Genomic DNA, 72,089 nt, shown 5'->3' with positions numbered 1-72,089 from the left:
CTTGTACTCTTCTGTACTGCTCCTGTCTGGTCGTGTCCCAGTCCTCAGTGGTCACATCTGCTTCTGGTTCTACAACACCGAGCTCCAGGTCCATGGGCAACTTTACTGGTCTTGCTTGCATGAGATATGCTGGAGTGCAATTGGTGGAACTTACAGGTATGTGATTGTACAGATCTACCAGGTCAGGTAGTAGGTCTGGCCACTGGTTTCTCTCCTCAAGTGGTAAGGTCTTCAGCAGGTCGATAACGATGTTGTTCATCTTTTCACAGAGACTATTGGTTTGTGGGTGGTACGGTGTAGTTCTTATCTTCTTACACCCGTAGAGATGGCAGAACTCTTTGAACAACTCAGCCTCAAAGGCCGGGCCTTGGTCCATCAGCACCTGCTCAGGGTATCCATGGGGTCTGCAGAAACACGCCTGGAATGTTTTTGCTGCTGTCTCTGCCGTCAGGTCTTTGACGGGGGTGACCACCAGGAACCTGGAGTAGTGATCCACCATGGTCAAGGCATAGGAGTACCCTGACCTGCTGGGTGACAGCTTGACATGGGCCACGATCTCCAGGGGTCGAGTCGTCTTGATGGGTTGCAGGGGTGCCTTCTGGCTGTTGTAGTCTTTTCTTCTGAGGCTACAGGGTCCACAGTTTCGGCACCACCGCTCAATGGAGCTGCGCATTCCTACCCGGTAGAATCAACACTTCAGCAGCTTCTTCTAGCCAAAGTGCCCCGCCTGATCGTGGTAGGCCTCCAACACCATTTGGATGTCTGTCTTGGGGACCACTATCTGCCATACCATCTCATGGTTTTCGGATTGCCGCACCTCCGTCACAGCTTCTCACGGTAGATAAACAGCCGGCTTCTCTCGTTCCACAGCTGCTTTGCTTGCAGACACGCATCCTTCTCCAGGGAGGAACCTTCTTGGGTTATCAGCTCCTTGATATGGCTGACAACCGGGTCACTGTACTGGGTCTCTTTCCAGCTGTGGTGAGGCAAAGGGTTTAACGTCTTCCCGCGCTGCCTCTTGGAGGCTCGTTGCTCGTGGATCATCCCATTCCGGTGAAAGGCAGGTAGCTCTATCTCCTCCAGGTCATCCACTTCTTCTTCTGTGTCTGACTGGTGAGGCATCCTGGAGAGGGCATCGGCGTTGGCGTTCTTGCGGCCCGCCCGGTATTTAATTGTGAATTGGTAGTTTGACAGCCGAGCCATCCATCGCTGCTCCATGGCTCCCAGCTTGGCTGTTTCAAGATGGGTCAAGGGGTTATTGTCTGTGTAGGCAGTGAACTTGCTGGAGGCTAGGTAGTGCTTGAACCTTTCAGTGATGGCCCAGACCAAGGCTAGGAACTCTAACTTAAAGCTGCTATAGTTCTCTGGGTTCCTCTCAGTCGGGCGGAGCTTCCTGCTTGCGTATGCGATCACTTTCTCTTGGCCATTCTGCTTCTGACTTAGGACAGCTCCCAGTCCTTCGTTGCTGGCATCAGTATACCGCAGGAACGGTTGGCTGTAGTCAGGGTAGGCTAGGATCTCGTTGCCTGTCAGGATCTCCTTCATCTCCTGAAATGACTCGGCTTGCTCCTTACCCCAGTGGAATGGGGGATTTCTGCCTTTGGGGGACTGTCCTACCAGGAGGTATTGCAGAGGGGCTGCTTTCTTAGTGTAGTCTTTTACAAACCTCCAGTAGTATCCTACTAGTCCCAGGAACTGACGCACCTCCTTGAGGTTCTTCGGCTCCGGCCACTTCTAGATGGCCGTGACCTTCTCCGTGTCTGGTGCTACCCCTTCTGAACTGACAATATGCCCCAGGTACTGTACCTTTCTCTTGAGAAGGTGGCACTTTGAGGGCTTCAGCTTCATCCCATATCGGGACAGTGACTCAAATACCTCTGCCAGGTGCTTCAAGTGGTCCTCATACCTCTTGGAGTACACTATCACATCATCCAGATATAGTAACACAGTCTCGAAGTTGCGGCTTCCCAGGCAGCACTCCATCAATCTCTGGAATGTTCCGGGGGCATTGCAGAGTCCAAACGGCATAATGTTGAACTCGCTGAGTCCCAGCGGGGTGGTGAAGGCCGTCTTCTCCAGATCCTCCACAGCCACAGCTACTTGCCAGTACCCACTGGTGAGGTCAAGGGTGGAAAAGTAATTTGCAGACTTTAAGGCAGCCAAGGATTCCTCTATACGTGGTAAAGGGTATGCATCTTTATGTGTAATGCGATTTACTTGTCTGTAATCTACACACATTCTCATGCTTCCATCCTTTTTCCTGACTAAAACTATGGGAGCTGCCCATGGACTACAACTATCCCTTACTACCCCTGCCTTCTTCATGTTGTGCAACATCTCCTTCACCTTCTGGTAGTGTGCTGGTGGTATAGGCCTGTAACGTTCTTTGATGGGTGGATGGTCACCTGTGGGGATATGGTGTTGAACCCCCTTAATCCTCCCAAAGTCAAGTGGGTGCTTGCAGAATACCTGCGCGTATTACTGAACCACCCGGTGTACCCCCTGTTTCTGGTGGGCAGGAGTGATGTCTGTCCCAACATGGATCTGCTGACACCAATCCTCCACCTGGGTTGCCGGGTCATTATCCTCCACCTGGTCTGGGGAGGTCAAGGACTCCGCCGTGTGAATGGAGTTGTTATTTACAGCGTGTAACTTGGCAACAGTGGAATAGCGTGGTAACCTGACCTCATCTTCCCCATAGTTGAGAAGACGGACGGGCACCCTCCCATTGCGTACATCCACTACCCCTCTGGCAGTTAAGAGTGTAGGTCTGTGCTCTGAGCTAAGGGGTTCTACTACCACCTGGTAGCTCTGTCCTTTAAGACCTATTTCTGCTCTACACCAGATAAGCATTTCACTCATTGGGGGGATCACAATGGGTATGGGGTCTGTTTCCCGCACATTACCAATGTCACCACCGGATAGCTTTACTTGCTGCTGGTACATCAGGGCTCGGATCTCCTTCTGGATCGCTCTTCTCTGCCCCGGTCTGGCGGCGTTAGCGAGCTGTTGGAGCAAAAACACCACTTCCTCCAAACAGTTACCAACAATGTTAGTGCCTAGTACCATATTCAGTCCTGAGTCATCAGAGACAGTCTCTACTACAATGAGTCCCTGGTCCTTCAGCTCCATTCTCCCCATTTTTACCGTCACATCCTTAACCCCGACTAGGTTAAGAGGGAGGCCGTTAGAGGCATATACTGAAAAATCTGGGTTCGGGGGTTGGAGACTGTCCATGGACCAGTATCTCTTGTAAAGGACATCAGGCATAATTGTTACCTGAGATCCAGTGTACAGCAGGGCAGGTATCACAATGCGGTCCAGGATTATGGACAGGAAAGGTCTTCCTCCCACGTACCTGCTGTGCCAGTCTGAGGGGCCTGCTGAGTCTATTCCTGGGTGTTGGCCCTCGGACCCAGGGTCTGCTCGTTTAAAGGGCAATCGCGCACTGTGTGGCCTGCCTTATGGCAGCGGTGGCAGACAAACTCTCGTTGAGGGTGGCGCTGGTTTTTGGTCCTTCCACGGGGTGGCGTTGTCTTCCTCCTCCTTCTCATCCAGGGGACATCCTCAGGGCTGTCGGCTAGCAAGATCTTTCCTTCTGCCTCGGGCTCCGTCCGCAGCTGCAGGGCACTCAGTACAGTGGTCAGAGTTTTGCTCAACTGACTCACTTCAGAGCGCAGGCTGTCCAGCTCACTAGGGGTCGTTGCTGGGACCTTGGCTTCAGCAGCCACCGGGAAAAAGGTGGACGCTGCAGGCACTGGGGTGACCCCTCCCTGGTAACATTGGATAGCAGTTGTTTCCAGGGGCTGCAGTCCTTTTATAGCCATGTCCTTAAGGGTGTCAAAGGTGGCATCTGGATGATCCAGGGACCACCAATGCACAGTCCTGCTCTCCTCTTGGGACCTCAGTCCCCGGATAAACTGTTCCTTCAGCATTCTCATCATTGATGCTGGTTGGACTAACCCCAGGCATAGTCCCGAACACTGTCCTCCGGTTGCTGAGAGCAGTTGTAGAACCTCATCCGGAGGTCTATCTCAGTACGATTCTCAAAGAAAGTCTGTAACTTTTTAAAGATTGCGGACACTGACTCCTGGTCTGCGGCTGACAAGGTTTCTACTTCTCGCTCCGCAGCCCCAGTCAATTGTCCTAATACAACAGCGGCACTTTGCTTGCCTGTCATAGAGTACATGTCCATTATACCGCATATTTTCCGTTTAAATCCAGACAGGGTATCTGGTTTGCCGCTGTACGGGGGGAGCCACTTCGCTCCAGGGATGTACGGCAGGGCCATGGGTATGACAGGGGTTACAGGCCCTGCTGGTGGAGCGGCTGCTTCGGCCTGCTCGGCGCCGAGCTCGGGTTGAACATCAGGGCGGTTAACCGGTATTCCGGCGTTGTGCTGTTCTTCGGACATTCTGGCGCCCCCCTAGCGAACCGTGGCCTACCTTCTTTTCTTTTCTTCCGGTAGGCCGCAGCTCTGCAGGTGACGGTCTTCTTCAGGACCTTGCGTCGCTTGCGTCCTACGTCAGAGCGCTCACCGGCGCTCCTTCCAGGACCTGGCGCTTCCTGGTTTGACGTCGAGGTGTGGGGCGTGTCCGGGGCTTCGCGCGCTTTTGCAGGTACGCCTCTCAGTTTCCCGCGGTTACGCCCTTCTTCCCGCTCGGCGGCCCAACAATGGCGGCAATCTTAGCCACAGTTAAATACACAGTTTTTGATTAAAGGCGCACAGTACCCGGTGGCAACGGGCATAACACTCCGTCGTTGCAGTGGGCACGGAATCCTATTTGTGACGCCAAGAAAGAGATGACACGCCCAGGGGATGGGGAGGACTCGGTGCCCGGGCCTCGTTGTTAGTTTTTGGGGGGGATGTCGCGGTAGTCGGCTCCCGGGCCCGTACCCTGGGCCTCTCTTTTAAAGGGTGGATAATTATGTGAAAGTTCGTGACGCCACCTGTGGTGTCTGGTGAGGATCACCAGCCCTGCGGCAGCCCACCGAGGCCGGTGTTAAGGCAGCTTGGGTGGTATAGCTCCCCACAGGTGGAGCTAGGCCTCAGGGCAGCATGAGTGTAAGGATGCAGGACAGGGGGAACCTAGCCGGGACTGAAGAAGGATAGGCAAACACACAGTTCACTTCAGTACCTTTTACTGATGGAAGTTCAGGCACATTCCGGAGCACTGTAGGATGAAGGGTGCATATCAGGATTCTCCCCAGTGAGCGGGTATTGGGCCTCCTGTTTCTTGCCTTTGTGTAGTAAGTTTCTGACCTGCCTGGAGCTAGGCCTAACTTTGTTTCCGTCCTGCACTGGCTGACTTTGTGGTAGGGCCTTCTCTTGGAGTACATGCTCCCAGCTTGCGGGGCCTCCGTGACTCCTGGCTCTGGTACGTATCAGCTCTTGGGTGATCCTGGGACCTGAATTCTTCCAGGGGTCTCCGGTTGTCTCTACAGGGGGATATACGGCCCTGTAGACGTGGACCTGGTGTCCGGTATATGTTCTCTGGGGTGAGCTTGTACAGATCCTCTGCCCCCAATGCTACTCACTCCTCTAGCCTTCGGCCTCGCTCGAGGCCCTCACTAGGCTATACACACTAGCGGCAGCTTGCCGCGCTTCACCGCTCTTATGGCGTCGGCATGCCTTGGGCTCCAACTGAGCTCCCTGAGTCTAGCTTGCAGGAGCCTCGTGCTCCACTGCTGAACTATTAGCTGTGTTCTCTAGACTGAGCTCCACTGCAGACTGACCTCTCTTAGGCTCATCTACTGCAGGAACTGACTGACTGCTTAGCTCCACCTTCCCTATTTATATCCCTAACGGGCTCCCTCTGGTGGTCTGAGGTGGAAGGTGGAGGTGTGTGAATGCTATGAGGGCCTCTTGTGGAGGAATCCGTCCATGCACCCCTCTAGGATCTGTTGCACTAATGCGCAGCAGGGCGCCACTAATCTGTATCCAGTCCTGCCATGAAGAGAGCTGGCGCAGTACTGGGGACTGCCCTTGGAGTGGAATCTGGCGGTCACTTGGAGCTAAAGCCTAACTCACCATGAGGAGCTCTAGCGAAAACCAGGTGGCCGCTTAGCTACACCCATCCAAGGTTAAGACCGGACCATGGTGCTGTGTGTCCACAATCCACGTGTGTGTCAAAGCTAAACCAAAGAAATGAGCTGGAGTACACGTTGGTATATGTGCAATGCAGAAGCACGTTCTCACTTTGGCCATTGCACAGACAAAATCCAAGATAAAAACAACATGAGCATATAACCTGTAGTAAGTAAATAGTAATAGTACATGTAAATAACATAGGATACTTAGTTAACATTGTTTTGCTCAAAAAAGCGTAAAAGCCATCCCACCACGACAAGGTGTATCCAATCGGGACACATCACTGGAATCAGGCTCTCTGCCCCACATCATGCTGCTCTTAGATTACATAGCAAAACCTATTGACATATTCTCTTTAAATTCTATAGGACTTTCGTAACAGTTCATAGCAGCAAGTTATTGGCTCCAGAACAGCTAGATTAGATCGAAAAGCTCAAAGATGTGGCAAGTTTTTATAAGAGGCATGTGCCTTACTCCTCGGAGCTTACACTTACCAACACTGCCAACACTTACTTAACTGTTCTACTTCCTATACTGAAAACTTTTATATTTGACCATAATTTATATTAGTTTCTGAGGAGAATTCAAAAGACAGAAAATAACTCTACAGAGATGGCAGAGATGCTCTTCTCCCTATGAAAATACACTATGGAAAATGTCAGAAATCTCAATCTGCTACTAAATTATCTAGATAATATATAGTTAAAATGATTATTGTAATAAGTACATAAAGCCATTTACACAAATGCGTTGAAAAATGTAATAGATATACAGTAAATGTATTTCTGTTGTAATTATGTGAGATGTTCATAAAGTTACATATTGTCTAAGTGTTTTTCATCTCGCTTAGTCTCCGAGGATCACATATAGAACAAATGCAAGTATTAAAAAAAATGTCATAGTAACTATAAAGGCAGAGCACATAGTGATAGCCGCACACTGAACTACTTCCACTCCTTACCCTAAAGTCACGTTCACACGTTCAGTATTTGGTCAGTATTTTCCATCAGTATTTGTAAGCCAAAACCAGGAGTGGCTGAAAAAAAATACAGAAGTGGTGACGTGTTTCTATTATACTTTTCTTCTAATTGTTCCTCTCCTGAGTTTGGCTTACAAATACTGATGTAAAATACTGACCAAATATGAACGTGTGAACGGTGCCTAACACTATCATAGCAGTTACCTTCAGCCACCATTATGGACAACTCACCCCATGCAAAATTTCTACAGCTCCCATTGAGTTCAATAGCAGCTGTATACATCTATATATAGCTAGCTCCCTCTGGTGGTGGAGGGGAGAGGGTAGCTTTTCAGAAAAGCAGAAATTTCTATACACATATATTATAAAAATAAATAAGTACAGATAAGTTGAAGTAATCAAAAGTAATATTGAACAAATATTTTAAAACATATATTTGGATCAATTTTCATGGACTACCTGAGAACAAACCAAAAATTAACCGGATTGCCCTCAAAATGGCCACGTTGTTTTTTTTTTAAGCCCAGACACTTTTGTGTTCAAGTTGGCCGGACAGTTGGAACAGATGCTCATGGACAGGGGCGGACGACATGCCATTGGTGCAATTATGCAGTCACACAGGGGCCCAAGAGGTAAGGGGACCACATCCACCGCCAAATCAAGTGTAATTGTGCATTATAATGAGATATTGAACTGCGGAGGGCCCATATATTGTTCTTGTACAGGGGCCCTCTGCTATTTTGGCTTCTGCTTGTAGGGATATAGCTCAGGGCTGCAGGCGGTATGGTGGTGCTGTAGTCAGGAACACCCACTTTTTGGCTATCATTCAACACCCAAGAGTCATTGCTTGGGACTTGATTGTATGAAATGAATAGATCAGAAATAATATGTAATAATAAATCAGTTTATATCAGACAGAAACCTTCCTGATCACACAATCTAGAGGTAAAAAAAATAATTTCTAAAGTTTCTAAAACTTTTCAAAACTTCTAAAACTTTTTTTTTTGTTGTTCATTACATCTGGATAAAAGTATAAAGCAGAGCATCAGCAATACAAACACTGTTGGCTAACAATTAGGTCTGTCTCTGGTAGTCACCAAAACCGCAACTTGAGCTCTCGGGATCCTCTTTATGGATTAATTGCCATGTTGCTGCGCTTCTAATATTTTTTTGCCCTTTCGCTGAGAACGATATACTAATTATCCATACATTTATCATTGCTGGGTGATATTAAACAACCAGTGCTTTTGTCTGACTGCCTGATCCTTGTTTTCTGATCTGCATCTCCATCGATAGCTGAGAATGATTTTCGTACACAGTTTTTAGCCCTGTTGCTATGGAAACGCTCGGAGGTGCAGAGATGATTGCTACTTATGATTTCTGCCTGCCATTGTTTTTGAATGCTCCATATTAATCACATCACAGGGATTAGGTATTGTCATAGGAAATAAAATGTAAGAAAGAATCTTATTGTCATTTTTCATTGCCACAGTCGTAGTTGGGTCACAGCAAATCTCGGCTTATTTGAAGTTGTCGTCGCGTGTGCCGCAATTTTATTGCAGCTATTTCTCTTGACACTGGGTATTACTTTGTATTCTCTAAAATCATTTTCTTTCCCCTGATAAGATAGTTATTATATTGATTATCTGTCCTTATATGAAGCATTATCATCTCACACTCCTCAGATCTTGAGATCTAATTCTTCATCCAGGAATTATGGCATTAAAGGCGTTTATGGAAAAATTATGGGTGCAATAAATTATTTTTGCCACTAGAGGGAAGTCTTAACAAAATCAGGGTCAATTACTATACGGAGTGATCTATTTTGTGGTATTTTTCTCACGTGCTGCGCATTACCCATTATGTCTCTAATATTTTATGACATAATTGCCTTCATAGATGAGTTGTTGATTTTGGGCTCCAAATTCATATATATTATCCATTAGAAAAAAAACATTAAACCATTGAAAAAAATCCAATGGACGAAAAACTTAGGTGAAGTGCAACTTCTAAAGGTTTGTGCGCACAACATCTTTTCAGGTAGATTCCACCTTGATCCCACCTGAAAAAGTGCTAAAAAAACATGCTACAAAGAATGAAGATAATATACAGCAATGTAAAAACAACTGTGCATGTGTTCCATCTTTTGTCACGTCTTTTAACTGCTTCAGGTTTGGAAAGTGGTTAAAAGAAGCATCATGTTCCTTCTTTGGCCGGCTTCTGATAAGGTTTCAAGTGCAAAAAAAAAAAAAAAGGCATCACAAAAACAGCAGAAAAAAACCCAAAGGGTATGTGCACATGGTCGGTATTGGCAGTGCTGTGAACGCAGTATACTCTATGCTGCGTCCAAAGCGCTGCACGCAGGTGAATCCGCATGTCCTTATTGAACCATGCGGATTCACCGCCTCCTATACATTGTACTGATATAATTTGTCTTGTGGACACTGGCGTCTGGAAAGACGCTCGCATGTCCGTGTCCGCGGGTGATCCGCAGGAGCACGGAGATGCATAGTGGGCATGGGATTTCTTAAAATCCAATCCACTATGCTGTTACATCTGGCCGTTGCGGATTGCACGCAGCGCAAGAGCACTGCGTCCAATCCGCAGCAATTACTGATTGGGTGCATGTACCCAAAGAAGACTCTTCTGGAATAACACAGCCAGCGTTTTCCTCAAGTGTCTTCAACTTGGAAAACTCGGCAGGTATGCCAGCGTCTTAAAAACAGAGAGTGCACATACCCTAAAGAAAAATAAAAATGTGAAGGTCCAGTAAAGTTTGTCTGTCACGGGTTTACCGCGACAGAGAAGAGCCAGAAGACCTCAGCGTCTGATTCCTCCCCACTCCTGCACTCATAATAACCTTTTGCCTTCATATTAAACGGTGAAGGTTTCTTTTAGCAGTAAAGGGGTTAATCTGTTCAGTTGTGAGCTCCTGGAAGCTTACCTTCATTTAGGCTCTCAGCTGTCCACTCTTAGCCACTCCCCGCTCCCATATGTACTGGGCTTTGGCAGGCTATCATTGCCAGAGCTAGCTTATGCTGCCTGGTGCTTGGAGTGTGGTGGAGAGTGGTTATTTGAGAAGACGTTTGGTGGATTTCAGCTTAGACTGTTGTGTTGTTTAGGGTTTGTGTTAATCCTATTCTTCTCCTATTTTGGTTTGTTTCCCATCCTGCACTTCCTGGTGTTAACCTCTGTTGATTGTGTGCATATTTTTGTATGATTGGTATTTTCCTTTAGCCCTGTTTGTATTACCTTGTTAGTCTGGTTTGTGTACTGCCATACACTACTACTCCCTTCTTCCCTGGGGGGGAAGGGAACAGACTGAGGGCAGATTGAGGAGCTCAGACAAGGTACATGGCCTCGGCGTCTTCACCTTCAGAAGTAATCTGGGGAACAGGGCCAGCTAGGGTGCTTCTAGCATTAGGGACCGGGTAGGAGTCCCTGGCCCTGGGATACCTGACAACAGAGTCATGACATTGTCACTTCTGATTGACAGAATGATGATTCTGAAAAATGATGTCAAAATCATAAGCAGCTCTAGTGCCCCCATGGTCTCGAGGACCTAGTTTAACTGAAATTTCTGATCCTCCTGTAATTTTGGCCCTGTATGTATAGAATTGGAAAAGGAGTGAAAGAGCTGTTTGCACCCTTCTGAAGTAAGAAATAACAAAAGACTGGCCGTCAATTCCAAACAGAAAACTGGTGTGTACAAGTGCATACTAAGAGTAGCCATCTCTATGCATAACTAGCAAATAAAGTGGCACTCTGTAGCGCTATAGCATGCAAACATGAAACATATGAAATTTGAATTGCATTACTGCTCTAGATAATAATAAACCCATTGTAGGGGGTTTACTCACTTGTGTGCGACGGGAGGAAAAAAGGGAGCACGTTCCTTTAAGAGTTCATGTCTGTTTATTGCTTTATAAACCAACAAGCAAGAAAAAGAAAACAACAGTTTGTTCAGGCAAACAAAGTAAAGTGTCCTTAGCAGGTCTCTGCTTAGTCAGTCCTGTGGGCAATCAGGCTGTGTAATGTCCAGTATCCTGGCTCGGTCTGGAGCCAACCACACATTGGAGTCCTTCTCCCTCCAAACTCACAGACCATGTGACAAACAAAAGCCTCCATTATATAGGCTGTTAACCACACCCAGAGGTGAGGTATGTGGGTAGCTAGACCCGCCCAACTCTTCACAGCTACCCATAACCCAGTCCCAGGTGCACCAATTAGTCCTCTTAATGCATGTGGGCACTAGAGAAAATACACCGGGTTACATCACAGAGACCAGCCATCTCTGTGATACATTCCTCCCATCGACTATGCAACCATTAGCCACCTTACACCATAAAAATGCAGGCTTCAGCCTAGGAGAGGATTCACATTAGATAGGTTCCCAGCAACAGGAGATCGCCTTGTTGTGGGCTGCTGGGCATACATGAATTGGCCAAATTATGCTCTAAGTATCTACATTTGTTCCTGTTATCTAGAGCAGTAATGCAAGTCAAATTTCATGTACCCATCTGTAGATCCTGAAAAATATGTGTATTGATTGTAATGCATTGACCTGTTTTACATGTGGTTTTATTAATCTGTGTTGCAGCATCTAGTTAGGATTAACAGCTAAGCCAGCCCAGGTTACGAGGAGTTACATGGAAGCTAATTCCCGTTTGCTAAATGGGTTGTCCAAGTAGTCAGACATATAAGAAATCAAGGGGAAGTGAGAGCTGTGGCTGACCACTCACTTCCTGTTAAAGGGAACCTGTCACCAATTTTTTTGCTTATAAATCCTGCCCATCAAGTTAAAATCATAAGAATGGGGCTCCTGCAACCCCTTTATTTTCTCAGATATGAACCTGCATACCTCAGAAAAAGTGTTTTATATTTGTCCCGTGCTTCAAACGCCGCCTCTTGTGCATGTAAGTGGATGATGTCTCTACATCATCCACACGGTGCTTGAAGTCTAGAGCTTGCGCAGTGGAATCAGAGAGCTATACAGGCACGCCTCACTGTGCCCTGTTGAACAGCCAGTCATTCCACTGCGCAGGCACGAGACTTCGGGTGCTGCGTGGTTGACGGAGAGACATCATCCACTTAGATGCACTTATAAGAGGCGGCATTTGAAAGGACTGGGGCGGCACTAATCACATTGTGGAGACACCCATCAGACCGGACTGTGCAATTTATATACAGCACGGGACAAGCATAAAATACTTTTTCTGAGGTATGCAGGGGCACGTCTGAGGATGTAAAGGGGTTGCAGAAACTCCATTCTTATGATCTTAAAAGCTGATGGGCAGGGTTTCTAAACCAAAAAAATGGTGACAGGTTCACCTTTAATTACTTATATGTCTGAAGGCGGGGACATTGACGTCAGCACTTTTCGGGTGGGTGCAGGGCTCGCATGTCATAACAATCTCACTGGAGCCCAGGGAACGCGACTGCCAACACCACTGGAACGGCGTCGGCATTGGAGGTGAGTATAAGCTTTCTAATTTTAATGGTTCTAAACATGTGAAATGAGAAGGGGTTATCCAACAGGTGGACAACTTCTTTAAGCAGTTGAAAGGGAGAGTCTGAGAGAAGTTATTGAAGGAGAAAGTAGTACTGCTGGTTAGGAGAAGGCCACAAGTTGGAGAGTGTGTTTAGCGACAAAAGAATCTAAGGATAGCAAGTTCTAGGACAAGCACTACAGTAACTGATTCCTTACATGGCTGGAGTGCAGAGATTGGAGGAGCAATAAGAAGGTTCCTTTCACTATCAGTGAGTATCAGCCGCAGCAAAAACAGAATGAGGGTGGCAGACTTCCTCTAGGCAGCTAGAAGGAGTGGGTTACAGATAGGCACTGTGTGAGCCGATCCTAGTGGGCTAGAGAATTCCTATTCCAACCAGGAGGGGACATGAGGTACCATTGTAGTGCAGGATAAAGAAAGTGAAAGCCAGAACTAGGAAGCTTGAGAAGTATTCTGTTACTCTTGAATAATACCAATACCATCGAAATGCCGTGTGTGATGTGCATAAGAAAAAAGCCTCTGTATGATACAGAAGAAATGTACTGAAAGTATTGTGCTTGCTTTCGTCTGTTAAAGTGTTATTTAAAAAATTAAATTAAAGAAGTTTTTATCTTTTTACAACGGCTTCAGTTTTCACTGATTTGTTGTCTATTTTGAAGGTCCCCGTTATTATCAAATCACCTGTGACCTGAGTAGGATTAAGCAGCAAACCCCCTGATCGCACACACACACTCAGGGGTATCATATCCAGGTGCTTTGGGACTGCGTCAGGTCCCTTTAAAGCATGTTGCCCAAAACATTGGACATTCGAGATCCCTGGTCTGATTTCTGAAAAGTCATTGAGATGGGAGAGAAAATACACTCCTCAATACTGAAATTACAACACCAAGAAGGAAAATTTGTGGAGTAATAGAAAGCACAAGATCAATAGACATGTTAATAATATGCAAATTATGAAAAAATTGACACAAAAAATAAATTTATTTTTTTAATACATTTAATATAGAAACATAACAATCTGATTGTAATAAATAGGTCATTTTCTGATAAAACATTGTCTATAAGTAGCTGTTAAAGGGAATCTGTCACCACTTTGGAGTTATTAGACCTCTACTATGGCCATACAGGGTAAAGAAAAGTAAATCTATACATACTGTACCTGTATGGCCCATAGTAGAGGTCTGATTGCAGAGAAAAGCTTTTTAAACAGTTTTATTTTGCACAAGCTTGGCGTCCAGGGGACCCCAAGCAATCCCTGCCTATGTGCTTATTATTCCCCCAAATCCCCGCCTATATGCTTAATTATCATATTACCCCCCTCCCCTGCACGTCACGGGATGAAGCAAAGCGCGCTCTATGTGAGTGGCGCTTTGCGCATGCCCGGGAAGTCAGGGGGCACAGTGCACATCACAGGGTCCTGTGACATGCAGGGGAGGGGGGTAATATGATAATTAAGCATAAAGGCGGGAATTTGAGGGAATAATAATCACATAGGCAGGGATTGCTTGGCGTCTTCATGTTTACCGTGGGAGCGGCACTTGAAGGCTATATAACAAACAGCGTGCAAATGCGAGCTCCTTACCTAGGAAACCGGCCTCCTCAGAGCGTGCAACGAACAGTGAATTATTAAATGAAGGTCTTAAGTAAAGAGAAGCTTTTAAATAAGAGGGAAACTGCAAATTTGCAATTTAACCATTGATGAACCTGAAATAAACCCTTTAAATGGAAAAGCTCTGATGACCTACGTGGCCGCTCCAGATGTGTTATAGGACAGTTGATCCTTGAGAAGATGCCTGGCAAAGACCAGTAATGGTTGAAACTTCTCCTATCTACATGAATAAACATCTTTTTTCGGCATCAAATTTGGAGTACGTCAGATCTTTTCTATAAGCCACGTTCACACGTTCAGTATTTGGTCAGTATTTTACATCAGTATTTGTAAGCCAAAATCAGGAGTAGGTGATAAATACAGAAGTGGTGACGTGTTTCTATTATACTTTTCCTCTGTTCCACTCCTGGTTCTGGTCACAACTAGTGATGAGCGATTATGTTCTGCTAACCCTTTCGGCGAGCATGCTCGGGTGCTCGCCAAGTATTTCAGCGTGCTCGGGTGTTATGTTTCAGTTACTCCTGTGTGCATGATTTGCGACTGTTTGACAGCTTTAATACATTTGAGGAATGCCTGTTTCTTAGGCATTCCTCACATGTATTATAGCTGTCAAACAGTCGCAAATCATGTGCACTGAGTGACTGAAACATTACACCCGAGCACGCTGAAATACTCGGCGAGCACCCGAGCATGCTCGTAAATCTCAAGTAAAGAGCATGCTCACTTATCACTAGTCACAACGTGTTAAGGGGGCCTTAGAGAAGGTCAGGGATAGTGAATAAAGAGAGGAGTCCTGGTGCTGGGTCTTTAGAACAAAGCTTCCATTCAGTTAATACTTTTGGGCAAGGAGAACATCCTGATCCTGTTCATAACTATATTTGTAATTTTTATTTGTATACGCTATATACACGGTTACACTTGCAGAGTCTTATTAAAATGTTTGCAAGATTCACTTGTGTAAATTGCCTTTACCGTATACTGAATAATCAAAGGTGTTAAGCAGAAGTGAGATATGACCCCAGCACCAGATCAAATGAACAGATTTGACAGAAGAGGAGTGACAATGTTTTAACACCTTTTCAAATCAATGACAGCCCCGCACCAAAAACACACTCCAGCTCCGTGCAGCCCACATCCATCCGTCTTTGGAGGGACATATGTTATTTGCAAAAAAAAAATAAAAAATCTCTATTGTTGATTTGAATTTCATGGCAGTGAAACAAATATGAAGTAATGCAAATTAATTCACTGTGCAGCTCCTAGACAAAATGTGCATCACGGCGCCGAGTGCTCCCAAAGCCTCAATGAAAACCCAAACATCATATTTTAAATTGGTATGTGCATCAATATACCGTACAGTAATGAGCACAATGGATGCTAAAATGTTAACTGCCGAATGGAAATGCCTGGATTTATTCATCATGGACTATTATAGCCGAGCCATGAGATGAAAATCATATTTTATACATTTTATATAACACAAGGCTGTGAATACTTTACATGCATCTATCTTGCTACAACACACCTATAATTCTATCTACCTATCTACCTATCTATCTATCTATCTATCTATCTATCTATCTATCTATCCATCTATCTATCCATAGCTACAAAAAAATCTACCTAAAAGAATAAAGCAAGTGTGAACAGGGGCAAGCTGCTATGACCGCACAATACATTAATATACAAACAAAAGTATACAGCAGCTTCTGTATATGCTAAAATATATGACATTTGCACTGCATTACTGTATATAGAATCTACTTATAAAATTAAGATACATAATGCATAAATTGACCAATTCATGTATGCCCACTAGCCATGACAAGGCGTACCTTTCTTTGTCGGGACCCTAAACTTTATGTTTATCAAACATTCCATTCCCGGACTACAAACTTAGAACTTTAAAGGGCATAAGGGATAAAGGGATAAATTTTAGGTTTAGGGTCCCATCAAAGAAAGGTACGCCTTCTCATGGCTGGTGGGCACACATGAATTGGCCAATTTGTGCGCTAAGTACCTTCATCTCATAAGTATATTCTAAATAGCAGTAATGCAGTCCAAATGTCTTATACAGTGCTCAGCAGAAATGAGTACACCCACTTTGAAAAGTAAGATTTTATTCAATATTTCGCTAAACACAAGAATAAATTGCTAAATTTTGAGAAGACTGCGTAAAGTAAGGTTAATAATATAACTTTCTTTACAAAATCTTCAGTTTTATTGAAATTAGTTGATGGAAAACTGAATACACCCCTTCCTCTAGCTGATCTGAGTGAGCGCTGCCTCAGCCTCCGGCTGACAGGCAATCAGTCTGTACCCTGCGCCGGCACTAAACTTCTACTACTGTTGGTCTGAGTCAAAAACTGCAGTTTAATAAATTACCTGAAGTTAGAGCTGATGCCATTTTCCACCAGTTTCCTTTTAATTTGGACTACTTCTCTTTTACCAGACAAGAGCACACAGGCTCCGAATCATCAATGCCTTTACGCCTGTTTTTTGTCCAGTTTTGTCTGTTTTGCGCCTCTTTTTTTGTTTGCACCCAGTTCATTATTCTATATGTACCTTTATTTTGTCTATTTTATATGTGCTCATCTGTTTTATTTTGTTTCCTGCTTTGTGGGCAGAGTCTCGTAATTCCAGAAGTTTTCTGCCTGATTCATCATTTGCAACTTTTTAAAAAGTTGCAAAATTTGACACAATTTCTTTTTGGAGTATTTCCGAGTATGCCAAAAATTTTACGCAATTTTTGCAACTTTTCATGAATTGCATATGCCATTTTGATGACTTTGGCACCAAAATTGGCGGCTAATACCATGAGACAAAAAAAAGGAAAATGGCTTAAAAAAATGCACAGGATGAATGGGAACCATAATGTTTTCATGAATAACTTAAGGCAGTACAGTATGTCTGACCTTGAAACACGGTGCCATGCATGCAAAAACAACCTGGAATAATTTCTGCACATATTAGCTTTTGCCAGCTATATCTGTACCATCCAGCGACAATAGATTAATATCCTTAAGACAATTATTTGCCAGCCCTCCAGGACCACATAATTAAATATCCTCAATTTATTTTTGATGATGCATTATATAATGATCAAGGGTGAAGAATGTAATCAAACCACACAAAGTTTTAATTAAACATGAATAAATATTTAATAAAGCAACAATAGCCGAGGATCAATTACACTTCTGCATACAGACTGGATAAGATAGAAATTTAGACTCAACAAACATATTAATATACCATTACCATGTAGAAATAGCTGGTGTACGAACTTCTGGCTTATAGAAAACCCAAGAAGATCCACTGCGCGTTACTGAGGTTTAACAAAGTGACTTTATGAAGTTGATTAAGAAAATTGCAAGCAATTAAAAGCATAAAAAGCTGCATGATACACATTGTTCTACCAGCCAAAGCAAATGATAAAGTTGTACAGTATAACAATAGTATAAATGCAGGTGTAAAAAGCCGTGGGAGACAGAGCTCTGTACTTATCTACCGGAAGCCATTTAAGATACGTTTTAAACTCGTTACTAAAATTTTACTCTTTATTTAGTAAATAAAGTTGAAAAGAAGAAAGATTAAAAAATACTAGAAGGATTCAAGTTACCTGAAGGTAAAGAATGCCTTACGAGTGCAAAAAAATCTACTTTTGGCCAACTTTTGTTACAAGATATAGATAATTGAAATGTAACAGAGTGGAGCAGATCAAATCCTGTCTGTCACGAGACTGTAGTTTAATATCTTGGGGCTAGGGGCTCCTTCCCTATCTCTAAAGCTAGGGCGCCCTATCTATCCCTGCTCCCCGGATTACTTCTAATGGTGAAGACGCTGGGGCCACGTACCTTGATGAGCTCCTGAATCAGCCATTATCTGGCCCCTTCCCCACCCAGGAAGTGGGAAGTAGTTGTATATAAGAATATACAAACCAGATTAACAAGGGAAGATGTACAGAGATAAATTCTAGTGATGGGCGAGCACTAAAATGCTTGGGTGCTCGAAGCTCGGGTCGAGCACATTGGAATACTCGGGTGCTCGACCCGAGCAACGAGCCCAATGTAAGTCTATGGGAAACTCGAGCATTTTTCTGGTGGTCCCCCCCAGCAGTCAGCAGAAGGTCAAAAATTGCCCAAATCGATGGGAACGGTGCTCAATTAATCGTCAGGCAGGCAGAATATATAGGCAGACAGGCAGGCAGGGTATATAGGAGGGTGCATGAAAAACATAGCAGGGCACTTGGAACACACTAGTGCCCTCCGATTTTCATGTACCCGTCTCTTTAAAAAAGCCGGCCAGCAATTCATCAGCGGCATACACCGGTACCCGACAATTTAGAACAGAAAGAATAGAGCATCACACATAGATTAGATAGATAGAAACATGTCAGTCTCATATATAATAAGTACAGTGATAGTGTTGATTACTGTACTTGTCATTTAGTGTTAAAATAAAAGATTTATTAAAAAAAAAAATTGGTGTGGGGTTCCCCGTAATTTTAGTCTCTAGCGGAGGTTAAGCAGATGGCTGGGGCAGATGTTTGAAGCCTGGGAAGGGGGTAACACCCACGGAGCTTCCCAGACTACTAATATCAGCCCTCAGCTGAATACCTAGCCTTTACTAGCTATTAAAATGGGGGAACCAAAAAAAAATGACGTGGGGTCCCCCCTATTTTAATAGCTAGCAAAGGCTAGGCAGACAGCTGGGGGCTGATATTAATAGCCCAGGAAGGGTGCCATGAATATTGGCCCTCTCCCAGGCTAAAAACAGCAGCCGTCAGCCACCCAAGAAATGGCGCATCCAAAGGATGCGCCAATTCTGGCACTTAGCCTCGCTCTTCCCTCTTCCCTGTAGCGGTGGCAGTGGGGTAATAGGGCTGGGGTTGATGTCAGCTTATAATGCCAGCTGACATCAAGCCCAGGTTAGTAATGGAGAGGCGTCTATAAGACACCCCCATTACTAACCCCATAGTCAAAGTTAAAAAAAAACACAAACACCCAGAATAAAGTCCTTTAATGGAAATAAACACACAATTCTTTAATGTTCTAAATTAAACCATACTTACCATCACGCCCATTCCAGCTGAAGCCAACGATCTCCTGCAATAAAAGTCAAATAATAAACCAACCTCATCTTTACCTTTCCATGGTTCCCAGGACGACTCCAGCTCTGCTACATTCACATGACAGGCTGGATCGCAGCCAAAAGCTGCCATCCAGCTTGCCATGCCACAGACACTGAGAAGCGCAGGAATGCTTGCGCTCCTTAGTGTCTGGCTGTGATGGCATCCAGGTGAGCCGAGTTCATGTCCAATGAACTTAGCTCACCTCATGCACGTCACTGACAGCGTGGGAGAATTCTCCTGTGCATGCGGTGAGCGTGACAGAATTCTCCTACGCTCACGGCAAGCGCAGGAGAATTCTCCCACGCTGTCAGTGACATGCATGAGGTGAGCTAAGTTCATTGCCGTCACAGCCAGACACTGAGGAGCGCAAGCATGCCTGCGCTTCTAGGTGTCTGTGGCATGGCAAGCTGGATGGCAACTTTCTGCTGTGATCCAGCCTGTCATGTGAATGTAGCAGAGCTGGAGCCATCCTGGGAACCATGGAAAGGTAAGGATGAGGTTGGTTTATTATTTTACTTTAATTGCAGAAGACATTGGCTTCAGCTGGAATAGGCATGATGGTAAGTATGGTTTAATCTAGAACATTAAAAAATTGTGTGTTTATTTCAATTAAAGGACTTTATTCTGGGTGTTTGTGTTGTTTTTAAATACTTTACTAGAAATTCATGGTGGTCATGTCTAATATTGGCGTGACCCCATGAATTTTGGGCTTATGGCCAGCTGATAATACCAAGCTGGCCCTAACCCCTTTATTACCCAGTGAGCCACCGCACCAGGGCCCTGGATTAGTAGGGTACAGCTCCAGAAGATGGCGCTTCTATGAACGCGCCATTTCCTGGGGTGGCTGCGGACTGCAATTTGCAGCGGGGGGGGGCAGAAAGCTTGGGCCTCCCTGCACTGTGGATTCCAGCCCCCAGCTGCCTAGTTGTGCCTGGCTGGACACAAAAATAGGGCGAAGCCCCACGTTTTTCTTTTTAAATTATTTCATTAAATTCATGAAATAATAAAAAAAAGGGCTTCCCTATATTGTTGTGTCCAGCCAGGTACAAATAGCCAACTGGTGGTTGGGGGCAGCCCGTTCCTGGCTGCTGTACTTGGCTGGACACAAAAATAGGGCAAAGCCCCACGTCAATTTTTTTTAAAATTATTTCATGAACTCAGCTCACCTCATGCACGTCACTGACAGCGTGGGAAAATTCTCCTGCCGTTGCGGTGAGTGTGAGAGAATTCTCCTGCGCTCACGGCAAGCGCAGGAGAATTTTCCCACGCTGTCAGTGACGTGCATGAGGTGAGCTGAGTTCATTGGACATGAACTCGGCTCATCTGGATGCCGTCACAGCCAGACACTGAGGAGCGCAAGCATGCCTGCGCTTCTCAGTGTCTGCGGCATGGCAAGCTGGATGGCAGCTTTCCGCTGCGATCCAGCCTGTCATGTGAATGTAGCAGAGCTGGAGCCATCCTGGGAACCATGGAAAGGTAAGGATGAGGTTGGTTTATTATTTTTTTTTTTATTGCAGGAGATCATTGGCTTCAGCTGGAATGGGCGTGATGGTAAGTATGGTTTAATTTAGAACATTAAAGAATTGTGTGTTTATTTCAATTAAAGGACTTTATTCTGGGTGTTTGTGTTTTTTTTTAACTTTGACTATGGGGTTAGTAATGGGGGTGTCTTATAGACGCATCTCCATTACTAACCTGGGCTTGATGTCAGCTGGCATTATAAGCTGACATCAACCCCAGCTCTATTACCCCACTGCCACCGCTACAGGGCAGTGGGAAGAGCAAGGCTAAGTGCCAGAATTGGCGCATCCTTTGGATGCGCCATTTCTGGGGCGGCTGACGGCTGGTGTTTCTAGCCTGGGAGGGGGCCAATATTCATGGCACCCTTCCTGGGCTATTAATATCAGCCCCCAGCTGTCTGCCTAGCCTTTGCTAGCTATTAAAATAGGGGGGACCCCACGTCATTTTTTTTGAGGGTCCCCCATTTTAATAGCTGGTAAAGGCTAGGTATTCAGTTGGGGGCTGATATTAGTAGCCTGGGAAGCTCCGTGGGTATTACCCCCCTTCCCAGGCTTCAAACTCTGCCCCAGCCATCTGCTTAACCTCCGTTAGAGACTAAAATTACGGGGAACCCTACGCCAATTTTTTTTTTTAATAAATCCTTTATTTTAACACTAAATGACAAGTACAGTAATCAACACTATCACAGTACTTATTATATATGTGACTGACATGTTTCTATCTATCTAATCTATGTGTGATTCTCTATTCTTTCTGTTCTAAATTGTCGGGTACCGGTATATGCCGCTGATGAATTGCCGGCCGGCTTTTTTAAAGAGACGGGTGCATGAAAACACTATTAATTTTTTTTAATAAATCCTTTATTTTAACACTAAATAACAAGTACAGTAACCAACACTGTCACTGTACTTATTATATATGTGACTGACATGTTTCTTTCTATCTAATCTATGTGTGATGCTCTATTCTTTCTGTTCTAAATTGTCGGGTACCGGTGTATGCCGCTGATGAATTGCCGGCTTTTCATGTTTCACTGTGAGAACTGTTCCCATCAATTTGGGCAATCACTGTAATGCCACAACCACCATGTCTGTGACATTACAGTGAGTGGCAGACAATCCCTGCTTGATTGGTGCTCTAAATAGCGCCAAATATGCAGGACAGGGATCCGAGCTCCCTCCCAAGCATCTCGAAAGTAATCGGCAAGCTCTGAGCATCTCGAGTACTGAGATGCTCGGGCGAGTACCGCGCATTGGTGAGCATGCTCGCTCATCACTAATAAATACAAATTGTGCAAATTTGCACTCACAAAGAACAGAGTGGAACACCGGGAAGTAAAAGGAAGGAAAAAACAAATAGGAGAGGATGAGGATATGCACACAGACAAATCACCAAGCAATAGTCTTCAGATCAACACTCCAAATGCCTCCTCAACCAACACCTCAAACTCCAGAACCAGGCAGTATAAAACTAAGACTGGCAATCCTGATTGCCAGAGATGAGTATAAATAGCAGAGTGGAGTGGCCAACACTGAACAGCTGAGACCATCAAAGCAGGAACTCTCAACTAAACAGACTTAACCCCTGCACTGCTAGCAGAAACCTTCGCCATTTAATATGATGGTGAAGTGCTTCTAATCAGTGCAGGAGTATGTGGAATCAGACTCGCAGTCTTCTGGCACCTCTCTGTCGCGGTAAACCCGTGACACTATCAGAAAAACTGGCCTGAAAAAGGGTTAAACATTAAAAAGAATGAACATATGCACTGAAATGTAAAAAGGACTTGCTGTTCATATGTTTAGTCTTTTGATCGTCTTGCTGCTTGCAAAGATATAAATTGATTAAAAGAAGTCGATTCTTCAGGCAGCCAGAGGTTGATTCATATAACCCCCCCCAAAAAGCGAGGAAAATAACGTCCAGATAGAAGCCAAAGAAGACAGTTCAGGAAAAACACCACCACTTCCTGAAGCCTCATCCTGGAGCGAAACTCAGTGGGTCCTCCGACATCTGAAAGATGGTGTGTGCCCAGATCTTGGTGTTGTCTTTTTATATCTCTTGTAATTGGCTGATTTCAGTATATAAGGACTTTTACTTTATGAATGAAACACATGCTGATGTCAGCAGAGCTCGAGACACATTACAATAGAGATTTATTATAGCTTCAGAAAAAAATAGCCAATATCAAGAGATGTAAAAAAACAAATAAATATTTCTGCATCCAGTAATGGTTCAAACTGGATAAAAAATGACTTAAAAGAATAAACTTGGCACATACAAATACAAGAAAGACAAGACGGAGTATACTAGTCCAAGAATTTAAAGGGAACTTGTCACGTGAAAAAACGCTATAAACCTGCAGATATGGGGTTAACCTACATGTTAATAGCGTTCTGAACCTGTCCGTCACCAGCACTTACACCCACGCTGCCTGGAGGAAATAAACTTTATTCCTCCTGGTACTATTCGGGTTTCAGTCATGGAGGTGGTGCCGGCACAGGTCCAGTCACCGCTGTGTGTATAGATAGCGGGTGTAACCGCGCCCCCGGCACTGACTGACAGCGGGCTCTAATGCTGAGCCGCATCTCTAGTATCTGTCCTTCTACAGTTTCTGCAAATATCACTGATGATGCATTAAAAAATCAATGTCATGCAAAAGCTACATGGACAAGATGGCAAAGTCCAAGAGAATGCAAAGGAGACATGAAATGCTGATGCTTCTTGTGATATCAATGTATATTTTATGCCTTCTGGTATTGATAAATTGTAAGAATTCCTGATAGGAGTAGAATGATGTTAAAGTTGCTCCATGTTCTCATTACCTGTCTGACAATAGATCGATGAACACATTTTCTAATCCTTTCTAACCTGATGAGCATCAACAGCACGTTTCCTGGGTTCCACAGACATCTTTTTACTGAGACACGGCCGGCTTGGCATAAACTTACATTGTAAGCAATAGACGATGTAGGCAAGAGTCAGGGCCAATCTTAACTTGTATATTTTCAGGATATTATTAGCTCTTGACCACTAAAATCTTACATACTAATGTAATCCTTCATCATGCTTAAATACTGGGTGAAAGTCAGTTTCTAGCAATGTCTGCAGCGCATCTCGGCCATACGGTAAGTCATTATAAGAATATACTTAGTGCCGAGTCGGACACATGTTCAGCAAGTCTTGGAGAATCATCCTTCAGAAATCCGCCCTCAGCACAGCCACACAGTGCATGTAAATGAGTGTGATAAAATTATGTGAATGCAATTAGTAAATTGAGCTTGACAAATACACGCAAACGTTCAATTTAATTAAAGAATTTGTGCTTCTGGTGTCCTTTACTTCTTTATTCACTCATTCTTATTTTTAGACCTAATCGTGAGTCATGAGAGAGATACGCTCCAAACTACTGCAGGGCGAATGCGTCCGATACAGTTCTGTCCAGTAGCTAAAGACATGGTAAAATTCTACATCTATTCCACTGTGAAAATAACAATTATAGGATTATTTGTATATGGTAAAATTAAAATAGATGTAATGATATTTATGAAAGTCGCCCATGAGAAATCGTAAAAGTTTCACCAGGCAGACATTCCCCGCTCACTTTTTTATGCCCTGATGTGTCCTTCCTTACCTCCTCTCTTGGATGAACATATTTCGAGATGCGTAGTGTAAGATCACTAGCAAGATACATTGTCACAAGATGTTTGTGCTATATGTGTCTATATGTGTTTTCCCAATGGTTGGAATGTGACCTGTCAAACATTTTTCTAGCATGTTGACATATTGGGGGCAACTTACTTTGCTAAATGCATCAGAATTTTGAGACGAATAAAAAAATAATGGTGCGTACTCAATGTGGAGAGGTGCTGGGGGAGTAGGCTGTTAACCCAAGAGATCAAGGAAGAAGTATCCACCGCCCTCTAAAGAAGGTAAGTTGCAAAGGTTTTATTCAAGAGCTTTGAGATGGAAAGGCGACAAAATTAAAAACGTTTTGACCAGTCCCAGATCTTTGTCATGGGTCACGATATCAGTTAAGTGGGATTAGAGCATGTGTTGCCAGTAGTGATGATCGAGCGTGTTCTATTAACCCCTTTGGCGAGCACGCTCGGGTGCTCACCGAGTATTTTGGTGTGCTCGGCATTTCTTTTAATGTCACCGTGCCTGCAAGTGTCACGGCTATTTGACAGCTGTGATACAGTGGGGAAAAAAGTATTTAGTCAGCCACCAATTGTGCAAGTTCTCCCACTTAGAGATATGAGAGAGGCCTGTAATTGACATCATAGGTAGACCTCAACTATGAGATACAAAATGAGAAAACAAATCCTGAAAATCACATTGTCTGATTTGTAAAGAAATTTTTTTCAAATTTTGGTGGAAAATAAGTATTTGGTCAATTAAAAACAAGCAAGATTTCTGGCTATCACAGACCTGAAACTTCTTCTTTAAGAGGCTCCTCTGTCCTCCACTCATTACCTGTAGTACTGGCACCTGTTTGAACTTGTTATCAGTATAAAAGACACCTGTCCGCAACCTCAAACAGTCACACTCCAAACTCCACTATGGTGAAGACCAAAGAGCTGTCGAAGGACACCAGAAACAAAATTGTAGCCCTCCACCAGGCTTGGAAGACTGAATCTGAAATAGGCAAGCAGCTTCCTGTGAAGAAATCAACTGTGGGAGCAATAATTAGAAAATGGAAGACATACAAAACCACTGATAATCTCCCTCGATCTGGGGCTCCACACAAGATCTCACCCCGTGGGGTCAAAATTATCTCAAGAACGGTGAGCAAAAATACCAGAACCACACGGGGGGACCTAGTGAATGACCTGCAGAGAGCTGGGACCAACGTTACACAGGCTACCATCAATAACACACTACACCGCCAGGGACTCAGATCCTGCAGTGCCAGACGTGTCCCACTGCTTAAGCCATTACATGTCCGGGCCCGACTGATGTTTGCTAGAGAGCATTTGGATGATCCAGAAGAGTATTGGGAGAATTTCATATGGTCAGATGAAACCAAAGTAGAACTGTTTGGTAGAAACACAACTTGTCGTGTTTGGAGGAGAAAGAATGCTGAGTTGCATCCAAAGAACACCATACCTACTGTGAAGCATGGGGGTGGCAACATCATGCTTTGGGGCTGTTTCTCTGCCAAGGGACCAGGGCGACTGATCCGTGTACATGAAAGAATGAATGGGGCCATGTATCGCAAGATTTTGAGTGCAAACCTCCTTCCATCAGCAATGGCATTGAAGATGAAACGTGGCTGGGTCTTTCAGCATGACAATGATCCCAAGCTCACCACCAGGGCAACGAAGGAGTGGCTTCATAAGAAGCATTTCAACGTCCTGGAGGGGCCTAGCCAGATCTAAACCCTATAGAAAACCTTTGGAGGCAGTTGAAAGTCCGTGTTGTCCAGCGACAGCCCCAAAACATCACTGCTCTAGTGGAGATCTGCATGGAGCAATGGGCCAACATACTAGCAACAGTGTGTGCCAACCTTGTGAAGACTTACAGAAAACGTTTGACCTCTGTCATTACCAACAAAGGATATATAACAAAGTATTAAGATGAACTTTTGTAATTGACCAAATACTTATTTTCCACCAAAATTTGAAAAAAAATTATTTCCATATCAGACAATGTGATTTTCAGGATTTGTTTTCTCATTTTGTCTCTTATAGTTGAGGTCTACCTATGATGTCAATTACAGGCCTCTTTTAAAGTGGGAGAACTTGCACAATTGGTGGCTGACTAAATACTTTTATCCCCACTGTACATGCAGAGATTGCCTGTCAGACAGGAAATTTCTGCATGTGTCACAGCTTTCAAACAGCCATGACACTTGCAGGTGCGGCGACATTGAAAGAAATGTCGAGCACTCCAAAATACTCAGCGAACACCCGAGCGTGCTCGCCAAAGGGGTTAATGGAACACGCTTGATCATCACTAGTTGCCAGTAACGGCGCCTGCCTTAACTCTTCAGCTACATAAGTTGGATCCAGCCTCCACTAAAGTATGAGCAACGCACTCACTATCCCACGACCTATCAGCGACCCATGACAAAGACGGGGGATTAGTTAAAACTTCTTTAATTTTGTCGCTTTTTTGTCTCAAAGCTCTAATTCATCATATCCCTGTGTGTGTACACTGTTGAATAAAACCTTTGGAACTTAACTTCTTTGGAGTATGGTGGATATTTCTTCCTGGAACAATTTGGGATGAAAATTATCATAAATGAGGGAAAGTGGAATGTCTTAGCTGGAAAAGGTGGGTGGCCTAATATACAACATCGTGCACCAAAAATGCAGCATATTGGTGCAAATATCTGGCACAAAGTAAGCCAACCAATAGGTGGTGAAGACATCCGTATACATTCTGAATACGTGCCAAATTTATTATTCAGTATGAACTACAGTGAAAAAGTTGACACTTTTTAAGACAGCAAAGTCCAAGTTTACACTGTATAGAAATTAGACATTTTCTGCCCCATTAGTTAGGCTCACCTGGTGTGGTGGATCATCTAAGCCCCAGGTCTGGGTGGACACACAGGCCCCGGGTGTCACCACAGAGGGCAGGAGACAGGAGAGGCAAGCGGGAAGCAAGTACTTGGCACATGCAGAACCAGAAGTACAGGTGCGGTGGAACGAAGCAAGGGTGAATGCAGACATGGCAAAACAAGGGTTAACCTGGTGAGTTGGAGGTATTCAGGATTAGATTTGGAGCACAAATGGTGGAGCACACCAAACACTGGAAACTAAAGTCTTGATACTGTACTAAGACTCAGGTGTATGTCTTAGTTGGGGCTTAAAGGGCCTAGGGAGATAATGTCACATGCCACAACCTGCAAAGCCAAACGTGAAGCACAACAGAAAGCAGCGGATTGAGGTGAAGGGAGCAAAGTCTGAAACCGGGACTGGTATGTAAAACCCAATTTATTGAATTAGTTTCATGAGAAGTCCTTCAAGTCCTTAACCAAATTCAAGAAATGGTAAAAGTGGATAAATCTGTACATCTTAATTGACATAGCAAGAAAAAAATGGAATTCATGTAGGGGATGCATCAGCCACATGTTAGACATGATAGACATAAATGACGCTCAATAAACCCAATTGACTATAATAGGGTCCATTGGGTTTCATGGTGTCTATCGGTTTAGCAGTAAATTTTGGAATCTGTCCCACTTACCCTACTTAGAATCCAGCCTTTAAGTACAGTATGTAGTAATAGGAACTTCTTAGAAGCATCTATAGCTTACAGGTATTACCATGGTTGAATGGTCGCACAACCCATAATTATCTCATGCCTTCCAATTTATTAAAATATGGTTATGAACCTCTTGCGAGTACTGTACAGGTGTCTTGTTGAGAGATTAATCAGGGCATCAAAATCAGGCTGTTAATGTAATGGAACACATTATAATAAATCTACACCTTTGCAATAGTCATTAAGCATGTTTTCTGAGAAGCCGGCATGAAACAGGAAAAGGTGACCTAATTTCTTGATAAACACAAAGACAAAGAATGTCTGTAATACTATGGGAAATAATTACACAATGTATTCAGCACTTTGTTTCTTAAACACTTAAAAAAGCCCCAAAGATTTTTTTTATCTTTTATTTATCTACAGAAACTTTCTGGTAAAAGTAACAAGATGGTTTAACTATGTAATCAGGTTTTTTTTGTACTGCTAAACAGTCTGTCGGAAAATCCAGAAGTTAACTTAGTTACAAAACATATAATGAAACATATTATCATAATAATAACTTGCCCATATGTCTTCTAAGGTCAAATGGGAACAATAGAGGAGGGTCTCCTCCTTAGGACCCTTCCTAGAAGCCAAAGCTTTTAACTTAAAGATTCTGGACACCTTGGGGCATTTTTTTTTCCACTTAAATTAATGTATTTTGAGCTATAAATAATTTTTGCAATTTGCAATGTTCGGCTTTGTAGACTGTTTGTTTTCCTGCACATTGCTTGGCTGCGGATTATCGAAGAATCTATCAGCGAGCTTGTTCTGACAAGGAGTTTTGCTGAGCTCATTTAATCACAACCCAAATGAAAGGAGAACTGTCTGAAGTTGAAAGAAGCTCAGTAAAAGACAAATAAAAATGTAACAAATTCCCCTGAGAATGAGTTCACTGACAGATTGTTAGTTAGCTCATTCTGCAGCCAGCAATGGACAATGCCCATAGATGTATTGAAGGCAAACTGTAAAAATTACAATATTTTTTTGTAATCCCAATTACAAAAATTATTTTTAGTAGAAAATACATGCAATTAATAAAAACAAAAATTGCCCTACTAAGTTGTTCCTTTTTTGATGATGGACAAATGGAATTCGCTTTGAATTTCCCTAAAATTTGGATCTGCCAGAGGCTGATTTTTTTTTGGGACTTGGGTCATTGTAATCAAGTAAGATGGCAGCCTTTTTGCCTCCATTTTACTTGAGGCTTCTAGCACCTGGAAGTGGTTAAAAATAACATCATACTCACCTGTCCTGGCTTTTGCTGGTCATGTACTGGCTCGCTTCCTCTCTCTGGTTCTGCTCTTCTTTTCTGTCTTCAATCTGCGCTTCTAGTACTCGCTAGTTCTTAAGCTTAACCATTGTTTTAACCTCTTCACCCCCAGCCTGTTTTCACCTTCCTGACCAGGCCAAATTTTACAATTCTCACCAGTGTCACTTTACGTGGTAATTACTCTGAAACGCTTCAACATATCCCAGCGATTCTGAGACTTTTTTTTCGTGGCACATTGTACTTCATGTTAGTGGTAAATTTTGGTTGATATCATTTGCATTTATTTATGAAAATATCGAAAATGTTACAAAAAATTGGATATTTTCGCAATTTTCACATTTTGAATTTCTATGCCATTAAGCCAAAGTTATACCACACAAAATAGGTAATAAATAACATTTACTGTATGTCTACTTTACATCAGAATTATTTTTGAAACATATATTTTTTTGTTAGGAAGTTAGAAGGGTTAAAAGTTAATCAGCAATTTTTCACGTTCCCAACAAAAATGACCAAACTATGTTTTTTGGGACCACTTCACATTTGAAGAGACTTTGAGGGGCCTATGTGACAGAAAATACTCCAAAATGACACCATTTTAAAAACTGCACCCCTTAAAGTGCTCAAAACCACATTCAAGAAGTTTATTAGCCCTTTAGGTGCTTCACATGAGTTTAAGCAATGTAGAAGGAAAAATGAAATTTACCCTTTCCACAACAATGTTTTTGCCCCAAAGTTTTAATTTTCATAAGGGTAACTGGAGAAAATAGACCATACAATTTGTTGTGCAATTTCTCCTGAGTACGCCAATACTTCATATGTGGTGGAAAAATACTGTTTAGGTAAACGGCAGGGCTCAGAAGGGAAGGAGCACCATTTGACTTTTGGAGGGCAAAAATCGATGGAATACATAGCCGACGCCATATTACGTTTGCAGAGTCCCTGATGTGCCAAAACAGTAGAAACTCCCACAAGTGACCCCATTTTGGAATTTACACCCCTCAATGAAATTATCTAGATGTGTAATGAGCACCTTGAACCCCCAGGTGCTTCATAGAATTTCATAACTTTGAGCCATGAAAATGAAAAAATATTTTTTTTCCGCAAAAATGTTGCTTTAGCCCCAAAGTTTTCATTTTCACAAGGGTAACAGGAAAAAATGGGCCATACATTTGGTGTGCAATTTTTCCTGAGTACACCGATACCTCATATGTGAGAGAAAACTTCTGGTTGGGCACATGGCAGGGCTTGGAAGAGAAGGAGCACCGTTTCACTTTTGGAGCGCAAAATTTGCTGGAATAAATATCGGACGCCATGTCGCATTTGCAGAGCCCCTGATGTACCTAAACAGTGGAAATCCCCCCACAAGTGACCCCATTTTGGGGTTGTGCCATTCCTCCTGAGCACGATGATACCCCATATTTGGTGGAAAACTACTGCTTGGGCACGTGGCAGGAATCAGAAGCAAAGGAGCAACAATTGAATTCTGCAGCGGAATTTTGGCTGGAATAGATTGCGGATAACCATGTCACATTTGAAGAGCCCCTTACATGTCAAAATAGCAGAAACCCCCACAAGTGATGCCATTTTGGAAACTACACCTCGTGAGGAATTAATCTAGGGGTGTAGTTAGAATTTTTAAATCCTCAGGCGATTCACAGAATTGTATAATTTTGTTCTGAGTAAATGGAAAATTACCATTTTTTCCACTAAAATGTTGCTTTGGTCCCAAGTTTTTAATTTTTAAAAGCAGTAATAGGAGAAAATGAATAATACAATTTGTTGTGCAATTTCTTCCGAGTATGTCAGTACCCCATATGTGGTTGAAAACTACTTTTGAGACACAGTGCAAAGCTCAGAAGGGAAGAAGCACCATATTGGAGTTCAGGTTTTGTTGGAATGGTTTGAGGGTGCCAACTGCCAGAGCCCCTGAGGTGCCAGAAGAGTGGAACCTTCTCATAAGTGACCCCATTTTACAAACTACTCCTCTCAATGAATTCATCTAAAGGTGCAGTGATCATATCAATTTTGGCAGAGAAAGAAGCAAATCTCTCTGATAAGTTGTATTACAAAGTTTCTTCTTTTCATGTGTACTATTGATTTATGGAATAAAAATTAAAGAAACGGTTACTCTTTAAGTGATGTCTTAGGGTGTTGTACGTCATAACTTCACGAGTGACCTAAAATGCACTGGAGGCATTGAAGAGTGAAAGAAACAGAAGATGTAACAGAAGACAGATGTTGAAGAGAAGAAGTGAGCCAGCAGAAGAGTCGTTGGGCGTTGCAGTGCCAAGGCAGGTGAGGGGCAAGGTGAATGTAGCATTTTTGTTTTTAAATCCTCTGTATATTACGCTTTGGGCTCTGAAGGGACATTAAAGCCTTAAAAAACAGATCTTACTAATAATTTGACTCACGTCACTTCGGCCAGTCTGAGCATTGCATTGCGATCCCCATCCAAATTATACGGCCATGTGACTCTTCCCTTAATCTGATAAGAAAACAATTCTTCGAGTATCCTTTTTGGGAATTCTGTAGTCAGCTCCAGTACTAGGCATAGCCACATTTGTATGGATGGCACTAGTGAAGAACCAGCTAAGTTCTGCTGTCCTTTATTATTATTACCTTTGTGATCTTATATCTTGAATTAGCAGATCATTTTGCCTTGATTTCATATCTTAACAAGCATTTGAAGAAACTCATAAACAGTATTTCATTCCTAATATCTATACAATGCTTATAGTCCATTTGCAACCTTAATATAACACATCTGGATATATGGCGTGCTGCAAGAATATTTTCCTTATAGGCTTGTAATTGCATTAGTAATCATTAATTAAGAAAGTATGTTCATAGACCCTTGGGGCAGTGCACTGTTTTTGGTCATGGCACAGAAGTAGGATGAAATTTGCTTCTTGATTAAACCCAACCTTGCTGTTATGTGTCAATTGAGTGAATTGGTCATGAACATTGTAAACATATTAATGAGCATAGAAAAGAAAATAGATTGCCGGGGATAATGGTTCATACACGTGAATAGAAATTCTTGCGTCTAACACCTTATTGGGAGATACATAATATAGAATAAATATTTTGAACATTTTTTAAGACAGTAAAAAATTATGATATTCTAAATTTAACATTTTAGTATTTTTATGTTTTCTTCACCATTAGGACCTCCTGCATTGTTAGCTTGCCATTGCCAGACTAAGGTTACTTGTGCCCACTAGGGGTAATAATTATCCAAAGCAGGGGTGTAACTATAATAGGTGGAGAGGTTGCAATCGCACCTGGACTCTGGAGCTTGGGGGCCCAAAAGGTCCCTTTGGCCCATGTCTAATGCCTATTGCTATTGCAAACCTGCGATAGCTGGGAGCCCTATAGGAAATTTTGCATTGAGGCCCATAAGCTTCAAGTTACACCACTGGTCCTCAGGGTCCTCCTTCCGCTTATTTGGAAAGTGTTCTTTTCCCTTTTTAGTTGTTTTTTATACATAGGTTATTTGTAAACCTTTCGTAAAAAGCTTTGAAAAGGAGCAACATTTTTGCTCAAAGTGATTCTGAGCACAAGTTTAAGAACGCAGGTTGAGTTCGAAACGCGTCTGGCATGGTTATTAGTTCTCCATGTTCCTACACACCTCCAGATTGCCGTTGTATGTTTTTTCATCTATATTTTTTATTGTTGCTATATTTTAACTTTGATAATAAAGTACCTACATTTTTTAATACGTCCTTGGACTTTGGATTGGAAGCTGGATCATCTCTCCTTTCTCCTGCACTACTGAACGCAAGGCAGTGACGTGGATCATGGGCTTCCACATTGATCGAATCGCTTGGAGGGTTAGCTGCTTTTTTTCCTGTACATACAAGAAATAGACTCCATGGCCCTGATTCATCAAAGCTTTTTCGCCAGTAAACTGTCGTAAAAAGTTTTGAACAGTTGCAAAATTTTTGCTCAACGTGAGCCTGAGCACAATTTATTTTTTACTTTTGGCATTTTTGTGCTATTTTCGCCTAGCTACACCAAATAGGCAGAGCTGGGGCATGGCAAACACTGCTACTCAAATGTACGACCAGTAGTGGGGTATCTTACGTCACAATCCTTACTGGACATGACTGGAGTAAAGATTTATGGTGAGGCACATACGGAGGTGCATGCCACTTTGTACCTCACGTGATTCATTAACCACCCTTCCCTCTCATCAATACCGGCATAAAAAGTGGTGGCCCACATATAGGATTGGCACCACAGTGAACAGTGAAGTTTTTTTTTTTGGGGGGGATTATTTATTTAAATACAAATGTCCCCTTTGGACTAAATATACAGAATAAAAAAATCAATAATATTACCTTACTAGACCGTATATTATTATGTATTATTGAGATTTCCACAACTCCTTATATGTCCACATGTTACAGGTTTTCACAAATATGGCTTCTACCCATATAAACCCCGTTGTAATGCAGCGGCTTGCGGCATTACTGTAATGGTCCAGGGTGTGTTCTGGCTGACCATGTACCTCTCCCTCAGAAGGACTGATCACATGACTGTGACATCATTACAGGTCCTGTGTGCACTGAAGGATATATAAATCCTGGTGCTTTTGAAACAAGGTGTGAAATGCGTGAGGCCTGTTCCCTGTGTGTGGGACACCGTTAGCCTGGGGAGGCCTAGAGAGGCCTAGAGAGGCCTGGTGAAGCCTGGTGAAGCCTGAAAGGCAGAGGCGGGATCCCAGTAGCTTTGGAAGGCAAGAGTCCCAAAAGGCAGAGGCTGGATCCTTGTGTGTAAGAGATGCCATTAGCCTTGGAGGGCAAGAGGCTTGGAAGACAAGAGTCCTGAAAGGCAGAGGCTGGATCCCTGTGTGTGTAAGAGATGCCAGTAACCTTGGAAGGTATGAGGGCTGGAGATCCCCATCTGGGAAGCCGTAAAGCCACAGCTGTGGCAGAACAAATCTGATGGAAACAGCTACGACCCGGCAAAGGTAAAAATGCTGCGTTATATGGACATTGATATAGTTACTTTGCTGAAGGCTGTAACTGGAGCCAAGTGGGCCTGTCTGCCACTTGAAAAGCTCTTGGATGTAATGTGTGTAAACATGTCGGTGAGCCACTGAGATGGACTATGTTATAAGCAGCTATGTAGTGTAATAAACTGATGGATTGTGAATTACTGGAAAACTTTGCATGGGTGCTTTAATTGACCCAGTGAAGCGAGTGTCCCCCAGCGTGATGAATAGCGCTGCCTTACACCGTTCACACACATATACTATTGAACAGGTGTCTGTTCAAACCTGTGACGGCAACCAGAAAAATACCTTGAAGAACAGGGAGACTTTCTGGGTTTTGTTAAATATGAGGGTCCATTTTGAACTAAATATATTAAAAAAGAAAAAAGAAAAAAAGAAATCATGCTACATTACCAGATCTTATATTATCATGATTTTTTTTAGTTTTTTTGTTGTTGAGATTTCCGTATTTATATTTATTGAAGTATTATCGTCCGTATGATGGCAATCGCTAAATATACCGTATCTACCCCTATTTTCATTTTGGTATTTGACATATCAGATAGGGAAATATGTGGGTGTTGCAAAATGTTTGCTTTGAACATGAGTTGACATTTCCAATGTTTTTCACCATATACATGTTTTTACCTTGCCATTCTATATACCTTGCTGTTACCTACCTCGCTAAAAATTTCCTTCCGTTTGTGGGCGTTTCCCCCAAGTATTAACGAGAAAGATGACAATCTGATACATACGGCTATTTAAACATGACTTTTTTGATCTCACGTACGCCAAGACTAAGAAAGCTTTGATGTTTGAAATGCGTTTGTTTTTTTCATTTCGCACTGTATCCAATAAACTATGGATTTAAACTACTGAAGTTTAAACATCTGAAGCTGGATCATTGTACATCTATTACATCTTTGCTATCGTTTGTACACACGTGGCGACAGTGTGATTCCATGCTTCACATTCATCCACACCTGGAATAGATGAGTTGGTGTTTCCATATTATTTGCTCTACACTCCAACCTGCCCTCTTATCAAGACCGGCGTAAAAAACACTAGTCTTGATGAATCGCTGGCCCACTTGTATATGATTGGTACCACAGTGAACTATCTTTGCAGCCACTATTGTTGCAGACCATGTCACACCAGATCTTCATTTGGTACTTTGATATCCTATTGTGACCATGCAGCTTTCCACTCCCTGTATGTACCTGTATAGTCAAAACCATCTACCCATCTAAAAAATGGTCTTGAAATTAGTACAAGTCTATAATAGCATATACCACACATGCTGTTAAAGTAGTGTTCCATCTGAGACATTTATGGCATATCGATCGACATGATTAGAGAAAGCTGCGCATGTGCAGCCACCTTCGCATTATTGGTAGTCTGCAATAGAATCCTGATCTTGAGACAGATGCTGGTCCCGGTGGGAGGACCTGCATTTATCCGACATATATTGCATATCCTATTGTTTCAGATAAGAACACTCTTTTAAAGATATGTATTTGTTTTATGCACAACAAGAGAAAACAAAACTTAATCACAAAAAATTCTACAGTGTTATGAGATATTTTGTATTTTCTAATTTCTTGGTCTTCATTTGCCGTGTGAAAATAAACATTATGGTTCACATCACAAATCTCTCTACTGTCCTGATTATTTGGTACAATGTATCAAGTAAAATGTACCAGTCTTGATCCCAGGCTGATCTTCTTGCAGAGGTTTGACTTAACTGGATACAAGAGTAGCAAAACTTATCTGTTAGAAGCACTGTAGGTCAATACAGGTTTCAATATCTGAATTTCACATGCAAGACATGTGGACCTGCACCTGACTGTGTTTTACACCTGCCGTGTAGGGAGCATTACCAGTGTGAGACATGTAATGACAGACACTTTGCTCTACTGATCTCACTGCAGAGCTGAGCCTGATGTTAACTACCACAGCACAGCAGAGCTGAACTTTGTCCATGTACAAACAACTCTGTGACAACAGTTGTCCTCTCATAGTACTTCAACTTCCATTTCACAGGGAGCCAATTTGGATGTAAGGGTAGTGCAGCACAGCTGACAGTACAGTGAGAGGACAACTGTAAATGTGTTTGTTATGAGACAAGGTTCAGCTCTGCTGTAGTGTGTTGGTTATAACCAGGCACAGCTCTGCAGTGTGATTAGGAGAGCAGAATGTCAGTCATTACATGTCTCATACTGGCAACATCCCCTTTCATTTGCAATAAGCTCTAGAGGCAGATTCTCAGGGAGATCTATGTCTGGCCCATAGATTTTAACAGCTCATGTACATATTAAGAAAAATGTGGATTATTCGGGAATAAGACATCGGATCGCAGATATCAAGGTATCATTTTATTCAACTTCCTATGACCTACATGCACATATAGATGGCTTAGGAGGGTTGATCCTACTGACAGATTCCCTTTAACTACATGTCTACAAAGCACAGATATGGCCACATTATCCACAAGGCCCCAATTCTTATTGGAACTTTATCAGGCATTACGTAACTGTTTTTAAGTGGCTCAATTGATATAAAATGGGTCTGTTAGTTTTCTACCAGGGTTCTTGTATTTTTGATGTTGAATAATGCTGCAAAATACAATATTTTAGCTGACAGTAAGGTCTGAAAGAAATCAGAGAGTATTAATAATTAGAAATGAATTTGAGATTAATCAAATTTACCTTGAGATTAAGTGGTAAAGACTCTTCCTTACTAGTGTTGAGCGAGCATGCTCACCACTGCTCGGTACTCGCCTGAGCATCTCAGTACTAGAGATGCTCGGAGCTCGCCGAGTACTTGCGCGATGCTCGGGCGGGAGCTCGGATTCCCGTCCTGCATGTTTGGCACCATTTAGAGCACCAATCATGCAGGGATTGTCTGGCACTCACTGTAATGTCATAGCCATGGTGGTTGTGGCATTACAGTGATTGCCCAAATCAATGGGAACAGTGCTCACAGTGAAACATGAAAAGCCGGCAATTCAGCAGTGGCATACACTGGTACCCGACAATTTAGAACAGAAAGAATAGAGCATCACACATAGATTAGATAGATAGAAACATGTCAGTCACATATATAATAAGTACAGTGACAGTGTTGGTTACTGTACTTGTCATTTAGCGTTAAAATAAAGGATTTATTAAAAAAAAATTTGGCATGGGGTTCCCCGTAATTTTTGTCTCTAGCGGAGGTTAAGCAGACTGCTGGGGCAGATGTTTGAAGCTTGGGAAGGGGGTAATACCCACGGAGCTTCCCAGACTACTAATATCAGCCCACAGCTGAATACCTAGCCTTTACTAGCTATTAAAATGGGGGACCCCCCAAAAAATGGCGTGGGGTCACCCCTATTTTAATAGCTAGCAAAGTCTAGGTAAACAGCTGGGGGCTGATATTAATAGCCCAGGAAGGGTGCCATGAATATTGGCCCCCTCCCAGGCTAGAAACACAAGCCGTCAGCCGCCCCAGAAATGGCGCATCCATAGCATGCGCTAATTCTGGCACTTAGCCTCGCTCTTCCCACTGCCCTGTAGCGGTGGCAGTGGGGTAATACGGTTGGGGTTGATGTCAGCTTATAATGCCAGCTGACATCAAGCCCAGGTTAGTAATGGAGAGGCATCTATAAGACACCCCCATTGCTAACCCCATAGTGAAAGTTAATAAAAAGCACAAACACCCAGAATTAAGTCCTTTAATTGAAATAAAGACAATTCTTTTGTTCTACATTAAACTCTACTTACCATCACGCCCATTCCAGCTGAAGCCAACGATCTCCTGCAATAAAAGTAAAATAATAAACCAACCTCATCCTTACTTTTCCATGGTTCCCAGGATGGCTTGAGCTCTGCTACATTGACATGACAGGCTGGATCGCAGCTGTTAGAACCCTTCTGTTAGTGTTTTTTCTATTTTGCTGGTCACATGAATTTTTGCCTATTTAATCCAGCTCCGCCCTCCTGGCCTTGCTGGACTTCAGTGTTACTTTTACTCTTAAGCTAGCCAGGTGCTTTGTACCTTACTCTGTAGTTTGCTTGGTCTTTTGACCACTAGTACTTCTGTTTGTTTGTTTGTCTTTGCTCTGCTACAATTTCTGCTAGGAGGTGTCCAACTATATCCCAGTCCTTAGCTCTTGTAGGGACCCCTCCATTATATCTATAGGTCTGCGTTCAGACTAGCCGAGGACTTAGGCGGGTCTGTTCACAAGGAACAGGTCCCCCGCTGCATCGTAGGGAATCAGCTTAGTCCTATTGTAGGGACAGTTTTCCTATCTTTCCTTAGTGTTTGTAGCAGTTCATAACAGTAAGTCCAGCCCAAAAATAAAACACTCTAAGGAAAGAAATCCTGATTTCAGCATGGTGTCGGTTCAGGAGTTGGCTCAACGCCTGCAGGGACTGTCTTTGGAGGTGGCTGAGCTCCAGCAACACGTGAGTAGCTGTCCTGGAGCGCAATTTGTCGAACCGAAGATAGGACTTCCAGATTTTTTTTATGGTAAACGGCAAGATTTTTTTTCCTTTAAAAACGCTTGTTTATTATATTTTCGTTTAAGACCCAGATCCTCGGGGAATGAATCACAGCGCATTGGGTTTATAATGTCACTTTTGCGCAAAGAACCACAGGGATGGGCCTTTTCTCGACAACCTAATGATCCGTGTTTTAGATCTGTGGAAGATTTTTTTTCTGCTATGGGGTTGTTGTATGATGATCCTGATCGAGTCTCATCTGCTGAATTAAGACGTTTGAAGCAGGGATCAAGTGATGTGGAAAATTATTGTACATACTTCAGAAGATGGTTGGCTGAAGTGGAATGGAATGACTCAGCATTGAAATGTTTGTTTCTTGATGGTCTAGGTGAAAGGGTTAAGGATCTGCTGATTGCCTTCCCAAAACCTGGAACCTTGCAGGAGGCAATGCAATTAGCCATACGTGTGGACAGGAGACTGCGTGCTAGGAGTAATGAAGAGAAATCGACTGCTATGGCAGCTCCTAGTTTTCAGAGGGTCTGTTCGGAGGGTGGAGTACCGATGGAGATTGGGGTGATGTCACCCCACTCTCAGGAAAAGGACCGCAGGTTTGCTAAAGGATTGTGTTTTTATTGCGGTAAATCTGACCACTTTATTAAGAACTGTGTGCTTCGTTTGAACAAAGAAAAAAAAAAGAGGTCAGTTACGCCCGCATAGCATGTTTAAACTCAAAAGGAGTATTTCTTTCTGGAAGCACCTCATTCCAGGAGGAGTTGATTGAATTTCGGGTATTTGTGGATTGTGGTTCTACACTCAATGTGATTGATGAGGGTTTTTTGGAAAAATTTAAATTAGAATCCAAACTTTTGTCATCTCCTATTTCTGTGGTTGCTGTTGATGGCTCTCCCTTGAAAGGTATTACTCACAAGGTTTTTGAATTTCCCCTCACCATTAATGGTATTCACCAAGAGAATTTGAATTTGGCGGTATTAAATAATTTGCCTGCTCCAGTGGTTTTGGGGTTACCTTAGTTAAAATTGCACAATCCTGTACTGGACTGGTCTACCAATGAAATTAAGTCTTGGAGTCCTAAGTGTTATGATAGATGTTGTAACGGTCGCATTGCTGCTGTGGAAAGAGGGGAATTACCTGTACCTATTCAGGATTTTTGGAAGGTTTGTTCTGAGGAGGAGTCGCAAGTTTTGCCTCCTCATAGGGACTATGATTGTACTATTGAGTTTGTCCCTGGAGCAACTCTTCCCAAGAGTCGCTTATTTAATCTTACTATCCTTGAGAGAAAGGCCTTGGAGGAATACATACAGACAAGCTTGGCCGCCGGTCTCATTAGACCTTCTAAATCACCTGTGGCTGTTGGATTTTTTTTTGTAAAAAAAAAGGACGGCGGTTTACGTCCATGTCTGGACTTTCGCGAAATTAATAAAATTACAGTACGCAATTCCTACCCACTGCCATTAATTCCTGACTTATTCAACCAGTTAGTGGGTGCCAAGTGGTTCTCTAAGATTGATCTCCGGGGGGCATACAATTTGTTACGTATAAAGGAAGGTGATAAGTGGAAAACTGCTTTTAACACTCCAGTGGGTCATTTTGAGAATCTGGTTATGCCCTTTGGTCTTACCAACGCACCAGCATTTTTTCAGAACCTTATTAATGACATCCTAAGACCGTTGATCGGTAAGAATGTGGTGGTGTATTTGGATGACATTTTGATTTTTGCGCCGGATCTGGAGTCTCATTGGCAGAGCGTACGTGAGGTATTGCAGTTGTTAAGCAACAATTCACTTTTTGCTAAGCTGGAGAAATGTGAGTTCGCTGTGCAGAGAATTAGTTTTTTGGGCTACATTATCTCCAGCGAGGGCTTTGAGATGGACCCGGTGAAGGTTCAGGTGGTGCAGGAATGGCCTAGGCCTATTGGTTTGAAACCAATACAGAGATTTTTGGGTTTCGCCAATTATTACAGAAAATTCATTAAGAATTTTTCTATAATTGTTAAGCCGCTGACTGATCTCACCAGGAAAGGTGCGAATATGGTTCAGTGGACTACTGAGGCCATTGAAGCTTCTGTGTATCTCAAGAAGAGGTTCAGTTCTGCCCCCATCCTTATGCAGCCTGATGAGACCAAGCCTTTTTTGGTCGAGGTTGATGCTTCTTCGGTGGGGGTCGGTGCTGTTTTGTCTCAGGAAAACAAGGATGGAGTACATCCCTGTGCTTATTTTTCAAAAAAATTTTCTGAGACCGAACTTAATTACGATGTCGGTAATCGGGAATTGCTGGCGATTAAACTCGCATTTGAACATTGGCATCATCTCTTGGAAGGTGCTAAATTTCCCATTCAGGTTTTTACTGATCATAAGAATCTGATCTATCTTGATGCTGCCAAGCGCTTGAATGCCCGTCAAGCTAGGTGGGCACTTTTTTTTCGCGGTTTAATTTTTCTGTTACTTACATCCCGGGTACCAAGAATGTAAAAGCTGATGCTTTATCTCGCAGTTTTTCTCCCATGGTTGGTACCGAGGAGGAGGAGAGCATTTTACAGGAAGGTGTTGTGATAGCAGCATTGGACTCCGTTTTGGAAGATGGGATTCTGAAAGCCCAGGAGGATGCCCCATCTAACACTCCCCATGGGAGGTTGTTTGTGCCTAGGAACTTTAGGAGAGATTTGTTTGTGGAGTGTCATGAGTCTCGGTTGGCAGGTCATCCAGGAATTTCGGAGACTAAGAGACTTGTAGGTCGCAGTTTTTGGCGGCCTGGGGGGCAGAAGGAAGTCATTAAGTGGGTGCGTCAATGTACTGTGTGTGCTAGATCTAAGTCTTCACATGCTCCTGCTGCGGGGTTGCTTTGCCCTCTGGAGGTTCCTAGAGCTCCTTGGACGCATCTTGCTATGGATTTTATTACTGACCTTCCTGCCTCTGAGGGTTTCACTGTTATCTGGGTGGTCGTGGACCGTTTTAGCAAGATGTGTCATTGGGTTCCCTTCATCAAACTGCCCTGCGCCAAGACACTCGCTAAGGCTTTTGTTAAAGAAATTGTCAGGCTCCATGGCATTCCTACCGACATTGTTTCCGATAGGGGACCTTAGTTCGTGGCTCGTTTTTGGCGTGCCTTTTGTGACAGGTTGGGAGTCCATTTGTCATTTTCGTCTGGTTATCATCCTGAGTCTAATGGACAGATAGAAAGAAAGAACCAGGATGTTGAACAGTTTTTGCGTTGTTTTGTGGCTGACAATCAAGAGGGGTGGTCTGAGTTTCTGCCACTGGCTGAATTTGCTCTTAACAACCATACATCCTCTTCTGCTGGGTGTTCACCTTTTTTTTGTTGTACTGGGAGACATCCGTCGTTTGGGTCATTCTCCAAATTGGTATCGGCTGTGCCGGAGGAGGAGAATTTTTCCGGTGATTTAGAGAGAGTTTGGACTGATGTACGTCGTAACCTTAAAGAGGCTAACAAAAAATCCAAGAGGTACTTTGACAGGAAACGTCAAGAGGTTTTGTTTACTGTTGGTGACATGGTTTGGTTGTCCTCTAGGAATCTGCGGTTGAGGATTTGACTCACCCCCTGTGCCATGGGGCACTCGGATCCGGGCAATAGGGGAACGATGGGGGTAGTAGTGGCGACCCGGTCCGTGGCTCAGGGTGGTCAGACCAGTTGTAGTCCCTTTATAAGTTTTAAGTGATGTCCGACTACGCCACCCATGGATTGCGGTTATTAGGAACCGCCGCTGCAAGGCAGACCGCTGGGGCTGATGATGCATGCAGCTGGGATAGTGTGACTCCCCACGGGAAGAGTGCGGCCCCAGGGCAGTATAATGGATGATGGGGGTGATGGTGTAGGGCGTCCCAGTACCATTAGTGCTGGAGGAGCAAGGAGCAAGCAGACAACAGGTTGCAGTCCAGGGTCTTTACTAGAACAGGTGAACTGACCCACAAACAGTCCTGGCTAGGAGGGGACCTGGATGTCTGAGAGCAATTGGGAAATTGGCCCTGGTCAGGGTGAGGGTGTAGGCCTACCATGCTCTCTGCACTCCTTCTAGCTATCTCCTCCTGATAGGGTAACAGCCCACGGTCCGAGCTCACCGTGTATTCTCGCCTGTATGGCCTGCAACGTGGGTTCCTTTCTGCTCCTGGCCTGGTACGGCTTTGCTGGTCCCTTCTGTTGTGGCAGAGCCTCCGGGCTTCTTAGGCCAAGGAACATACAGTCCCCTGCGGACTGGTTATCTGCTGCAGGACGTGGAATCCTCACAGCCTCAAACACCAAAGTCTGGTAAAATGGAGTTCTTTGTCTGCCAAGACAGGCTCACTTCGCCTCTTGTCTCTGGCTTGTGGCTCTCCTACTGCCACACTTCCTCTTAGGGTGCAATACAACTGTCCCTCTCTGCTCTGGGACAGCTCTCAATCCTGAGACAGGTCGTCCAGTTCTCCCTAACCCTGCCCCCAGTTCCAGCTTTTATAGGGGCAGCCTGCTCCCCCTACTGGCCTGTGACAGGAGGTATTGCATGCTAATGTTCCCTTGACCAGAGAACCTCCCCCTTGCTCTCAGACACAGCTTTATTATATTTGTGGCATCCAGGCCAGGGTGACACAGATTCCTTCTAAGAAATTGGGCCCGAAGTTTGTGGGTCCGTTTAAGGTGCTTCAGGTAGTTAACCAATCTGCTGTTAGGTTGGAGGTTCCTACCTCCTGGAAGATTAATCCGGTGTTTCATGTTTCCTTATTGAAAAAAGCTGATGTTTCTGATAGGGACGCCACTGTCTCTGTTCCTCCGATGGAGGAAGACGGAGAATATGAAATTTCTCGCATTCTTAATTCTAGATGGCATAGAGGGAGATTGCAGCATCTCATCGCTTGGAAAGGTTTCGGTCCCGAGGATAACTCCTGGGTAAGGGCGGATGATGTCTCTGCTCCTAGACTTGTCGGAGCGTTTCACAGGAAGTTTCCTGATAAACCTGGGCCTGGAGGATCCGGAGGATCCTCATAGAAGAGGGGGTACTGTTAGAACCCTCCTGTTAGTGTTTTTTCTATTTTGCTGGTCACATGAATTTTTGCCTATTTAATCCAGCTCCGCCCTCCTGGCCTTGCTGGACTTCAGTGTTGCTTTTACTCTTAAGCTAGCCAGGTGCTTTGTACCTTACTCTGTAGTTTGCTTGGTCTTTTGACCACTAGTACTTCTGTTTGTTTGTTTGTCTTTGCTACATAGTTACATAGTTTATAAGGCCGAAAAAAGACAAGCGTCCATCCAGTTCATCCTATTTCTTGTGCACTGCAGCTATTCCGCAGCGTTGATCCAGGGGAAGGCAAAGAAAAAAAAACCATGCGGTATAGGCCAATTTACATCACTGAGGAAAAATTCACTTCCTGACACCAATCTGGCAGTCAGATTAAATCCCTGGATTAATTAACTAAGCATAAGATGTAATTTTATTGTTCTCAAGAAAGGCGTCCAGGCCTCTCTTGAACTCATTAAGTGAGTTGGACATCACCACTTCCTCTCCCAGAGAGTTCCAGTCTCACGGCTCTGACCGTAAAGAATCCCCTTCTATGCTGGTGCAGGAACCTCCTTTCCTCCAGACGCATAGTGTGCCCCCTCGTCTTTGTCACCATCCTTGGTATAAACAGGTCATGGGAGAGATCTCTGTACTGCCCCCTGATGTATTTATACATGTTTATGAGGTCTCCCCTAAGCCTTCTCTTTTCCAACGTAAATAGGCCTAATTTTGACAACCTCTCTGGGTATTCTAGTCCCTCCATTCCCTTTATTACCTTAGTTGCCCTCCTTTGTACCCTCTGTAGCTCCAATATGTCTTTCCTGAGCACCGGAGCCCAGAACTGTGCACAATATTCTAAGTGCGGCCTTACCAGCGCTTTATACAGGTTAAGAAGAACAATGTTCTCATCATATGCCCCTATTCCTCTTCTGATGCATGCCATGACTCTATTTGCCTTCGCAGCTGCTGCCTGACACTGGGCACTCCAATTTAATTTGCTATTAACCAAGACGCCCAGGTCTTTCTCCATGTCAGATTTCCCCAACGGTTTCCCATTTAATATGTATGGGTGACTGCTGATTTTCTTTCCCATGTGCATGACCTTACATTTATCGGCATTGAACCCCATTTGCCATTTTTTGGCCCAACTCCCCAATTTATCTAAATCCTCCTGTAGCTGTGCCCTATCCTCATCTGTATTAACTACTTTACAAAGTTTAGTATCATCTGCAAATATTGCTATTTTACTATGCAACCCTTCCACTAAATCATTTATAAATATATTAAATAATATAGGGCCCAAGACAGACCCTTGAGGCACCCCGCTAGTAACCCTGACACACCCTGAGCTTACTCCATTGATAACCACCCTCTGCTTTCTATCACTCAGCCAGCTATTTACCCACTTGCACACATTATCCCCCAGACCAAGCATTCTCATTTTATATACCAACCTTTTGTGTGGCACGGTATCAAACGCTTTTGAGAAGTCAAGGTATACAACATCCACTGACTCTCCCTGGTCCAGCTGTGAACTCACCTCCTCGTAGAAGGCGATCAGGTTTGTTTGGCAGGAGCGATCCCTCATGAATCCATGTTGATATGGAGTTAGACAGTTATTTTCATTAACATATTCTACAATAGCATCTCTAAGAAATCCTTCAAACAATTTACCCACAACAGACGTTAAGCTTACTGGTCTATAGTTCCCAGGGTCACTTTTAGACCCCTTCTTGAATATTGGTACCACATTTGCTTGGCGCCAGTCTAGTGGGACAGTCCCTGTCCATAAAGAGTGCTTGAATATAAGATACAGCGGTCTGTCTATCACATTACTTAATTCTTTTAGTACCCGGGGGTGTATGTCATCTGGGCCTGGTGACTTGTCTATTTTGATATTATTTAGGCGTTTCTGAACTTCCTCCTGGGTTAGGTGGGTGATATTTAGCGGAGGGTTTACTTTATCACTCTGCATTTACTCCGATAAATTGTTTTCTTTTGTGAAAACAGTGGAGAAGAAGCTATTGAGTAGGTTTGCTTTACCCTCATCGCCCTCTATGATTTTACCAAGGTTATTTTTCAATGGGCCAACTCCATCAGTTTTAATCCTTTTACTGTTTATATAGTTAAAGAACAGTTTGGGATTCGTTTTACTTTCCTTGGCAATTAGTCTCTCTGTCTCCTCTTTTGCTATTCTTATTTGTTTCTTACAGATTTTGTTTTTTTCCCTATAAGATATTAGCGCTTCCTCGCTGCCTTCTTGTTTAAGTTTACCGAAAGCCCTTTTTTTGTTTTTCATTGCCCTCTTGACTTCCTTATTTAGCCACATTGGCTTCCTCCTATTCCTAGCCCTTTTATTCCCATAAGGTATGTACCTTCTACAGTGACTATGTAGGACTGTTTTGAAAATTTCCCATTTTCTATCCGTGCTCCTATTACTAAAGATACTATCCCAGTCTATAAGGTGAAGGGCATCTCTTAGCTGATCAAACTTTGCCCTCCTGAAGTTCAGTGTTTTTGTGATTCCCTTGCTGGGCTCCCTACTGAAGCACATGTGGAATTGTATAATGTTGTGGTCACTATTTCCCAGGTGCCCCCCGACCTGCACCTCAGTTATTCTGTCTGGCCTGTTAGTTAATATTAAGTCTAAAAGGGCCGTCCCTCTAGTTGGATCCTGCACAAGTTGTGACAAATAATTGTCTTTGATAATTGACAGAAACCTGTTTCCTTTCTGAGATCTACAGCTTTCGGTTTCCCAGTCTATATCGGGGTAGTTGAAGTCCCCCATAATAATCACCTCGTTATTTTTTGCTACTTCGTCTATTTGTCTCATTAATAGACTTTCCGTGGCTTCTGCTATATTTGGTGGTTTATAACAGACTCCTATGATAATTTTATTATTGTTTTTTGCCCCATGTATCTCCACCCATAAGGACTCGACCTCCTCATTTCCCTCCCATACATCCTCCCGTATTGTAGGCTTTAGACACGTCTTTACATATAGACAGACTCCACCCCCTTTCCGACTTATTCGATCCCTTCTAAACAGACTGTAACCCTGTAAGTTAACTGCCCAGTCATAGCTTTCATCTAACCATGTCTCGGTTATTCCCACTATGTCATAGCTACCTGTAGATATTTCTGCTTCCAGTTCATCCATCTTGTTTGTCAGGCTCCTGGCATTTGCTAGCATGCAGTTTACACGATTTTGTTTTGTTCCAATCTTCTCCCTGTGGATTGTATTAGAAATTTTCTTACCTCCTTTCCAAGTATCTTGTCTTGGAACTTCTTTGTCGCACTTCATATCTTTCATTAGTATGTTCTCTGGTTGCATGTTCGTGTCCGGCGTTTTTCTTCCCATCCCCTCTTCTTCTTTGCTCTGCTACAATTTCTGCTAGGAGGTGTCCAACTATATCCCAGTCCTTACTTCTTGTAGGGACCCCTCCCTTATATCTATAGGTCTGCTTTCAGACTAGCCGAGGACTTAGGCGGGTCTGTTCACAAGGAACAGGTCCCCCGCTGCATCGTAGGGAATCAGCTTAGTCCTATTGTAGGGACAGTTTTCCTATCTTTCCTTAGTGTTTGTAGCAGTTCATAACAGCAGCAGAACGGTGCCATCTATATTGCCATGCCGCAGACACTGAGAAGCTCCTCAGTGAAGCTCCTCAGTATCTGGCTGTAATGGCATCCGGTTGAGCCGAGTTCATTTCCAATGAACGCAGCTCACCTCATGCACGTCACTGACCACGTGGGAGAATTCTCCTGCGCATGCGGTACCGGCAAATGAGATGCGGGGACGGCATTGAGATGGCAGGCTGGATGGTAGTAGAACGCTGCCATCCAGCATTCCATCCTTCAGAAACACTGAAGAACGCAAGCATGCCTGCGCTCCTCAGTGGTCCTTGTGGGAGAGTAAGATTAACCCTCCCAGAATAAAGATGTATCTGGGTGCAGAACCCGAAGATCCTGAGCCAGGGATACCTGCCGTAGGGGTCGCCAACCTAGGGACAGAGTGTAACCCCGATAGGTTTCCTCTAGAGGTATTGGCAGGAGCGGTCAAGGAGACCCCATCGATCCCAGAACTGGAAGTGTCCCCTGTACATTTGGGACAGCTCAGCTGCAGGATCCTACCCTGACACAGTCACGGGAAAGGGTAATAGAGGTAAATAGGGTGGCTCAGAAACCAGGTGCAGAGACGGTTTTTCCACGCATGGCGGTCAACCAAGATTTACTCTATAGGGTAGACAAGATCCGGGACGAGGTCGTGGAACAACTAATAGTGCCTCAGTCGTACCGTCGGGCGGTACTCGAGATGACCCACACATACCTGCTGGGTGGGCATCTAGGTGTTAAAAAGATGCAAGAGCGCATCTTGCAGCGGTTATTTTGGCCTGGGATTTACACTGAGGTACAGAGGTATTGTAAGTCTTGCCCGAAATGTCAGCTGACCACCATTGTAAAGTCCGCTCGTGGTCACCAACACATACTTGTGGTGGTCAATTAAGGCACCTGTTACCCAAAGGCTATTCAGCTACGCCACTCCTCGGCTAAACTTATTGCACGGAAGTTGTTTGCCATGTTTTGTCACCTTGGGCTGCCTAAGGAGATCCTTACAGATCAGGGGACTCCTTTTATGTCCAAGATGACAAAGGAACTGAGCAAGCTGCTGAAAATAAAACAGTTGCGCACATTGGTGTACCATCCACAGACCAACGGTTTAGTCGAACGGTTCAATAAAATCCTCAAGTCCATGTTAAAAAAGGTAGTTTCCAAGGATGGAAGGATTTGGGATATGTTACTGCCCTATTTGATGTTCGCGAGGTACCACAGACTTCCACGGGGGTTTCACCCTTTGAGCTACGGTACGGCAGGTATCCTAGGGGGTTGCTGGACGTAGCCAAGGAGACGTGGGAACAGGAGCCGTGTAATAGAGTGTAATTGAGCATGTGGCAAATATGCAGGATCGGATTGCAGCGGTCATGCCTATAGTAAAAGAACATCTAATGGATGCCCAGGCAGCGCAGAGTCACACGTATAATAAAAGGGCCACAGTCAGGTCCTTTAAAGAAGGGGATCGGGTATTGGTATTAATGCCCACTGCAGGGAGTAAGCTCTTGGCCAAGTGGCCACGGCCATATGAAGTACGGGAGAAGGTTGGGGAGGTAAATTATAGAGTGTACCAACCCAGAAAGAGAAAACCGGAACAACTGTATCATGTGAACCTGCTAAAAGCCTGGAAGGACCGGGAATGTTTGATTGCGGATGCGACTCCGGTCGTACCGTCTGGGAACCCTCTGTCACCGGCCAGGGACGAGGCAGGAGGAGAGGTAAAGATAAGTGATGCCCTCACTAAGAAGCAGCGGTGGGAGGCTCTGAGATTAGTGCAGTGGAATACAGACGTATTTTCTGAACTGCCCTGCTGCACCTCTGTCATCCAACATGACATTGTCACCGAGCCTCGGGTGAGGGTGCGAATGAAACCGTACCGTGTACCAGAAGCCCGGAGGCAAGCCATTGAGGCGGAAGTAAAACAAATGCCCAAACTAGGAGTAATTGAGGAATCCTGGAGTGAGTGGGCTAGCACCATTGTGCTGATTCCGAAGTCAGACAGGTAATTACGGTTCTGTAACGACTTCCAAAAATTGAATGAGGTGTTAAAATTTGACCTTTATCCAATGCCCCAGGTGGACGAGCTGATTGAGAGACTGGGGCTGACCCAGTACTTCACCACACTCGATCTGACCAAGGGTTACTGGCAGATGCCTCTGACAGAATTGGCAAAGGAGAAGACAGCCTTAATAACACCGGAGGGCCTCTATCACTATGTCGTCTTGCCTTTTGGGTTACATGGGGCCCCGGCTACATTCCAGAGGCTGATGGACATAGTTTTGTAGCTCCATCAGAAGTACGCGCCCCCATATTTGGATGATGTTATCATCTTTAGTACTGATTGGCAGACCCACTTGTCCCAGGTACAAGCAGTAGTGGATTCGCTCAGAGTAGTGGGCATGCAAGTAAACCCCAAAAAATGTGCGATAGGTCTCGAGGAAGCCTGGTACTTGGGGTACGTGATTGGCCATGGGGTTATCAAACCCCAAATAAACAAGATCGAGGCCATTCAAAACTGGCCCAAGCCTGTGACTACTAAACAAGTGAGAGCGTTACTCGGCATCGTTGGGTACTACTGACGATTTATACCTATCTTTGCTGGGAGAACGGCGCCCCCGACTGATCTATTAAAGGGTAAGAAGTCGATTATGGTTCGGTGGAACCCTCAGACCGAGGAAGCATTCCAGTCCATGAAGTCGGTGTTGTGTGGACAGCTGGTCCTCATCAGCCCCAGCTTCAAGAAAGGCTTCATCGTGCAAACGGATGCCTCAGAGGTAGGCCTAGGAGCGGTACTGTGGCAAGAGGTAAACGGAGAGAAACATCCAGTCACCTACTTGAGCAGGAGACTTACCCTGCAGAAAAAAATTATAGCATAGTGGAGAAGTAGTGCTTGGCTATCAAGTGGGCCTTGGAGTCCCTACACTATTATTTGCTCAGGCGACAGTTTCGATTGGTTATGGACCATTTGCCCCTCATCTGGATGCGAAATGCTAAGGAGAGGAATGCTTGGGTCACCAGATGGTTCCTGTCCGTACAAAACTTGCGGGCTCCCTGTATGGTGACAAGTGTTCAACCCCACAAGTTTGAACAGGGGGGGGGGGATATGTGAGGCACTGAGGGGAATTGTATGCGAGGGGCGGTATGTATCCCCCAGAATGCGCATAGAAGCATATTGAACCCTCTGGAGTGCATTGCAATCACATGCACAGCTGTGGTTGCAGTGCAGAATAAAAGTAAGTTTGGACTTGGTCAAGTTATTTGACCAAGGCAGATTTAGTAAAACCCGGCATGGGCTTTTATTCTTGGAGTGGACTACAGGATGGCAGTGGGGCAGTCCACTTCCTCCAGCCCGGGTCTTGCAGGTGGCTCATGTCCACAGTTTTCAGTTAAAAACTTGCAGCAAAGGTTTGGGTGTGTCAGTGGCTTATTTGCAAGCCTGCAGAGCAGGAGGCTCTGTGCACTGCAAGCCTGTGTGAAGGCATAACACAGGCCTGTGAAAGCAAAGCAACTGACGCACCTCAGAGCAAGATGGCGTGGCCGTCGCCCATGGCAACCAGTTTATATTGACTGTTTGGACCATCTGGCTGCAATCCGGAGGACACCATTTGCATTTAAGTTGTAAGTTCTGCAAATAAAGACATTTAAGTTGAACTTTCCTTGGGTTACTACCTCATTACCGCACAGTGTGAACACCGCCGCACTACACCGCGCTATGCAAAAGCATAGGGTGCTGAGGCTCGCTACAGGGCAGCCGTCAAGTCAGAGGTTGCTACCTCTTTTATGGAAACTGGAACACAGCCAAAGTGAAGTTATTGTTTATGGCAGCCAGTCAGATTCTCCCTCTAAAGCCACGTTCACATGTTCAGTATTTGATCAGTACTTTACATCGGTATTTGTAAGCCAAAACCAGAAGTGGAACAAACAGAAGAAAAGTATAATAGAAACACGTCACCACTTCTGTATTTTTTCACCCAACTTCTGGTTTTGGCTTACAAATACTGATGTAAAATACTGATCAAATACTGAACATGTGAATGTGGCCTAACGGCTTGGTCACACGAGCGCATAGCTTGGACGAGTGCTACCCGATTTTTTATCCAATAGTACGCTGAGACGTTATTCAATGAGGCAGTGTAGATTTTTTCACTCACTGAATGTCTGTGAAAAAATTGCAGATTGCTGCGATTTTACTCTTTATTCAGCTGAGGGTGACAACAAAAACAGGTGCCATACTGACCATCAATACGGTATCTGATTTTTAGGAATACATTATAATTCTGTGCTATGGGAAACTATAAATGGTCCTGAAAAAGATTAATAGCTGCTGAATAAAAAAAAGGATTGTATTACAGATAACACACAGATGACAAGTGAGAAAGAAAATCGTCCCACTCTCCTGGATGAGAATGGGACTGATTTTTTATATGATCGTGTGACCCCAGCCTAAGACCACCTTTACAAGTTCAAATAAAACACGTATGTCAAAAAACAGTACCGGTGTCATCAGTGTTTTCCATCAGTGTGTCCGTTTTTACCATCAGTCATCAGTGGTTTTCCAGAATGGATAAAGAAAGAATTAACTTACAAAGCTTCTCCTATACTTTGCAATGTTAAATACGGACTGCACACTTATGCCATCCGTGTGCTGTACGTGATTTTCACGGACCCATAGACTTGTATTGGCCTTTGTCATCTGTGCTGCAGGAAAAAATCAGACATATCTCCAAGTGTTTAGCACGGCACACGGTCCATGTAAAAATACTTATATGTGCACTGTACCATAGGGTACAATGGGTACATTTTCATACATAGTTACATTGTTACATAAATTGAAAAAAGACAGAGGTCCATCAAGTTCACCTTCCTCCCCCAATTGTACATTTTGTCACTAATTGAACTGTAACCCACAATGTTACGTGTACTGAGGAAATCATATCCCTATTTTGAAAGCTGTTACAGTATCTGCCATTACTACCTCTTGTGGTCGGCATTCCACAGTCCGACTGCTCTGACTGTAAAGAACCCTTTCCTGTTTAAGTGCTGGAATCGCCTTTCTTTCAAATGTAATGGCCCTTAGTATGGTCTTTGGAAGGAATAAGTCATGTGTTAGTCCTTTGTACTTACTACATACATATCATGTAAATGAGATCCCCTCTGAGGCGCCGTTTTTCTAAGCTAAACAAGCTCAACTTTTTCAACCTCTCATCATATGAGAGGTCTCCATTCCTTGTAATAATCTAGTTGCCCACCTTTGAACTGATTCTAACTTCTGAATATCCTTTTTAAAATGTGGAGCCCAAAACTAGATCCCATATTCCAGATGTGGCCTCACCAGTGATTTATAAAGGGGTAACAGTACGTTGGGATCGCGGGATTTTATCTCTCTTTATACATCCTAAAATCTTGTTTGCTTTTGCGGCAGCTGCTTGACATTGAGTACTGCTGCTTAGCTTATTGTAACCAGAATACCCAAGACCTCCTGTTCTGTAGTCCCGAGTACACTTCCATTTAATGTGTATGCAGCAATAGGATTACTCTGTCCTAGGTACATTATTCTACATTAAACCTCATTTACCAAGTCTTTGCCCATTCAGACATCTTATCCTGATTATTTTGGCATAATGTAATGTCAAGGTCAGATTTTAATATCGTACATAGTTTGGTGTCTGTGAAAACAATGCATACCACACATATTGGAAACCCGGATATATGAATGAGACCTTATTTTTCAGAAGGAAAAAGAAAAAAGCATTCTGATCCAGTTGATACCAAGGGCAAATGCTCTACATTTTTGCACCATTTTTGACCTCCATTACATTGGTTTATTTATTATAAAAGAGCGCTCTACTTTATGGCACAAATTAAACACATTTTCAGCGACGTTCACTGCCTGAATAACCGAACAGAGTTTCCCGGTTCCTTTCTTCTCTAATGTCTCATAGAGAAATGTCGCTCCGTGTTATGAAAAGATATAGACGTAATAAGCCGCCGCGCAGATGACGATCCCTCATCTTTAATATTTAAAAAGAAAAAAAAAAATGCAGCTGCCTTTTAAACATCTTATTGCACAATGGATATGTTTGTCGGGTCTGAATGAGCGTTGGGACACAATGTACAGTGATAGTTCTTTTGTTAGTCCATGTGGAGTCATCCTGTTCCTTCCAGATGTCTTTGCAAATAATCCGAATATTGTGGTTGCAGATACATGGCGCATTTTTAGATTTATCTCTCCCATAATTTACTGCGAGATGAGAATGTACTGGATGTAATTTGAATGGATCTCGGCATGCATATAATGAGACAATGTTATGATATTACTTGGTTGTCATCTCGCATATCATAGCAGGGTTCACAGGGCGGCAGGTCAGGGTTTTTGACCCATTCGCTTCAGAGCTGTAATCTCTGTTAAGTATTGTGAAGTGGGAGGAACAGAATCCAATTATTTTTCTTGTGTATCTGTAATATAACTCTATAAAAATGCACAATCTGAGTAAATATATTCTTGCAGTAAGTAAATGACAAATGTCTTGATCCGGAGTGGGTATTTATAATATCCCTAATTATAATGTCCAGTGTAATGAATTGACTGATTTGTTTTCTATTTTTATACTTAGATTAGATAGGAGAAAGTGAGGTCATAAGATTTAGTGCCGCTTCCTAGTAGAGACGAACTGGAATCATTTCTCAATGCCATATAAGATCACACGTTTTATATCTTCCATAAACACTCGAGAAGGTGGCTCTTAATTAAAAAGATATTTATTGCAATATATCTCATTCCATGCTGCGTGTAATATGCTGATACACACGTTAAAGTCCAAAGACTAAATGTATCAGAATATATTGGTATCCGGCCTCGTGATCAGCTCGTTATCTGCCATGATGACTTTGTCTTCTGACTACTCTTGGTTTATGAACACAATGCTAGAAATGAAATAAATCCCGGACTCTAAATCCTAAAGCCGATGCAGGTCTTGTTTGCTCGTTGAGCTCATCGTGTTATCAGAGGTGTAGGCTCAATGACTGCAAGGCATTTCATGTGAAAGATCATTCGCTGAGGCTTATTAAAGTGGTTTTACATGGGCAACAGATGCACATCCACCTTAAAGGGGATATCCGGGACTTAAAAAACAAAGACATGTAATTGGTAATGTTATACCCAGCGCCGGTCATTGACCGCTCCTGCTGGAGATTCAGCTGCTCCTTGTCAACAGAGCAGCAGTTTCTCTTCCTGTTGACAGGGTGGGACTACTGGTGTAATGCTGATTGACAGCAGGCTCTCCGCTGCCTAATTGGGGGAAGCTGGCTGTCAATCAGCATGACATCAGTAGCGCCACCCTGTCAACAGGAAGAGAAACCACTGCTCTGTTGACAGGGAGCAGCTGAATTTCCGGCAGGAGCAGTCAATGACAGGCGCCGGGTTCAACAGACAAGTAGTTGCCTCTGTTAGCAACTACATGCCTTTCAATCTCTGACAGCGGCATTTAACATCGCCGATCGGCGCCCATGTGGCATGACCGCGGGTCGCCGATGGGTTGGCATGTCTGCATGAGACCCCAGTGGTTGTCATAGGCGATCTTCTATGAGCGCCACCCAGCGGTCGACATTCATAGCAGATGAGCACTTTTGTTACACATAGCAGGTCTGAAGCCCTGCTACGTGTAACACAGGCGATCGGATGATTGCAGCTTCTAGTCTCCCATGGAGACTATTAAAGCGAGTGAAAAGTAGAAAAAAATATTTTTAAAAATATAAAAAAAGTTAAAAAAGTATAAAAGTTCAAATCACCCCCCTTTCTCCCCATTCAAAATTAAACAAAAATAAAGCCTTTTTAGGCTGTGTATTACTTGGTGGTTACAAGACTCAGGCTAATAGATGTAATATTAGTACACTGAGGAAGCTATTTTTCAGTGGCGACATGAGTTGGGCCCCTTTGTGCTATAGTTCTTTAATCTTTATGTGAACCTTGGACTGCAATATCACACCTATTAGCCTGGGTCTTTTTAGGCTGTGATTTACTTGGTGGTTACACCTTTTTGTGATTATTGGTCTATGTCACGCACTTGAATTCTATGTGTCTTGGGTCCATTTTTATCACATGCTTGTGCAAACTAGGGCTATTGAACTGTGCTTTTGTGTTGTATATATCCACACTAGTGTTGAGAGAGTGTGCTCACCAAGTATTTTCGGCGTGCTCGGCATCTATGTTTGAGCCACCGCGACTGCATGTGTCACAGTTGTTAGACAGCTGTGACACATGCAGGGATTGCCTAACAAACAGGCAATCCCGGCATGTGTCACAGCTGTCTAACAGCTGTGACACATGCAACCGCGGCGGCTCAAAAATAGATGCCGAGCATGCCGCAAATACTTGGTGAGCACCCGAGCGTGCTCGTTTAAAGGGTTAAACGAGCACGCTTGCTCAACACTAATCCACACTATTTCATTTCAGTAGGGATGTTATTTTGTCTATTATAGAGTATTGTGCTGCAAGTGATTCTATTTGATCATTTTGGTATGACCTTCTACTGTATATACTAAGAGCCTCTGTATGTTTGCACTATTTTTGTCCTTGATAGTATAACATTCATTTTGGATGACATCTATTCTGACCAATTACTGTGGTTTCTACAACCTTATTGCAGATTGCCGTATTTTTGTAATTTTATGACTTTTTAAATGTTTTGTGGCTAATTTGTGTCTCAATAAAATTTGTTATATTTTACGGTGATCCCCGTCTCATATGGCATGTTTCTTCTTCTTCTATTTTCATGTATTCCATTTTTGACATGCCACAGGTTGATCCAATTTACTAGATGATGCCCTCCACTTTGTTAGTTGAGAGACTAAAGGCCCCTATACACATTAGACTAATGTCCGATAAATCCGCCGATATCGATGTATTCCGATGACTGTCTAATGTGAATGGGGGTGCCGGTTGACCGGTGGCCAGTGGCCGGTAGATGTTGATCTCGCATGTCTGATTTGTATACATAGGACTATGCGCTGCTGAGAACGATGATCTCTTATGCAAACTAAAAAGATCATTTCATCCAAAGAACAAACGTTTTGCTTGTTCATCGGGTGATCTACAGGCTTCTTTAGGCAGCACAATTTTCGTGCAGTGTAAATGCATCTAAAAAATGTAGTGTCTCTTTAAATTAATTAATTTATAAGGGTAATTTAAAGGGGCATTAAATGTCCCCAATTACCCTTAGATTATACCTAACTCGCTATTAGATTGTGATCCTGCTCTGGCTGATGGGTCTAATAAGTGTAATGTAGTTTACTAGCGGCTAGCTTTAATCCTCAGATTCCTCATGCTCTACAATATGTAATGATCTCTAATGACCCATTCTTTTTTGTTTCATTGTTCACTATTAATTGAGAGTGTGAGCATTATTCTCAATGACCTAAAGTCACAAGAGCATGCACCTTTTAATGGCATCATAATATCTCTTATTTTGTGTTCTAATGCATCTGTATAGAGATTAACAGTTCATTATAAAACTGTTTTTATATTATATAGTAAGATTACAGAGAGTGGGGCCGAGTCTTCAAATCTTTGATGCCAGAAACTGTTGTAAAATGCTTTGAAAAGTTGAAACATTTTTGAGCAATGCAGAGTTGCAAAAAATGTTGCAACTTTTTGCATCTATACATATATACTTTGCCCAGCCGTCAAATTCTGCAAAAATGGTAGCATTTTTTACCCAAAAAATGCCACTCCAAAGGGGCATAGAGGCGCATGCCTCTGAAAAAATGAACAGAATTTATTAAGTGATGTGCGCCTCTTAAAATTCGGTGCATCATAATCCAGAAGAATCCTTCATTAACACTGTATTATTGGATCAGTCTCAAACGCTTTAAGGAAAATAACATAGTGGATTATAAAACATCACATGGTATATGAATAGTCAGACAAATTAAAGGGAACATGACAGTGGATACATGCGGCATGAACCACTGGCAGCATGAATTAGACTTTGGCCATATGATTTTAGCCGTGTACGTTTAGCTCTATAATGCTGTGGCATTTCAGAGAAAAACTTACTTTAAGAGTCAGTCAAGCACTGCTTTATACTTGAGTCTAGTCTAAAAGGCCGGTCACAGGTGGTTTCTCTCCATCTGTTGCCAATGACTGGCACAATGACATACCATTGAGGCAACATGTTTTGCTGCACAGGGGCTAAAAGGTAAGACAGACCACTTCTACTTCCAAAGCAGGTGGAATTGTGCATTATGATGAGCTATTGGACTGTAAAGGGCCTATATATTATTCTTGCACAGAGGCTTCTTGTCACATAACTGCTGTTTGATATCGTGGGGCTAGGGGCTCCTTGCCTATCCCTAAAGCTAGGGGTGCCCTAGCTATCCCTGCTTCCCGGATTACTTCTATTGGTGAAGACCCCGGGGCACGTGCCTTGCTGAGTTACTGAATCAGCCCTAATCTGTCCCCTCCCCCAACGAGGGAAGTGGGGATTAGTAATGTATGTGAATACACAACCCAGACTAGCAAGGGAAGATGTACAGGGATAAATGAAAATACCAATCATACAAAAATGCACTCACAAACAACAGAGTGGAACACCGGGAAGTAAAGTGAAGGAAAAAACAAAATAGGAGAGGATGAGGATATGCACACAGTCTTATCACCAAGCAACAGTCTTTTAGATCAACACTCCAAACGCCTCCTCAACAAACACCTCCAGCTCCTGAACCAGGCAGTATAAAACTAACTCTAGCAATCCTAGATTGCCAGAGGCGAGTATATATAGCAACGGGGAGTGGCCAACACTGAACAGCTGAGATCAGCCAAGCAGGGAAGCTCAGAGGCTCTCAACTGAACAGATTAACCCCTGCACTGCCATAAGAAACCTACACTGTTTAATATGATGGTGAAGTGCAAGAGTAAGTGAAATCAGGCACCGCAGTCTTCTGGCCCCTCTCTGTTATATTACACCCATGACAATTCTTCTGCCTGTGTCCACTCTTAGATTGGCAGGTCTCTCCCTATGCATGCACTCAGGGAAAGACCTGTCACTCAAGGGCAGTGGGCAGGAAGAAACTGTTGGAGATCCACCTTTCTGACTAGTCTCGAATGCAGTTTGGTTCCTGGTGACTTTTGATTATGTCTCTCTCTCAAACGACGCAGTGTATCAGTGTAAAATATACCTGACTGAAATCATGCATTCAGTGTCTGATACATGTGGTTCCTGCAGCATTTGTCCATTGTCAGGTTCACTTTAAAGTAAAAAATAAAATGTATAGTAATACTTTTGATATAAAGTAAAACATTATAAGCTACTGTATAGCTTGTGCAGTATTCAGCAATCATGATTAATCCTTTAAGGGGTTATTCTTATACAGTGATGAGTAGTGATGGGCGAGCACTAAAATGCTTGGGTGCTCAATGCTCGGGTCGAACAAATTGGAATGCTCGGGTGCTCGACTCGAGCAACGAGCCCAATGTAACTCTATGGGAAACTCGAGCATTTTTCAGGCGGCTCCCCCCGGCGGTCTGCAGAGGGCCTAAAAATTGCCCAAATCGATGGGAACAGTGCTCAAATGACATGGGAACAGCATGAAGAAGACCCCTGGAAGCATTTCTGACTCCCAGGTCACTGCTGTCAACAACGTTGTCAGAGGTATTACGCCACTTTTAAGGGCTCACAATAAAACATACAAAAACAAAACCAAAATGGATTTTCTTGGAAAATATGTTAAGGAACATCCTTTCCAGGGTAATGACTTGTATATAAGGCAAAATAAATATACAAAAACAAAAATGCTCCTACACACGTTGGGCTATGTTTAAGCGTAACGTTTTTGATGCGTTTTTGCACTTTTGCATTGCTTTCAACCAAAACAAATGCATTCACCAGGAAATGTCATTTTAACATTTTACAGCCTTATCTGGCCATGTGGTGTGTGACACATCATCAGACACATGCATACAGTGCTGAAAAGACATGGAAACAGCATGGGGAAGACCCCTGGAAGAAACTCTGACTCCCAGGTCACTCCCTAAAAGTGTGCCCATCATAAGTGATCCTTGGCGCATGCGAAGATGCCTCCTGCTATGCATCTTTCATTGCAGACTTGCAACAATCACCGTCAACGTCCTTGTCCCAGTGCAGCGTTCAGTTGTCCCTACCCCATTCCTTGGAATGCAAGTGCAAGTATGCAGCCATCCACCTATCCACCCACCCACAGGCTGCAATACAATACTGCCAAATTTTTGACAGCTGCTTGCACTTAAAATGTGACCTTTTAGGCTTGTGGAGGCGGAAGCTTTTCATAACCTCATGCTGGCGGCGGCCGGGTGTCCATACTCGGTCCCCAGCCGCCACTATATTTCTCGGTATTGCCTCCTCCTTCCTCAAGCACGGGTCCCACAACATTACCCGTGCCCTCCCCAGTGGACTTACTGGGAAGGACCACCTAACCACAAACACGTGGTCAAGTAAATGTGGCCAGGGACGGTACGGAGCCAGTCCACAGCTTGTCGGTGAGTTGTATTTCACCACAGCCATATACTTTAGCTTGGTGAAAGGACTTGGGAAACCGTATCTACTCCAGCTGTCATTTCTCCCAGGAAGTCCTCTAAAGCTGCTTGCACTTGAAATGTGGCCTTTTAGGCTCGTGGAGGTGGAAGCTGTAGACAACCTCATGCCGACGGTGGCTGGGTGTCCATACTCGGTCCCCAAACGCCACTATTTCTCCCGGTATCTTCTCCGCCTTCCACAAGCAAGGGTCCCTGAACATTACTGCTGGTACTTTTCTGTGGGAATCTGATTGCCTCCTACCAGTCTGTAATATTTCCAGTGAACTATGGTACGACGCCATGATATTAGCACTGCCCCGAGTTTCCACCTCAGTAAAAAAGGAGCTACAGAGTGTCCGGGAACCTTCCCACACACTTTTCTTAGCCAGGACTGCTTCTCGGCATGGTTGGACAGTCCCACTAGACAGTCATCGGGTGGGCCCTGGCTTCTCCATCAGGAGAGTTCATGAGAGCGCAAACTTTGCAGCAGCTATGGGGCTCTTGAGCAGGGGAGAAAGGTGAGCCCTCAGAATCAAATCCTTTGGTGTGCCCAATGTTTTTCAGTTTGGAACTGCTTCTCAGTGGGAGGTGTATTTCACCACAGCCATATTCTTTAGCTCGGTGAAAGAACTGGCATAGAGGGAAACAGTATCTACTCTTGCTGTCATTTCTCTGTCACCAGGTTCCGCCCATTGTCACACACAGCCATGCCTGGCTGTATGTTCAGCGGTACGAGCCACAGATCAGGCTGCTGTGTTACAGCTTTCAACAACTCTGCAGCTCTGGGTGGTTTGTCACCTAAGCATTAAGCATGTTATCTTCAGCACAGCCTGTTGCCGCTTGGCCATGGCAGTGCTGCAGTGCTTTCAGCTTGTGACTGATGTGGTCATTTCGGAGATGGAGGAGGAGGTGCAGAAGCTGAACAATGTGATTACATTGAGGTTACATTGGCTACTCTGTTTTTTATACTAAAGAAAGATCCTACTGTTTTTTTTTTTATGTTATTTTTTAAGACAAATGCATTTACCGGGAAATGTCATTTTAACATTTTACAACCTTATCTGGCCATGTGGTGTGTGACACATTATCAGACACATCCTGTTTCATTTATGATGGAGTGACTCTGAAAGTCACAAAGCCTATTTTTATAGGGCCATAAGGCGGCCCTTACTATTCTTAAACGGTCAGCAGTCGGCCCTCACTATTGTTAGAGAGCCATCAGCCGGCTATGCTTTGTTGTTCCCATTATTAACGAGTGTATCTTCTATACTGTTATTGCGTATGCAGTGACTGCAAGGGCTGCCAAAAATTCGGACGCAACCCAATACCTCTTTTAAAAGACATAGAAGAGGGTCTCAGCAAAAAAAAATGCTCCCTATAGTGGTAATGCCCATGCTGTGACTGCAAGGGCTGCCAAAATTTGGGAAAAAAAACCACTAACAATTTAAAGACACATAGAGCAGGGCCACAGTAATGACATGTTTCCATTACAAAGGAGAGGGTCTCCCATACTGTTTGCCTATGCAGTAAAGCAATGGCTGCAAAAAAATTGGAGGAACTACAATGCCCCTTGCAAGAGATGTAGAGGTCGGAGAGCCTCCTAAAAACAATGTTCTCATTATTAGGAAGTGGGTCTCCCATAGTGTTTGCCTACGCAGTGAATGCAGAAGCTGCCAAAAATTTGGAGGCACTCCAATTCCCCTTGCAAGAGATGTAGAGGTCAGAGAGCCTCCTAAAAACAATGTTCCCATTATTAGGAAGTGCGTCTCCCATAGTGTTTGCCTATGCAGTGAATGCAAAAGCTGCCAAAAATTTGGAGGCACTCCAATTCCCCTTGGAAGAGATGTAGAGGTCAGAGAACCTCCTAAAAACAATGTTCTCATTATTAGGAAGTGGGTGTCCCATAGTGTTTGCCTATGCAGTGAATGCAAAAGCTGCCAAAAATGTGGAGGCATGCCAATTCCCCTTGGAAGAGACATAGAGGTCGGAGAGCTTCCTAAAAACAATGTTCCCATTATTAGGAAATGGGTCTCTCATGGTGTTGGCCTATGCAGTGAATGCAAGGGCTGCCAAAAATTGGGAGGCACTCCAATGCCCCTTGGAAGAGACGTGGAGGAGGGCCTCATAAAAAAATGTTCCCATTAGAAAGGAGCGGGTCTCCTATAATTGTAATGCCCATACACTAAGTGTAAGGCTGACAAACATTTATCCCTAGTGGGTATACATGAACATACTGTATAAAAATTTTTTTTTACGGCCATCATAAACACCCTTTAAAAAAATTATGTGGGTGTTTCATCACGGACCACGGACACCCTGATGATATGATGGTGGAGGATGAGGCGAAGGAGAAGGACAAGAGCAAATAGCCAAAATCAGGAAGCGTATACCCATGTGTGGGTGTGAAAAGGTGCATGGGAATACACCTCCCAAAAAAAGACACTGGATTTGAGTTTATATTACGCTGCTATCATTCGGTGGTATTGAGAAGTCTGGTCTAATACAGCCCTTGTTCATTTTTATTACAGTCAGTCTGTCAGCATTTTCAGTTGACAGGTGGATGCGTTTATCAGTTATAATTCCACCAGCGGTACTAAAAACCCACTCTGATAAAATGCTAGTGGCAGGGCAGGCTAGGACCTCCAAGGCGTAGAGAGCCAGTTCATTCCACGTATCCAGCTTGGATACCCAATAATTATAAGGCACAGAGGAATCACGGAGGACATTGGTACGGTTGGCAAGGTACTCCCTCAGCATCTTCCCAAACTTTGCACTCCTTGTGAGAGTACCCTGCGCCTCAGGGCCTGTGCGATGGGAGGGACTGAGAAAATTCTCCCAGAACTTTGACAGTGTTCCCCTGCTTCTGCTGGTTTGAAGTTGTGTCTCTCTCACCTGTAGTCCTTGGTTGTCCAACAAACTATGACCTCTGCCGCCAGCGTTTTCAGATAGGAATTTTTTTAATAGTTCTTCAACAAGGGCCTTCTGGTACTGCCCCATTTTTGTAGACCTGTCCACCTCAGGAATAAGAGATATAAAGTTCTACTTGTAGCGTGGGTCTAGAAGTGTCACCAACCAGTAATGACTGTCACTAGTGATGAGTGAGCATGCTCGCTACTGCTCGGTGCTCACCCGAGCATCTCACTGCTCGAGATGCTCGTCACTCGCCGAGTATTTCCGGGGTTGCTCGGAGGGAGCTCAGGTCCCCTCCCTGCATGTTTGGCCCTCTTTAGAGTGCCAATCAACATGCAGGGATTGCCTGCCACTCATTGTAATGCCGCAGCCATGGTGGTTGTGGCATTACAGTGATTGGATGGCCGCACAGTGTCATCAGGTCTATATCAGACCTGGCGTCGCTGTGCTCGGCAGAGTCACTCCGGAATCAGGCAGAGTAGGGAGAGGTGCTGCTGCGTCAAGGAGAGATTTGCTTGTGTATTAGGTAGCGTAGGGAGAAAAACAGTACATTACACATATCCATCTTAATAAAGAGTCCTTTTGACAACTAACTAATCCATCTGAAGAGATATCAGACAGGCAGTGTATATAGCAGACTGCAGTGCAAATGTAATGCAGGTGCCGGAATGCAACGCACAGAGACACAAGGCGAGAACAGTCAGAGATGTTTGTAAACAGTTTTATACAACAGGTATACTGAAACAAGGGATTAGCAACAAGGGTAATGAACAGTGGTTTGAAATATCAGAAAAATACGAAATTTCTCAAAATAAGGCGCAGTCTCTTAAAATAAGGCGCAGTCTCTTAAAGTAAGGTGATGCCCTCAGGCATGAGAGACACCACACAAGTTCTTTAACCGTGAATTTGGCCCTAGCGGGCTTCACCGGTTATTCCCGCTAGGCCGTGAGTCTTTTTCCGGATAAATTCAATTAAATCACGTTGTGCTACTTTAGCCCCAACCGTCCCCCTCCCAACCTGAGTACTTAAACCCAATTGTCTCCGGTACTGTGGGTGAGCAGTGGAAGTGACGGCCCTACTCACATATGCAGCTCCTCTCTGCTTGGCCGTTGGAGGCAGTCTCTCAAGCCGTGGAAAGGGGGGTCCAGGCCTCGTCTGTCGGCGGGCGACGTCGGGTTCCGCAAACTCACTCAGCACCGCGATCAGGTTCCTAGCATCCTCAGCAGGCACAGCACTTGGGTCACAACTGTGAGGGATCCGGAGCTCTTTTATCGGTGCCCGGCTGGAGCACCTCTCAGGCCTCTGGATTTGGCCTGCCACGCGGGGTTTCTCAGGACGCAGGGAGCACGTCTGCTCCTCTCTGCTGCTTGGCGCCAAAGACCCCTCAGGTTTGGCACGCTGGCCTCTTATCTCTCTGAACTCCTTCCTGGAAGACACCTGATCGGGTCCAGCGTCTGAACCTGCTCCCCCTGCAACTTCCTTTGTATATTTTAGTTCTGCTTGACTGTATCTGGCCAGTAGATGGCAGTCTCGCTCCATCCTTGAAACGTCATGTTGAAGTTCTTTTACAATCTTTCTTGCCCGTTCTACATTCCTCCCTCCTTTTTGCTCGCCAGTCCTCGGGCGAGTGGACTCCTCGAAGAATTGATGTTTCCTTCCAGGCAGTGCAAGCTCAGACAGGAGTTGGGCACACTCCTGCGTTTTCTGTTGGATTCGAGACCAGATAAACTCTTCCTGAGCATACCGGTAAGGAGGAATTCCGGCATTAGCCTGCTCAGTTCTGCAGGGCTCTTCTTGCGGAGGAGACTCCGGGAGATCCGAGGAATCAACTACTGGGGATTGCAAATCATTTCCTGACTCATTCTGAGTTCCACTCGGGAGTGGCACCAACGGTTCTGACGGGCCCAACTGCATTGTGGCCCACCCTTCTTCATCCCCCAAGGTTCCTGTATGTGGCACTTCAGCCAACACGTCTGAGGGCCCAGCCCCGTTACAGACTTCTGCTTCAGAGGAGCAAGGTCACAACATATTACGGTGCAACACCCTGGATGTCGCGGCGTCATCCCCTTCGGGCCTAACCTCGTAGACGGGGTTGTCTGGGGGAACCTTCTTCACCACCCGATATGGTATTGCCTCCCAACGATGGTCCAGCTTACTCCCAAATCGTTTAGCCCTCACCAGCAGTCGGTCTCCTGGCTGAAGCGATCCACCTGTGGTCGGGGGCCGAACTGCATTCTCTACTTCCTGAAACTTCTGAGCAACCAGTCTTCTCACGGTACGGAGTCGACGCTGGTGTTCTCGAATCCAGGTACTTGGGCTACTGCCCGGACCGGGGTCTTCTGAGTCTAGCTCCAGTTCGGTGATTTCTCGGCCACTTCTTCCAAACAGCAACATGTAGGGGGTGTAGCCGGTGGTTGCATGAACTCGATTATTATACACCCACACCAGCTCGGACACGAATTCGGGCCACTTCATCTTTTTGTCCGTTTCCAGTGTTCGCAACATTTGCAGCAGGGTTCGGTTAAAGCGCTCGCATGCACCGTTCCCTTGCGGGTGATAGGGCGTTGTCCGGGAACGGTCGATCCCATAGATGCGGTATAGCTCATCCATCACTCATCCTTGGAAGCAGGCTCCCTGGTCAGAATGTATTCGCTTCGGGCACCCATAAATCCGGAAGAAATCTTGCAGATGGCCTTGGCTGCGGCTTTTGCCGTCTGATCTTTAGTGGGTGTCACTACTGCGAACTTGGTGAAGTGATCAGTCATGACTAAACAGTGTCCATAACCGTTGTATGAAGTTCCTACCATCAAGTAGTCAATCATCAAGACTTCCAAGGGGGCCGAAGTTCGGATGGTCTGACTGGGAGCTCTTTGCTCCGGGGGCTTGTTCAACTCACACTGGCGACATGTTCGGCAGACCCCCTCGACTTCTTGTCGCAGTTGAGGCCAATACACCAGCCGTTGCAACCACCGGAAGGTCTTTTCTACTCCGAAGTGAGCACCTCTTCTATGAGCTTCTCGGGCTAGCTGTGTTACTAGCTCTCCTGGAATTACCACTTGCCAGGTAACATCAAACTCTCGAGGCAGCTGGATTCTTCGGCATAGCAAGCCGTCCTTCAGGAGGAGCCTCTCCCACTGGCCTAGGATTTGTAGGGTAGTTGGAAGTGAAGCGGCTCTGGTTTCCTGGTCGGGTCTCTGATTAAGGGCGACCCATTCTCTCAACTTTGCTAGCTCCGGGTCGGATTGCTGCAGATTTATCCATTCGTCTCTTGAACGGCCCAGAATCTGAGTGGGCCTCGGCTCCTCTCTGGTCTCTTTGGCGTCGACCACAGCAGCGGCGAACAGGCTGAAATTCGGGATCTCGTCGCCTTCGAGCTCCTCATCTCTGTCCTTCTTCGGCCCCATCTGAGTGACCCAGGACAGGGCATCTGCATGTGTGTTCAGGGCCTTGGACCGATAGGCAATTTTATACTGGAATTTGGACATCCTTGCGACCCACCGCTGTTCTAACGCGCCCAGTTTTGTGCTCTCCAAGTGGGCCAAAGGGTTGTTATCTGTCCGCACTTGCACTTCTGACCCTGACAAGTACTCAGCAAATTTTTCGGTCATGGCCCACACCAGTGCCAGTAGCTCCAGCTTAAACGAACTGTAGTTGTCCGGATTCTTCTCCGTATCTCGGAGTGACCTGCTGGCATACGCGATCACTCGCTCTTTCCCTCCTTGTACTTGAGCCAGCACTGCTCCCAGCCCATGCAAGCTTCCATCAGTGTACGACATGAAAGGCTGCGAAAAGTCAGCGTAGGCCAGAATTGGGGCATCTGTTAGCGCCATTTTCAATGCTCGGAATGCCTCTTCTTGTCATGGGCCCCACTAAATGGGCTGCCGCTTGGCTCCCCCGGCTGTTCCTCTCAGCAATTCATTGAGCGGGATCGCAATCTTAGCGAAGTCTTTAATGAATCTGCGGTAGTATCCAGCAAGCCCTAGGAACGCCCTTAGTTCCCTTAGATTGGCGGGCGTGGGCCACTTCTGCACGGCAGCTACTTTCTCCGCAGTGGGGTGCACCCCTGCACTGGACACAGTGTGCCCCAGATATTCAATTTCTCGTTTGAAGAGACGACACTTACGAGGCTTAATTTTCAGGCCGTGCCTTTGTAGCCGTTCTAACACTTGTTCCAATCGGCGGAGATGATCCTCAAACATAGCGGAATAGATAATTATATCGTCCAGATATATTAAAGTGGCTTCAAAGTTGAGGTCCCCCAAGCATCTCTCCATCAGCCGTTGGAAGGTTCCTGGTGCATTTGTTAGTCCGAACGGCATTCGATTGAACTCAAACAGGCCCATAGGGAGAACAAAAGCTGTCTTCGGACGATCCTTCTCAGCTACTGGGACCTGCCAATAGCCACTGGCCAGGTCGAGGGAGGAAAAGAATTTGGCGCTCCCTAGTGCAGATAGAGACTCTTCGATTCGGGGGAGTGGATAGGATTCCCGTACTGTACAGGCATTCAGCTTTCGATAGTCTACGCAGAATCTCAGGGTACCATCCTTCTTTCGGACCAGCACGATTGGAGCCGCCCAGGGGCTCTGGCTTTCACGGATCACACCGTTCCGCAACATGTGGGCCAACAGCTCTTTCACCTCCTGGTACATTTGAGGTGGGATCTGCCGATATCTCTCTCGGATGGGAGCAGTATTTCCGGTGGGTATTTCGTGCTGAATGTCCCGAGTGCACCCGAAATCATCTTCATGCTGTGCAAACACTCCCTGATATCGCTGTAGAAGTTGTTCGATCTGCCTTACTTGTCCAGCAGAAAATTCAGTCAGGTTAGCTTCCATTTCTTCCAGGAGGTGGCGTCCAGCCAACGGTTCTCTTCCATGTTCCTGGCTATTGAGGGACACCTCTAGGGTCCATGGTTTTCCTTCCACAGGTGCCAGCCCTATAGCGTCAGCTCTAGTAAGGGCCTCCGGCATTATGCACACTCGCGCCGCCTCTTGTCGGGGCAACAACTGTAAACTGGTGCCACTTAAATTGATGCAGCGCATGGGTACTCGACCGTGCCGCACGGTGGCCAGAGTTCGAGCAATCAGGAGTCCAGAGGGTGCTTCTTCTCCCTCCATTGGTTCAACTTGAATGTTCACGCCCTCTAAGGACACATGTGCCAGCACCGGCAAAGTGAGTACAGTCTGTCCTACCGGCAGTGTCATTGTGGCTTCGGGCGGTATCGATACCTTACCAAGGTACTGGGAGGTAGTGGGCAACTTTTGAATCTTACTGACCTGCATGAGGTGCTGGAACACTCTCTTGTTAGCTGGGTCTCGAGTGGCGCGGGTCCAGTTGCTTTTGCTACAGCCCTCAGCCAGGAACTGTCCGACTTCTTTCAGCACATTCATGCCCAGGGTTACAATGGGCCCATCGCCTCCGGGCCCGGTGGTCAGTACGATCCCTTTTCGACCGAGGTCCTTTCCACACGCCCGCACGGACATCCATACTACTCCCGCTACTGGGATAGGTAGTTGATTAGCCGCCACCAGTTTGACAGTGGGTTCCCGGCAGGAACGAGCGACTTCAGGAAAGTGACTTTGGAAGTACGTCTCAGGCATAGTGGTCACTTGAGACCTGGTGTCCATCAAACAGCGGATCCGCTGCCCATTGAATTCAGCCCAGATAATGGGCCTCTTGGAGCCAATGTCTTCAGAGCTCCCTCTTCTACTCTCTGAAGCTCGAGACCCCACGGTATGCTCCACAACCGTGGGGCATTTTAGTTTAACGGCTGTCCCCTCCTCCTCCTTTCTCGGTTGGGACAGTCTTTGGAGATATGCCCCCTACCTCCGCAGGTCCAGCACTCCGGTCCTCGTTCTGTCGATAGGTCGGGTACATGTCGTGCTGGGGCCGGATAGGAACGTCTTTTTCGTTCTGGTCTCCGTCCGCGTTGAGCAGTACGGTCCGTCGGCAAGGGGGCAGTAGGAGTCTTCCAAATAGCATTCAGCTCACCCCGAATGTCTCGAATTTCCTGACATATTTCCCGTACCCAATCAGGCTCTTGTTTGGTGAATCCAGGAGCAATTGCCTCATGACTTCTAACTGTGGCTTTGAGAACAGGAACTTCTCTCTCCAGGACTCTAGCTTCAGCCCCTACCTCCAGGAAGCCCATATCAGTGCTCAATCGCAGCCGCTCCTTCAGGATCTGCCTCAGGGAAGGGTCTTTCAAGCCAGCAATCAGTTGGTCACGCAACACCTCATCCAATGGTCTCAGTCCTCGGTTCCCATCTCGAGTTTTCTTAGTGATATGGGCCGTCACTTCCTGTAATGCATTAACATACTGATTTACTGTCTCATTTTCCCCTTGGACCCACTGAAACAACCGTAAGCGCAAGTGTCCCAAATCTGTAGTGTCACCGTGCATGTCCTCTAGAATTTTTATCACTTTATCCACGGTGTCACGGTCCCCAGGTGGGCGGTACATCACAGTCTGTCGGGCCTCTCCATCAAGGGTTAGGAGGGCCAGCTCCGCCTGGGCTAGAGGGTCAAGGGGATACATACGTAGCATACTTCTCAGTCTTTCTGCCCAGTCCCAAAGTGACATGCCATCCCCTGTAAACTTGGGAAGATGGCTGAGCATAGCCCCCAGGGGTATATGGCTCCGGCCGGACCCAACCACAGACTGATCCGCCATCTCTGCATCCGAATGTTGCATCCGGCCGACTACGCCAAATGTAATGCAGGTGCCGGAATGCAACGCACAGAGACCCAAGGCGAGAACAGTCAGAGATGTTTGTAAACAGTTTTATACAACAGCTATACTGAAACAAGGGATTAGCAACAAGGGTAATGAACAGTGGTTTGAAATATCAGAAAAATACGAAATTTCTCAAAATAAGGCACAGTCTCTTAAAATAAGGCGCAGGCTCTTAAAATAAGGTGCAGTCTCTTAAAATAAGGCGCAGTCTCTTAAAGTAATGTGATGCCCTCAGGCATGAGAGACACCACACAAGTTCTTTAACCGTGAATTTGGCCCTAGCGGGGGTCACCGGTTATTCCCACTAGGCCGTCAGTCTCTTTCCGGATAAATTCAATTAAATCACGTTGTGCTACTTTAGCCCCAACCGTCCCCCTCCCAACCTGAGTACTTAAACCCAATTGTCCCCGGTACCGTGGGTGAGCAGTGGAAGTGACGGCCCTGCTCACGTATGCAGCTCCTCTCTGCTTGGCAGTCTCTCAAGCCGTGGATAGGGGGGTCCAGGTCTCGTCTGTCGGCGGGCGACGTCGGGTTCCGCGAACTCACTCAGCACCGCGATCAGGTTCCTAGTATCCTCAGCAGGCACAGCACTCGGGTCACAACTGTGAGGGATCTGGAGCTCTTTTATCGGTGCCCGGCTGGAGCACCTCTCAGGCCTCTGGATTTGTCCTGCCACGCGGGGTTTCTCAGGACGCAGGGAGCACGTCTGCTCCTCTCTGCTGCTTGGTGCCAAAGACCCCTCAGGTTTGGCGCGCTGGCCTCTTATCTCTCTGAACTCCTTCCTGGAAGACAACTGATCGGGTCCAGCGTCTGAACCTGCTCCCCCTGCAACTTCCTTTGTATATTTTAGTTCTGCTTGACTGTATCTGGCCAGTAGATGAATTTGAGCCGACAATTTGTTAGCGGACACCATGTTGCATTTGGAGAGTTCCTGTGTGCCCAAACATTGGACTACACCGGGAGAAATAGTGACGGCCGGGGACAGAGTATGGACACGAGGCATGAGGCATGAGGTTTTGAAAAGCTTCCGCCTCCACGAGCCTAAAAGGCCACATTTCAAGTGCAAGCAGCTGCCCAGAAATCTGGCAGTTTAGTATTGCAGCCTGTGGATGGGTGGCTGGCTGCATACTTGCGCTTGCATTCCAAGTAGCAGAAAACTAAGCAGATGGTGGCCTCTATCATCATCATGGCCTCACCTCGGCTCTATGAACTCTCCTGAAGGAGAAGCCAGGGCCCACAGGAGGAGTCTCCGGTTTTCTGGTGGGTCCGTCCAACCGTGCCGAGAAGCAGCCCTGGCTAAGAAAATTGTGAGGGAAGGTTCCCGGACACTCTATGGCTGTTTTTTCAATGTGGATCGGACATGCTTATGCATGTTATTTCTCAAACCGGATTGCAGATCAGGCCATTGCCCAACTCTGTAGTCATGAAATTAAATGCACAAAGAAAGATGTTTGTGTGTCAAAGCACCACCGAGAAGTGTGAGTTGATGTTGGACGGGCTGCCATTGCTTCTGCAAAAGCTGCTTTAGAGGACTTCCTAGGAGAAATGACACCCACAGTAGATACGGTTTCCCTCTATGCCAGTCCTTTCACCGAGCTAAAGAATATGGCTGTGGTGAAATACAACTCTCAGCAAAAAAAGCTGTGGACTGGCTCCGTACCGTCCCTGGCCACATTCACCTGTTTGTGGTTAGGCGGTCCTTCCCAGTAAGTGCACTGGGGAGGGCACGGGTAATGTTGTGGGACCCGTACTTGAGGAAGGCGGAGACGACACCGGGAGAAACAGTGGCGGCTGGGAACCAAGTATGGACACCCAGCCGCCGCCGGCATGAGGTTATGAAAAGCTTCCGCCTCCACGAGCCTAAAAGGCCACATTTCAAGTGAAAGCAGCTTTAGAGGGCTTCCTGGGAGAAATGACAGCTGGGTAGATATGGTTTCCCAAATCCTTTCACCAAGCTAAAGAATATGGCTGTGGTGAAAAACAACTCAGCAAAAAAAGCTGTGGACTGGTTCCGTACCGTCCCTGGCCACATTCACCTGTCCACGTGTTTGTGGTTAGGCGGTTCTTCCCAGTAAGTGCACTGGGGAGGGCACGGTAATGTTGCGGTACCCGTGCTTGTGGAATGCGGAGACGACATCGGGAGAAACAGTGGTGGCTGGGGACCGAGTATGGACACACGGCTGCCGCCAGCATGAGGTTATGAAAAGCTTCTGCCTCCACGAGCCTAAAAGGCCACATTTCAAGTTCCAGCAGCTGTCAAAAATTTGGCAGCAGAGTATTGCAGCCTGTGGGTTGGTGGGTGGCTGGCTGCATACTTGCGCTTGGATTCCAAGGAATGGGGTAGGGACAACTGAACGCTGCACTGGGACAAGGACGTGGACGGTGATTGTTGCAAGTCTGCAACGACAGATGCATAGCGGGAGGCATCTTTGCATGC

This window comes from Phyllobates terribilis, unplaced genomic scaffold, assembly GCF_046119375.1.
Source record: "Phyllobates terribilis strain yellow unplaced genomic scaffold, ASM4611937v1 Scaffold_8__6_contigs__length_399053987, whole genome shotgun sequence".
Taxonomy (NCBI): domain Eukaryota; kingdom Metazoa; phylum Chordata; class Amphibia; order Anura; family Dendrobatidae; genus Phyllobates; species Phyllobates terribilis.
The sequence above is the reverse complement of the archived record's forward strand: the minus strand, read 5'-3'. Positions refer to the sequence as shown.